This window comes from Equus caballus, chromosome 13 (assembly GCF_041296265.1).
Source record: "Equus caballus isolate H_3958 breed thoroughbred chromosome 13, TB-T2T, whole genome shotgun sequence".
NCBI classification, from domain to species: Eukaryota; Metazoa; Chordata; class Mammalia; order Perissodactyla; family Equidae; genus Equus; species Equus caballus.
Window position 1 is genome coordinate 7,015,843 of NC_091696.1, and position 69,842 is coordinate 7,085,684.

Here is a 69,842-nt window from a genome sequence, read left to right on the forward strand (position 1 = left end):
CTCTCCCTGCTCCCCGGTGACCACTTCAGCCTGTCCCAGGGCACTGGCAGGAGCCGGGACAGGGGATGGCTCTCCCTGCTCCCTGGCGACCACTTCAGCCTGCCCCGGGGCACTGGCAGGAGCCGGAGCAGGGGATGGCTCTCCCTGCTCCCTGGCGACCACTTCAGCCTGCCCCCGGGCACTGGCAGGAGCCGGGGCAGGGGATGGCTCTCCCTGCTCCCCGGTGACCACTTCAGCCTGTCCCAGGGCACTGGCAGGAGCCGGGACAGGGGATGGCTCTCCCTGCTCCCTGGCGACCACTTCAGCCTGCCCCGGGGCACTGGCAGGAGCCGGAGCAGGGGATGGCTCTCCCTGCTCCCTGGCGACCACTTCAGCCTGCCCCGGGGCACTGGCAGGAGCCCGAGCAGGGGATGGCTCTCCCTGCTCCCTGGCGACCACTTCAGCCTGCCCCGGGGCACTGGCAGGAGCCAGAGCAGGGGACGGCTCTCCCTGCTCCCTGGCGACCACTTCAGCCTGCCCCGGGGCAGTGGCAGGAGCCGGAGCAGGGGATGGCTCTCCCTGCTCCCTGGCGACCACTTCAGCCTGCCCCGGGGCACTGGCAGGAGCCCCAGCAGGGGATGGCTCTCCCTGCTCCCTGGCGACCACTTCAGCCTGCCCCAGGGCACTGGCAGGAGCCGGAGCAGGGGATGGCTCTCCCTGCTCCCTGGCGACCACTTCAGCCTGGCCCCGGGCACTGGCAGGAGCCGGGGCAGGGGATGGCTCTCCCTGCTCCCTGGTGACCACTTCAGCCTGCCCCAGGGCACTGGCAGGAGCCGGAGCAGGGGATGGCTCTCCCTGCTCCCTGGCGACCACTTCAGCCTGCCCCAGGGCACTGGCAGGAGCCAGAGCAGGGGTTGGCTCTCCCTGCTCCCTGGCGACCACTTCAGCCTGCCCCGGGGCACTGGCAGGAGCCGGAGCAGGGGATAGCTCTCCCTGCTCCCTGGCGACCACTTCAGCCTGCCCCGGGGCACTGGCAGGAGCCCCAGCAGGGGATGGCTCTCCCTGCTCCCTGGCGACCACTTCAGCCTGCCCCGGGGCACTGGTAGGAGCCGGGGCAGGGGATGGCTCTCCCTGCTCCCTGGCGACCACTTCAGCCTGACCCGGGGCACTGGCAGGAGCCGGAGCAGGGGATGGCTCTCCCTGCTCCCTGGCGACCACTTCAGCCTGCCCCCGGGCACTGGCAGGAGCCGGGGCAGGGGATGGCTCTCCCTGCTCCCTGGTGACCACTTCAGCCTGCCCCAGGGCACTGGCAGGAGATGGAGCAGGGGATGGCTCTCCCTGCTCCCTGGCGACCACTTCAGCCTGCCCTGGGGCACTGGCAGGAGCCGGAGCAGGGGATGGCTCTCCCTGCTCCCTGGCGACCACTTCAGCCTGCCCCGGGGCACCGGCAGGAGCTGGAGCAGGGGATGGCTCTCGCTGCTCCCTGCCGACCACTTCAGCCTGCCCCGGGGCACTGGCAGGAGCCGGAGCAGGGGATGGCTCTCCCTGCTCCCTGGCGACCACTTCAGCCTGCCCCCGGGCACTGGCAGGAGCCGGGGCAGGGGATGGCTCTCCCTGCTCCCTGGTGACCACTTCAGCCTGCCCCAGGGCACTGGCAGGAGATGGAGCAGGGGATGGCTCTCCCTGCTCCCTGGCGACCACTTCAGCCTGCCCCGGGGCACTGGCAGGAGCCGGAGCAGGGGATGGCTCTCCCTGCTCCCTGGCGACCACTTCAGCCTGCCCCGGGGCACTGGCAGGAGCTGGAGCAGGGGATGGCTCTCGCTGCTCCCTGGCGACCACTTCAGCCTGCCCCGGGGCACTGGCAGGAGCCGGAGCAGGGGATGGCTCTCCCTGCTCCGCTGGTTCCATGAGATCCGGCTGCATGGCTCCTGCCCGAGTCTGAGGAGGGTCTGGCTCTCCCTGCTCCCATCCTGGCGCGCCGCTTGTCTCCTGCCCTTGTGCAGGAGCTGCTGGAGGTGATTGTGCTCCCCGCACACGGGCTGGGGCCTGTGCTGGCTCTGATCCTTGTGCAACAGTCCCTGAGGACGGCAGCCTTTTCCCCACGCCTGCCGCTACGCTGTTCCTGCCCAGCTTCTCCTCCCTCGGGGAGCTGGACTCCGTGTCCCGAGTGGACCTCTGCAAAGACAGTGACCAACAGTCAGCCCAGAAGCATCAGAGCCCTGCTCAGCTGCCCCTGCTCTTTCTTCTGCCCTCTGCGCCTAATGCTCCCACATCAGGCACCACCCTGTGTCTGCGCAGAATTCTCCCCGGGATGAAACAGATAGACCTCAGGGGCTCGGGAGAAACCTCGGGCAGACGGTGCTGCCCGGCACTCCACGCCCCACCCGATCAGCCATGAGCTGGGGTGGGAATGGGCCCGGCCCACCAGGCTTCTAACCCCTCATCAGCCTGCTCCTCCTCGCGGTGGTCCACTCACACAAACCACCCTTCCACACACACACACACATGCACACACACACTAACACACACACACACACACCCAGGGAGGGGACGTAGGGCTGTCCAAGTGGGACCACAGTGGTGGCCTGGCCTGGATTGGCCCACCCCGGGCGTCCCTGTGTTACCTTTGTGTCCCTCCGCACGAACGTCCAGAGACGTCTTGAGCGAGACAGGAGCCCGCCTTTGCGTCCAGGGCGCTCCTTGCGGGCTCTGCTGAGGCTGCGGCCCCGGCAGATAGGCAGACAGCAGAGAAACATGCTGCTCCTTCTAGACGAGTGCTAGACGAGTGAGCTGTTGGGGGCTGTCTCTAGGAGCTGGGTGCCTAGAGACCAGGGTTCCAAGTTCTCTTGGGCCCAGTGAGGTCGCTGCCTGGGGTCCCTTCCCTAGGCTTCCTGCTCACACGAGACCTCCCTAAGGGCCCCCTGGGCCGCTGACGGCTCACCCTCCATCCCAACACCACGGCCATCCACAGTTGCACCAACACAGCCCACCTCACCGTCCCCGAGGAGGCCTGGCTCGAGTCAGATGCCAGCGTTGGGGACGCAGAGCTGGTCAGACCTGGCTCCTCCTTCTTGCCAGTGATGTCCCCCTGGACAGCCATGTGCCTCTCAGGGCCTCCCCATGCCCCCATGTGTGCAGTGCGGGTCCTTCTAGTACCTACTTGCTAAGGGTGTCTTCAGGTGTCTAGACCTATCAATCCCTCTAGCGCCTGTCAACCCATGGGCCGCTACCCCGTGGAGCTCCTGCCCAGACTTAGCACGGGAAGGGTTCCCCAAAGGGCTGGGCGGGACAGACAAGACAACTCCAACAGACCTGGGGCTGCTCTGGCATCTGGGAAAGGCACTGCCCCTCCTGCCTGTTTCCCAGTGTCCCCAGGGAGCGTTGTCATGAAATGCTGTTCAGACATCATCTCCCTCTGGCTCACAACCTTCCGGGGCCTCCTGTTAGGTTCAGACTCAGGTCCAACGGCCTCCTGTCCGCCTCTGTGCGTGGGAGACCCCAGAATGGCTCCCAGTGTTCCCACCCCCTAGCCACACATCTTATGTGATCCGGCCTCCTCGCGGGGAAGGAACTGGGTTCCAACCAGTAGAATATGGCAAAGGGACGGGATGTCCCTTCCAAGACGGAGTTCAGGACATGTCTGTGGCTTCTGCCTGCCGCCCTCTCTCCTGTGTTCATTCTCTCTCCATCTCTCTCTCTCTCTCTCTCTCTCTCTGTCTCTCTCTGTCTCTCTGCGTCTCTCTGGGCCTCTGTGTCTCTCTGTGGGGCTGTGTCATTTTCTGTCTCTCTCAGTCTCTCCCGGTCTCTGTTTCTCTGTCTCTTTCTCTCTCCATTTCCGTCTCTTCTTCTTTGTCTCTCTGTCTCTCCTCTCTGGCTTTCTGTCTGTGTCTCTCTCGGTGTTTCTCTCTGTCTCTCTGATCCGTTGTTCAGGAGAAGCAAGACGAGATATTAGGAGCTGCGCTTGGTGGCCCTCGTGCAAAGAGCTAGCAGAGGGTCCCGGCTCCCAGACGGAAAAGACTCCCAAATCCATCCAAATGGCGTCCTGCCGATAGTCGGGCAGTGGTGTCCGAGACAGCCCCCGCCCCTCTAGCCTCCGTTGAGCCTGCAGCCTCAGCCTCCCGGGAGACCTGGAGGCAGAGGTTCCTAGCAGAGCTGAGCCTGGATCCTGGGAGAGAAACGAGGAGGTGGTGCCTGTTTGTTCTCACGAGTACTAAGTCAGGGTCGTGCTCACACCCAGCCTAGACAGCTAGGAGCTCCTTCCAGGCCTGAGTCTGGCCCTGCCCTCCTCCCCTCCAGCCTCCTCTCCTCCCCAGCTCTCTGCAGCCACTCTAGCTCCTTTCTCACCTCCTCTCGGCCAGATTCCCTTGCGCCTCCGAGTGTCTGGCCCTCGGAGCTTCCCTTGGCACACTGCTCCCGGCTGTGTGCAGGGCTGGCTCCTCGTGTCCTTCTGCTCGTGGCACCAATGTCCGCTCAGAGGACTTTCGACCCACCTCAGGGCTGCAGGCCCTCCCTCCAGCACCCTGCTTCCTTGCCCTCTAGCACCTGCGCGTCTTTACCACATGGGTTTGCTTCCCTCACTTGGTCCCTTCCCCTTGCAGGCGGTGAGGTCCTGGAGGACACGGGCCACGTGAGGGCTTTCAGAACCGCCCCCAGGCTCACACCGCGCCTTCCCAGAGTGAGCGCAGGGCCACAGCAGCTGAAAGAAGGGGATGACCTCAGAGCCCCCTTCCGCCTCCGAGCACCTCCCATCGTGGCCATGGGCGCCAATCATGAAAGGTACCTGTTGCTTTGGCCAGGGGAACCCCCAGAAGCACCGCTGAGTGTACCTTCCCTCTTCCAGTTACTCCTCTGAGCACGAGCACGAGTGGCCACCAAGCCCCTGGTGGTCAGGCCCAGCATTGCAGCAACAGGCGGGAAAGCAGGCCGTGAAAGACACACCTCGGTTCGGGGCCTGGAGGCAGCGGTTCCAGCAGGGCCCAGGGCGCAAAGGAGAAGGCCGTGCAGGCTCCGGGGGTGATGTGAGGGACCTGCGAAGCCTCTCTTGCTCCCTCTCTCCCTGCACTGGCCCCGGCGTGTGCACTTTCCCCACGAGGCCTCCTCACCGCAGCCAGGGCACTGACTCCACTCCACGTCCAAATGAGGACCCCGAGGCTCCAACAAGGATGGCCTCGGTCCTGCTCTGCAGAGGAGGGGTCCTGTGCTCTGCCACGTTCTGCAGTAGCCAGGTGCCCAGCCCACCTACAGCTCAGGCTGCCCTCTGCCCAGAAAGGCCTCGAGGGACTAGAAGGCCCAGTCCAAGGCCTCGGAGCACGGTGGGTCATGGATGGACAACTGAGATCGATAGACTCTTCTACCAGCTTGTGGGGTCCTTGGAGTCACTCCTCTAGGCTCCTCAATTGACGGAGGAGTAACCTCAGGCCTTCCATCCACTAGCCCCTTCCACACTGGGGGCGGGGACATCCTCCATCCAGGTGCCCAGAGTGGTGGACACAGGACCCCAGACCTTGTCAGGCATCTCTCCTCCTCATGCTGCAGACCTGGGCATGTTGCTAGGGGACTGGAAAACCCTGGGCCGAGGCAGAGCCACCTCTTTCTTCTTTCCAGCTGTCACCTCCCCAGTGTGCACTCCCCTCCTGACCCCCACCCTGGGCAGGCAGAGTGTGTGTGAGTGTGAGAGTGAGTGTGCGCCCAGGTGCGGATGCCCAAAGGAAAGGGCCCCCAATGGGAGGGCGTGGACAGAGGTCCCCCAGGATCTTAGGGGCTCTCCTTCCCAAGGCCAATCTCCTGGGACGCTAGAGCTGGCCCAGGGGCCTGGAAGCCTCGCTTCTCCTCCGGACTCTGCCCACCTCGTGGGCCCAGGGCCGGTCCCTGTTTCCCCTGGCCTCAGCTTCCCAACTGTCCCGTGAGGGTTGCGCAGGAACCGCATCAGCCCTGCTCGGCATGGACACAGCCCTGGCCTCCTGCCCCCCTGGGTGTGGCGGGGCTCCCAGTCCTCTCTCGCTCGGGGCAGCCGGGCCTCCTGTCCCCGGCCAGGCACACAGAGCAGCCCTGCCGGCAGCACACGTGGGGGTCCCCGCCCCCAGCACGCCTGTGGACCACAAGAGGCTCCTGACACGGCTGCTTTCGATCAGTGCTTCTGAAAATATTGCATGATTCCACTGATAGGAGCCATCCAGAAAAGATTGACCAAAACCTGCCAGAACACAGAATAGGCGTTGTCAGGGAGCCAAGGAGGAATGAGGCATGAGCGCTTTGGGAAAAGGCTTCCCTTGTGGAGAAGGGAATGTCCAGCAAGCGGACAGTGGTGATGGAGGCCGAGCATTGGGACTGTGCTTAACGCTCGGGAATTGTACACTTGAAAAGGAGAAAATGCGGAGTTCTTAAAATATAAATAAATTTATTTTACAATTTACATAAAGACCAAAGAAAGACAAGAAAACGAGCAACATAAACGGCTACACAGACATACAGGGGAAGCAGGGAGAGGAAGGGAGGTCGTGGTGAGGGAGCATGTGGAAGGGATGGGTCAGGAGCTGGGGATGACTGGGGTTGGAGAGTGAGCTCTCCCGGGGACAATGCTGGGGCCTGAGCGGGCTCCAGGGCTCCAGGAGGCTCTGGAGCAGGGGATGGCTCTCCCTGCTCCCTGGCGACCACTTCAGCCTGCCCCGGGGCACTGGCAGGAGCCGGGACAGGGGATGGCTCTCCCTGCTCCCTGGCGACCACTTCAGCCTGCCCCAGGGCACTGGCAGGAGCCTGAGCAGGGGATGGCTCTCCCTGCTCCCTGGCGACCACTTCAGCCTGCCCCGGGGCACTGGCAGGAGCCCGAGCAGGGGATGGCTCTCCCTGCTCCCTGGCGACCACTTCAGCCTGCCCCCGGGCACTGGCAGGAGCCGGGGCAGGGGATGGCTCTCCCTGCTCCCCGGTGACCACTTCAGCCTGTCCCAGGGCACTGGCAGGAGCCGGGACAGGGGATGGCTCTCCCTGCTCCTTGGCGACCACTTCAGCCTGCCCCGGGGCACTGGCAGGAGCCGGAGCAGGGGATGGCTCTCCCTGCTCCCTGGCGACCACTTCAGCCTGGCCCGGGGCACTGGCAGGAGCCGGGGCAGGGGATGGATCTCCCTGCTCCCTGGCGACCACTTCAGCCTGGCCCGGGGCACTGGCAGGAGCCGGAGCAGGGGATGGCTCTCCCTGCTCCCTGGCGACCACTTCAGCCTGCCCCGGGGCACTGGCAGGAGCCGGGGCAGGGGATGGCTCTCCCTGCTCCCTGGCGACCACTTCAGCCTGCCCCAGGGCACTGGCAGGAGCCTGAGCAGGGGATGGCTCTCCCTGCTCCCTGGCGACCACTTCAGCCTGCCCCGGGGCACTGGCAGGAGCCCGAGCAGGGGATGGCTCTCCCTGCTCCCTGGCGACCACTTCAGCCTGCCCCCGGGCACTGGCAGGAGCCGGGGCAGGGGATGGCTCTCCCTGCTCCCCGGTGACCACTTCAGCCTGTCCCAGGGCACTGGCAGGAGCCGGGACAGGGGATGGCTCTCCCTGCTCCTTGGCGACCACTTCAGCCTGCCCCGGGGCACTGGCAGGAGCCGGAGCAGGGGATGGCTCTCCCTGCTCCCTGGCGACCACTTCAGCCTGGCCCGGGGCACTGGCAGGAGCCGGGGCAGGGGATGGATCTCCCTGCTCCCTGGCGACCACTTCAGCCTGGCCCGGGGCACTGGCAGGAGCCGGAGCAGGGGATGGCTCTCCCTGCTCCCTGGCGACCACTTCAGCCTGCCCCGGGGCACTGGCAGGAGCCGGGGCAGGGGATGGCTCTCCCTGCTCCCTGGCGACCGCTTCAGCCTGCCCCCGGGCACTGGCAGGAGCCGGGGCAGGGGATGGCTCTCCCTGCTCCCTGGCGACCACTTCAGCCTGCCCCGGGGCACTGGCAGGAGCCCCAGCAGGGGATGGCTCTCCCTGCTCCCTGGCGACCACTTCAGCCTGCCCCGGGGCACTGGCAGGAGCCGGGGCAGGGGATGGCTCTCCCTGCTCCCTGGCGACCACTTCAGCCTGCCCCCGGGCACTGGCAGGAGCCGGGGCAGGGGATGGCTCTCCCTGCTCCCCGGTGACCACTTCAGCCTGTCCCGGGGCACTGGCAGGAGCCGGGACAGGGGATGGCTCTCCCTGCTCCTTGGCGACCACTTCAGCCTGCCCCGGGGCACTGGCAGGAGCCGGAGCAGGGGATGGCTCTCCCTGCTCCCTGGCGACCACTTCAGCCTGCCCCGGGGCACTGGCAGGAGCCCCAGCAGGGGATGGCTCTCCCTGCTCCCTGGCGACCACTTCAGCCTGCCCCGGGGCAGTGGCAGGAGCCGGGGCAGGGGATGGCTCTCCCTGCTCCCTGGCGACCACTTCAGCCTGCCCCGGGGCACTGGCAGGAGCCGGGGCAGGGGATGGCTCTCCCTGCTCCCTGGAGACCACTTCAGCCTGCCCCGGGGCACTGGCAGGAGCCAGAGCAGGGGATGGCTCTCCCTGCTCCCTGGCGACCACTTCAGCCTGCCCCCGGGCACTGGCAGGAGCCGGGGCAGGGGATGGCTCTCCCTGCTCCCCGGTGACCACTTCAGCCTGTCCCAGGGCACTGGCAGGAGCCGGGACAGGGGATGGCTCTCCCTGCTCCTTGGCGACCACTTCAGCCTGCCCCGGGGCACTGGCAGGAGCCGGAGCAGGGGATGGCTCTCCCTGCTCCCTGGCGACCACTTCAGCCTGCCCCGGGGCACTGGCAGGAGCCCCAGCAGGGGATGGCTCTCCCTGCTCCCCGGTGACCACTTCAGCCTGTCCCAGGGCACTGGCAGGAGCCGGGACAGGGGATGGCTCTCCCTGCTCCCTGGCGACCACTTCAGCCTGCCCCGGGGCACTGGCAGGAGCCGGAGCAGGGGATGGCTCTCCCTGCTCCCTGGAGACCACTTCAGCCTGCCCCGGGGCACTGGCAGGAGCCAGAGCAGGGGATGGCTCTCCCTGCTCCCTGGCGACCACTTCAGCCTGCCCCCGGGCACTGGCAGGAGCCGGGGCAGGGGATGGCTCTCCCTGCTCCCCGGTGACCACTTCAGCCTGTCCCAGGGCACTGGCAGGAGCCGGGACAGGGGATGGCTCTCCCTGCTCCTTGGCGACCACTTCAGCCTGCCCCGGGGCACTGGCAGGAGCCCCAGCAGGGGATGGCTCTCCCTGCTCCCTGGCGACCACTTCAGCCTGCCCCGGGGCACTGGTAGGAGCCCCAGCAGGGGATGGCTCTCCCTGCTCCCTGGCGACCACTTCAGCCTGCCCAGGGGCACTGGCAGGAGCCCGAGCAGGGGATGGCTCTCCCTGCTCCCTGGCGACCACTTCAGCCTGCCCCGGGGCACTGGCAGGAGCCGGAGCAGGGGATGGCTCTCCCTGCTCCCTGGCGACCACTTCAGCCTGCCCCCGGGCACTCGCAGGAGCCGGGGCAGGGGATGGCTCTCCCTGCTCCCTGGCGACCACTTCAGCCTGCCCCGGGGCACTGGCAGGAGCCGGAGCAGGGGATGGCTCTCCCTGCTCCCTGGCGACCACTTCAGCCTGAACCGGGGCACTGGCAGGAGCTGGGGCAGGGGATGGCTCTCCCTGCTCCCTAGCGACCACTTCAGCCTGACCCGGGGCACTGGCAGGAGCCGGAGCAGGGGATGGCTCTCCCTGCTCCCTGGCGACCACTTCAGCCTGCCCCCGGGCACTGGCAGGAGCCGGGGCAGGGGATGGCTCTCCCTGCTCCCTGGCGACCACTTCAGCCTGCCACAGGGCACTGGCAGGAGCTGGAGCAGGGGATGGCTCTCCCTGCTCCCTGGCGACCACTTCAGCCTGCTCTGGGGCACTGGCAGGAGCCGGAGCAGGGGATGGCTCTCCCTGCTCCCTGGCGACCACTTCAGCCTGCCCCGGGGCACTGGCAGGAGCTGGAGCAGGGGATGGCTCTCGCTGCTCCCTGGCGACCACTTCAGCCTGCCCCGGGGCACTGGCAGGAGCCGGAGCAGGGGATGGCTCTCCCTGCTCCCTGGCGACCACTTCAGCCTGCCCCCGGGCACTGGCAGGAGCCGGGGCAGGGGATGGCTCTCCCTGCTCCCTGGTGACCACTTCAGCCTGCCCCAGGGCACTGGCAGGAGATGGAGCAGGGGATGGCTCTCCCTGCTCCCTGGCGACCACTTCAGCCTGCCCTGGGGCACTGGCAGGAGCCGGAGCAGGGGATGGCTCTCCCTGCTCCCTGGCGACCACTTCAGCCTGCCCCGGGGCACTGGCAGGAGCTGGAGCAGGGGATGGCTCTCGCTGCTCCCTGGCGACCACTTCAGCCTGCCCCGGGGCACTGGCAGGAGCCGGAGCAGGGGATGGCTCTCCCTGCTCCCTGGCGACCACTTCAGCCTGCCCCCGGGCACTGGCAGGAGCCGGGGCAGGGGATGGCTCTCCCTGCTCCCTGGTGACCACTTCAGCCTGCCCCAGGGCACTGGCAGGAGATGGAGCAGGGGATGGCTCTCCCTGCTCCCTGGCGACCACTTCAGCCTGCCCTGGGGCACTGGCAGGAGCCGGAGCAGGGGATGGCTCTCCCTGCTCCCTGGCGACCACTTCAGCCTGCCCCGGGGCACTGGCAGGAGCTGGAGCAGGGGATGGCTCTCGCTGCTCCCTGGCGACCACTTCAGCCTGCCCCGGGGCACTGGCAGGAGCCGGAGCAGGGGATGGCTCTCCCTGCTCCGCTGGTTCCATGAGATCCGGCTGCATGGCTCCTGCCCGAGTCTGAGGAGGGTCTGGCTCTCCCTGCTCCCATCCTGGCGCGCCGCTTGTCTCCTGCCCTTGTGCAGGAGCTGCTGGAGGTGATTGTGCTCCCCGCACACGGGCTGGGGCCTGTGCTGGCTCTGATCCTTGTGCAACAGTCCCTGAGGACGGCAGCCTTTTCCCCACGCCTGCCGCTACGCTGTTCCTGCCCAGCTTCTCCTCCCTCGGGGAGCTGGACTCCGTGTCCCGAGTGGACCTCTGCAAAGACAGTGACCAACAGTCAGCCCAGAAGCATCAGAGCCCTGCTCAGCTGCCCCTGCTCTTTCTTCTGCCCTCTGCGCCTAATGCTCCCACATCAGGCACCACCCTGTGTCTGCGCAGAATTCTCCCCGGGATGAAACAGATAGACCTCAGGGGCTCGGGAGAAACCTCGGGCAGACGGTGCTGCCCGGCACTCCACGCCCCACCCGATCAGCCATGAGCTGGGGTGGGAATGGGCCCGGCCCACCAGGCTTCTAACCCCTCATCAGCCTGCTCCTCCTCGCGGTGGTCCACTCACACAAACCACCCTTCCACACACACACACACATGCACACACACACTAACACACACACACACACACCCAGGGAGGGGACGTAGGGCTGTCCAAGTGGGACCACAGTGGTGGCCTGGCCTGGATTGGCCCACCCCGGGCGTCCCTGTGTTACCTTTGTGTCCCTCCGCACGAACGTCCAGAGACGTCTTGAGCGAGACAGGAGCCCGCCTTTGCGTCCAGGGCGCTCCTTGCGGGCTCTGCTGAGGCTGCGGCCCCGGCAGATAGGCAGACAGCAGAGAAACATGCTGCTCCTTCTAGACGAGTGCTAGACGAGTGAGCTGTTGGGGGCTGTCTCTAGGAGCTGGGTGCCTAGAGACCAGGGTTCCAAGTTCTCTTGGGCCCAGTGAGGTCGCTGCCTGGGGTCCCTTCCCTAGGCTTCCTGCTCACACGAGACCTCCCTAAGGGCCCCCTGGGCCGCTGACGGCTCACCCTCCATCCCAACACCACGGCCATCCACAGTTGCACCAACACAGCCCACCTCACCGTCCCCGAGGAGGCCTGGCTCGAGTCAGATGCCAGCGTTGGGGACGCAGAGCTGGTCAGACCTGGCTCCTCCTTCTTGCCAGTGATGTCCCCCTGGACAGCCATGTGCCTCTCAGGGCCTCCCCATGCCCCCATGTGTGCAGTGCGGGTCCTTCTAGTACCTACTTGCTAAGGGTGTCTCCAGGTGTCTAGACCTATCAATCCCTCTAGCGCCTGTCAACCCATGGGCCGCTACCCCGTGGAGCTCCTGCCCAGACTTAGCACGGGAAGGGTTCCCCAAAGGGCTGGGCGGGACAGACAAGACAACTCCAACAGACCTGGGGCTGCTCTGGCATCTGGGAAAGGCACTGCCCCTCCTGCCTGTTTCCCAGTGTCCCCAGGGAGCGTTGTCATGAAATGCTGTTCAGACATCATCTCCCTCTGGCTCACAACCTTCCGGGGCCTCCTGTTAGGTTCAGACTCAGGTCCAACGGCCTCCTGTCCGCCTCTGTGCGTGGGAGACCCCAGAATGGCTCCCAGTGTTCCCACCCCCTAGCCACACATCTTATGTGATCCGGCCTCCTCGCGGGGAAGGAACTGGGTTCCAACCAGTAGAATATGGCAAAGGGACGGGATGTCCCTTCCAAGACGGAGTTCAGGACATGTCTGTGGCTTCTGCCTGCCGCCCTCTCTCCTGTGTTCATTCTCTCTCCATCTCTCTCTCTCTCTCTCTCTCTCTCTGTCTCTCTCTGTCTCTCTGCGTCTCTCTGGGCCTCTGTGTCTCTCTGTGGGGCTGTGTCATTTTCTGTCTCTCTCAGTCTCTCCCGGTCTCTGTTTCTCTGTCTCTTTCTCTCTCCATTTCCGTCTCTTCTTCTTTGTCTCTCTGTCTCTCCTCTCTGGCTTTCTGTCTGTGTCTCTCTCGGTGTTTCTCTCTGTCTCTCTGATCCGTTGTTCAGGAGAAGCAAGACGAGATATTAGGAGCTGCGCTTGGTGGCCCTCGTGCAAAGAGCTAGCAGAGGGTCCCGGCTCCCAGACGGAAAAGACTCCCAAATCCATCCAAATGGCGTCCTGCCGATAGTCGGGCAGTGGTGTCCGAGACAGCCCCCGCCCCTCTAGCCTCCGTTGAGCCTGCAGCCTCAGCCTCCCGGGAGACCTGGAGGCAGAGGTTCCTAGCAGAGCTGAGCCTGGATCCTGGGAGAGAAACGAGGAGGTGGTGCCTGTTTGTTCTCACGAGTACTAAGTCAGGGTCGTGCTCACACCCAGCCTAGACAGCTAGGAGCTCCTTCCAGGCCTGAGTCTGGCCCTGCCCTCCTCCCCTCCAGCCTCCTCTCCTCCCCAGCTCTCTGCAGCCACTCTAGCTCCTTTCTCACCTCCTCTCGGCCAGATTCCCTTGCGCCTCCGAGTGTCTGGCCCTCGGAGCTTCCCTTGGCACACTGCTCCCGGCTGTGTGCAGGGCTGGCTCCTCGTGTCCTTCTGCTCGTGGCACCAATGTCCGCTCAGAGGACTTTCGACCCACCTCAGGGCTGCAGGCCCTCCCTCCAGCACCCTGCTTCCTTGCCCTCTAGCACCTGCGCGTCTTTACCACATGGGTTTGCTTCCCTCACTTGGTCCCTTCCCCTTGCAGGCGGTGAGGTCCTGGAGGACACGGGCCACGTGAGGGCTTTCAGAACCGCCCCCAGGCTCACACCGCGCCTTCCCAGAGTGAGCGCAGGGCCACAGCAGCTGAAAGAAGGGGATGACCTCAGAGCCCCCTTCCGCCTCCGAGCACCTCCCATCGTGGCCATGGGCGCCAATCATGAAAGGTACCTGTTGCTTTGGCCAGGGGAACCCCCAGAAGCACCGCTGAGTGTACCTTCCCTCTTCCAGTTACTCCTCTGAGCACGAGCACGAGTGGCCACCAAGCCCCTGGTGGTCAGGCCCAGCATTGCAGCAACAGGCGGGAAAGCAGGCCGTGAAAGACACACCTCGGTTCGGGGCCTGGAGGCAGCGGTTCCAGCAGGGCCCAGGGCGCAAAGGAGAAGGCCGTGCAGGCTCCGGGGGTGATGTGAGGGACCTGCGAAGCCTCTCTTGCTCCCTCTCTCCCTGCACTGGCCCCGGCGTGTGCACTTTCCCCACGAGGCCTCCTCACCGCAGCCAGGGCACTGACTCCACTCCACGTCCAAATGAGGACCCCGAGGCTCCAACAAGGATGGCCTCGGTCCTGCTCTGCAGAGGAGGGGTCCTGTGCTCTGCCACGTTCTGCAGTAGCCAGGTGCCCAGCCCACCTACAGCTCAGGCTGCCCTCTGCCCAGAAAGGCCTCGAGGGACTAGAAGGCCCAGTCCAAGGCCTCGGAGCACGGTGGGTCATGGATGGACAACTGAGATCGATAGACTCTTCTACCAGCTTGTGGGGTCCTTGGAGTCACTCCTCTAGGCTCCTCAATTGACGGAGGAGTAACCTCAGGCCTTCCATCCACTAGCCCCTTCCACACTGGGGGCGGGGACATCCTCCATCCAGGTGCCCAGAGTGGTGGACACAGGACCCCAGACCTTGTCAGGCATCTCTCCTCCTCATGCTGCAGACCTGGGCATGTTGCTAGGGGACTGGAAAACCCTGGGCCGAGGCAGAGCCACCTCTTTCTTCTTTCCAGCTGTCACCTCCCCAGTGTGCACTCCCCTCCTGACCCCCACCCTGGGCAGGCAGAGTGTGTGTGAGTGTGAGAGTGAGTGTGCGCCCAGGTGCGGATGCCCAAAGGAAAGGGCCCCCAATGGGAGGGCGTGGACAGAGGTCCCCCAGGATCTTAGGGGCTCTCCTTCCCAAGGCCAATCTCCTGGGACGCTAGAGCTGGCCCAGGGGCCTGGAAGCCTCGCTTCTCCTCCGGACTCTGCCCACCTCGTGGGCCCAGGGCCGGTCCCTGTTTCCCCTGGCCTCAGCTTCCCAACTGTCCCGTGAGGGTTGCGCAGGAACCGCATCAGCCCTGCTCGGCATGGACACAGCCCTGGCCTCCTGCCCCCCTGGGTGTGACGGGTCTCCCAGTCCTCTCTCCCTCGGGGCAGCCGGGCCTCCTGTCCCCGGCCAGGCACACAGAGCAGCCCTGCCGGCAGCACACGTGGGGGTCCCCGCCCCCAGCACGCCTGTGGACCACAAGAGGCTCCTGACACGGCTGCTTTCGATCAGTGCTTCTGAAAATATTGCATGATTCCACTGATAGGAGCCATCCAGAAAAGATTGACCAAAACCTGCCAGAACACAGAATAGGCGTTGTCAGGGAGCCAAGGAGGAATGAGGCATGAGCGCTTTGGGAAAAGGCTTCCCTTGTGGAGAAGGGAATGTCCAGCAAGCGGACAGTGGTGATGGAGGCCGAGCATTGGGACTGTGCTTAACGCTCGGGAATTGTACACTTGAAAAGGAGAAAATGCGGAGTTCTTAAAATATAAATAAATTTATTTTACAATTTACATAAAGACCAAAGAAAGACAAGAAAACGAGCAACATAAACGGCTACACAGACATAAGGGGGAAGCAGGGAGAGGAAGGGAGGTCGTGGTGAGGGAGCAGGTGGAAGGGATGGGTCAGGAGCTGGGGATGACGGGGGATGGAGAGTGAGCTCTCCCGGGGACAATGCTGGGGCCTGAGCGGGCTCCAGGGCTCCAGGAGGCTCTGGAGCAGGGGATGGCTCTCCCTGCTCCCTGGCGACCACTTCAGCCTGCCCCAGGGCACTGGCAGGAGCCCGAGCAGGGGATGGCTCTCCCTGCTCCCTGGCGACCACTTCAGCCTGCCCCCGGGCACTGGCAGGAGCCGGAGCAGGGGATGGCTCTCCCTGCTCCCTGGTGACCACTTCAGCCTTCCCCAGGGCACTGGCAGGAGCTGGAGCAGGGGATGGCTCTCCCTGCTCCCTGGCGACCACTTCAGCCTGCCCCGGGGCACTGGCAGGAGCCGGAACAGGGGATGGCTCTCCCTGCTCCCTGGTGACCACTTCAGCCTGACCCGGGGCACTGGCAGGAGCCAGAGCAGGGGATGGCTCTCCCTGCTCCCTGGCGACCACTTCAGCCTGCCCCTGGGCACTGGCAGGAGCCGGAGCAGTGGATGGCTCTCCCTGCTCCCTGGCGACCACTTCAGCCTGACCCGGGGCACTGGCAGGAGCCGGAGCAGGGGATGGCTCTCCCTGCTCCCTGGCGACCACTTCAGCCTGACCCGGGGCACTGGCAGGAGCCGGAGCAGGGGATGGCTCTCCCTGCTCCGCTGGTTCCATGAGATCCGGCTGCATGGCTCCTGCCCTAGCCTGAGGAGGGGCTGGCTCTCCCTGCTCCCGTCCTGGGGCGCTGCTTGTCTCCTGCCCTTGTGCAGGAGCTGCTGGAGGTGATTGTGCTCCCCGCACACGGGCTGGGGCCTGTGCTGGCTCTGATCCTTGTGCAACAGTCCCTGAGGACGGCAGCCTTTTCCCCACGCCTGCCGCTACGCTGTTCCTGCCCAGCTTCTCCTCCCTCGGGGAGCTGGACTCCGTGTCCCGAGTGGACCTCTGCAAAGACAGTGACCAACAGTCAGCCCAGAAGCATCAGAGCCCTGCTCAGCTGCCCCTGCTCTTTCTTCTGCCCTCTGCGCCTAATGCTCCCACATCAGGCACCACCCTGTGTCTGCGCAGAATTCTCCCCGGGATGAAACAGATAGACCTCAGGGGCTCGGGAGAAACCTCGGGCAGACGGTGCTGCCCGGCACTCCACGCCCCACCCGATCAGCCATGAGCTGGGGTGGGAATGGGCCCGGCCCACCAGGCTTCTAACCCCTCATCAGCCTGCTCCTCCTCGCGGTGGTCCACTCACACAAACCACCCTTCCACACACACACACACACACACACATGCACACACACACTAACACACAGACACACACACACACACCCCCAGGGAGGGGACTTAGGGCTGTCCCAGTGAGACCACATTGGTGGCCTGGCCTTGATTTCCCACTCAGGCCGTCCCCGTGTCACCTTTGTGTCCGTGCACACAAACGTCCTGAGTTGTGTCGAGCGGGACAGGAGCCCGTATCTGCATCCTGGGCGCTCCTTGCGAGCTCTGCTGAGGCTGCGGCCCTGGCACATGGGAAGACAACAGGAAATCATGGTGCTCCTTCTAGACAACTGCTAGATGACTGAGCTCTTGGGGGCTGTGTCTAGGAGCTGGGAACTTAATGCTCAGGAATTGTACAATTTAAAAGGAGAAAACACAGATGTCTTAAAATATAAATCCATAAATCTATTTCAAGGTGACACAAACACCACAACAAGACAAGAAAACGAAAATTATAAACGGCTACACAGACATACAGGTTAAGGTGGGATAGGAAGGGAGGTTGTGGAGAGGAAGAAGGTGGAAGGGATGGGTCAGGAGCTGGGGATGATGGGCGTTGGAGAGTGAGCTCTCCCGAGGACAGGGCTGGGGCCTGAGCTGGCTCCAGGATTCCAGGAGGATGTGGAGCAGGGGATGGCTGTCCGTGGTCTCCAGCTGTGGCTTCAGCTGGCTCGCCAGCCCCAGCAGGAGGCAGAGCAGTGGATGGCTCTCTCTGGACCATGGCTGGGGCTTCAGCAGTCTTCCAGGCACAGGCAGAATCTGGAGCAGGGGATGGCTCTCCCTCTTCCCTGGCTGCGACTTCAGCTTGCTCCTGGGCCCTGGCAGGAGCTGGGGCAAGGCATGGCTCTCCCTGTTCCGGGGTCACATGTTCAGCTGGCTCCACAGCCTGGCAGGAGCTGGAGCAGGGGATGGCTCTCCCAGCTCCTGGGCCCTGTCTTCAGCTGGCTCCACAGCCCTAGCAGGAGCTGAAAAGTCAAAGCCTGTGTCTTTCCAGTGCTGGCAGACCCCATCTCCCTCCCCCAAGCTCCGCTCACAAAGCCAACCTGTGGCTGTGACAGCAGTGCCCAGCTGCCCCCTGCCCTGGATTACAATGGGCACAGATATATTGGGGGGTTTCCTGCCAACCTCTGCCCAGTGTCCACTCACAGAGTGGCATCAAAACTTCCTCAGTCCCAGGACTGGCGTGCTCTGCTCTCATCTGCGAGCTCCCCAAGGTCCCCTCTCTTAGCTGGGGCTGGGAAGGACCCTACATGTCCCCACATCCAGACCCAGTGGCTCAGAAAGGTGGCCCAAGATGGCCATGGGGTCCTAAAGGTCAGCCTGAGAGATGCTGCCAGGAGGGTCCTGTGGTAGGTGGGCAAGTTTCTCTTGGTGCCATCAGCTTGGCGTGGGGGCCGCGACTTTCCTGTCTCTCCAGAGCCTTCTCTGCTGACCTCCATGGCTTCCTCTGTCACCTCACAGGGGATGAGCACCACCAGACCCTGCATTTCCTTGTGGACACCACACTGGTCACTGAGGCCATGCTGCCCGGTGGGGAGGCCACAGTGGGCATCTCTGAGTTCCCCGGCTCCCTCTCTTCCACCAGAGGCCTGTGGCCTGCAGAGGGTGGGAGGGGAGCCTGCTGGTGCTTGGGGGGCTCTGGAACCCGTGAATCTTGAGAGTTGAGGTGTGCACACCTCTCCAGCTTGGATGAGTGCCTGGGCGGAGGGCAGTGGCATGGGCAGCACCTCTTGGGGGACTTGGGAGACCCCCGTGGAGGATGGAGATGCAGAGCCAGCCCCCCCCAACTCTCTGTGGGTGAGGACTGGGGCTGAGGGAGAAGGAGGTTTGTAGTGAACCAGGGGAGCCCACGCCGAGGGTGGAGCCAGAGCAGACACTTCTAATTGGAGTGAGGGAAGCGGTGCCCAGGGCTCCCCCTGTCCCTGCCTCTCCCCTCCTTGGCTTTCACCACTCTGGACTGTACAGGGATGGGGTGGGCGAGGGGCGAGGGGCGAGGGGTGGAGGTAGTGTAGACGGTTTGAGCTTTTCTCACCAGGGAGAGGCACAGAGGCAAAGACACAAGCTCAGAGCCAAGGTGGTGGCTCCCAGCGCCCACTCACCCCGCCTCTCGGCAGCCTGGCCCAGGAACCCCGTTTCCCTCCCTGTGCCGCCTGCCTCCCCACCCTGAGCCCAGAGACCCTCAGCCCCCATGGGGCATCTTCCTCAGGCCTCCCTGAGCCACGGCTGCCCTCAGGGTCCGCCTTTGCCTGCAGCCTGCAGGAAACGTGGTAATGGGCTCTTGGGCCTGAACATGGGATCAAGGGTCACCCAAGATGGCAGCGCCCAGCATGGGATTTCTCTGACGTTTTCTTCATGTCACACAAGGGACCTGAGCTCCACGTGGGCAGGAAACATATTGGGTTTTGCTCCCTGGTGAAGTTACAGTGCTGGGCACACAAGCAGGGAATAGAGGCCACTGGCTGAATGATTAAAAGAATGAATTCCTACCTGAACGAATGAACGGATGAGGAACAAGTGAAGGCCTGAATGAATGAATGACTGGCTGAATGAGTGAGTGAGTGAGGCCATGAGTGAATGAGTGGATGAATAAGCCAGTGAACGGAAACACAGACGCCGCGATGCAAATGGGAGGAGCCTCTCTTTCTTGTCCTCTGGCCTCTGCCCAGCTCAAGGGCCCAGCCAGTCCCTGCCGCTCCTGGCCTCCGTTTCCCCACTGTCCCCTGAGGGGCGGGTGGTGGGGCTGCAGCAGTCCAGCTTGGCGTGGCCATGGCCGGGCTCTCTCCGCGGGCTGTGGCGGGGACGCACTCGGAGCTGCAGGGCCTCCTTCCAGCGGCCGGACATGGGCGGACCCCGAGGGCAACCAGGCTCGCGTCCTGGCCCTGTGCACAACGGCCAGAGAAAGCGCGTGCCCGTGACCGCCCGCCGCGCGCATGCGCACCGCCAATGGCGCCCAAGGGCCGCTCCCAAGGGTCTTGTCCTGCCTTCTGCTCCATGGCCAGGTTGGGTGGGGCGTGCGGAGAGGTCCTGGGTCCCAGGGGCCAGGCTGTGGGCGCGGCGAGGGGAGCAGAGAGAGGTGGCCTGTTCCCCCAGAAGCCTCGGCCCCGCGTCCCGGGCCAGCCGGCGCCCGGAGGCCGGGAGAAGAGGCTCCGGGGCTGGAGAGAAGGCCTCTGAGCCCGGAGACCCGCCTGTGGTTCGCCCTGTGGGCCGGACGCAGGGGACAGGGGCCCTTTGCTCCGTGTCCCGGTCCTTTATCACTGAGGGCTGTTCGTCGGCGTCTGCAGGGACAGCAGGAGACCTCCGTCACCTCGGTGAAGGACACGGCCCTGGCCTGGTGAGCCTGCAGGTGAGAGAGCTGCTGCCCGCCACCAAAGGCGGCACCATGCTGCCACCCGTGTGTCCGGCCCTGTCTGGACCCCTGAGGGAGGGACAGGGACCTGGTGGCAGGAGCACACCTGTCGCAAATGTGGATGCTACCTGGCCGAGGAGACCAATGTGTCTCTGCTCATTTATGATGAGTTGATGCGTTTACTGTGGGGGACTATAGGGACGAAGGGGTCAGGACTCAAGTCGTTTGGTTCAAATGTCCGTGGGGATAAACTGAAAATGGCAACTCGCCCTAGAGTTTTCTCCTGTCCAGTAGACTGTTTCCTTTCTGCGTTGGGGAAAGAACGAAAATGATGGTATATTTTACCCTTTGCAAAAATAAAGCACCAACCTTTGTTTCTTTAAAATGATGTGAAAAGTTACTGGTATCCTTCAAGTTTTGTTTGGGGGTCACTTGATGGTAAACAGGCAGCTTTCTTCGAAAATGTCTTGTTCTAATGATCAGGCCACTCCTGGCACAGGGAGCAGAGATTTTCATGTCTCACCAGGTTGAAAGGCCCTGGGCCAGCTGTCAGAGACACCACCAGCATCCCTGTGTCTCAGTTTCCTCATCTGTAACATCGGGCTCGGCTGGAGGGCCTAAGTGGTTTCCAGAAGTTCCTGCAGCTCTGACAGCTGATGCCTTAAGTTACCAAATGTTCCTGAAGACATGAAACAGGGGACAAAAATAGTTTTTTCCCCTTGAGGGTCTAAACTGGTAAACAGACAGACGAGAGAGGCCGAGCTCTCAGATGAGTGGTTCCAGTGAAACTCGCTCACAGCCTGTGTGTCATGGAAAGTTCCCATTTCTGTGCTCACTGCACAGGTCCTGCTCCTTCCGTCTCACCAGAGTTCATCGATGCCCTTGGGCACTTTCATTCATCTTTCAGCAGGATCTGTGTTCACCCTCATGGGTCCCTGACTATCACACCAATGAGTCAATAATGTTCACTTGTTCCAAGTCCTGTTGTTTAAAATCCCATCTCCAGCTCTGTTCTGGGCAAGTTTCTAAGGAAACCTCCGTGTCTTGGAGTGATTGAATTAGAGAGAATGTTACAGCCTATGCACTCTCGTTTTCTCCCTTTCGGTGTGTTTCCCACATGGAATAGCTGCTTTGAAAATCAAAAGATAAAATTTCCACTCTGTCCTCTGCCAGCTACCCTCTTGCCTAGAGAGACACCATAAGCTGCACCTGCTTTCCCTTGGGAAGATCGAGGCATAAATTCAAGGCAACATTTCTTTAGTGTGAAGGCTAGGGTTAGGGCTGCTCCCGCCCATGCTGCTGGCTGGAGCAAGTCTGCACCCCCTTCCTGACACCAGCATCCCCCATCCTTTCCTTCTGAGGATGTCTTTGCCCATTTCCCTGGGGGTGGGCTTTGTGGGGCTGTGACCCACATCCTTTGGATTGGTTGGGATTCAGCTGTAGCCAGTGCCTCGTGCTACTTATCGTGGGACAAAGACACATCGCAAAGTTAAAAGAAAATTGCTCTTCTTTTTCTTTTTTGAAACAGCTTTGTTGACATATAACTGCCATGCCGTGTAATCCACCCATTTTCAGTGTACGATTCAGTGGTTTGTGGGATATTCACAGAGCTGTGCAACCATCCCCACAATAGTAGAACATGTTCATCCCCTCGAAATGAGACCCTGTACCCATGAGAAGTCACTCTCATTCCCCCATCCCCATGGCCCTAGGGAACCCCTCAACTACTCTTGTCTCTCTCTGTCTATTTTGGACATTTCATATACACGGAATAATACAATACAGGTCCTTTGATGGCTCCTTTAATGTAGGATGTTTCAAAGTTCATCTGCATTTATAACACATGTCAGTAATTGATTCTCTTTTATGCCAAATAATATTCTGTTGTCTGGATATACCATGTTTTGTTTATCCACTAACCAGTGGAGGGGTATTTGGGTTGTTTCCAACTTTTGGCTCTTGTGAATCCTGACGCTATGAACATTCGTGTTCAAACTTTTCATATGTTTCCATTTCTCTTGGGTACATACCTGGGAGTGGAATTGTGGCGTCGTATGGAAACTGCGTCTAGATTTTGAAGAGCTGCCGGGCTGTTTTCCAAAGGGCTGCACCATGTTTTATTTCAAGCCAGCAACGTATGAGGATTTGAATTTCTGCCCATCCTTGTCGACACTGCTTACTGTCTACCTTTTAAATTACCACCGTCCTAGTGGATGGGCAGTGATATCTTGATTGTGGCTTTGATTTGCTTTTCCCTTCTGAATAATGATCTTGAGCATTTTGCCTGTGCTTTTCAGCCTCTTGTGTATCTTCTTTGGAGAAATGTCTGTTTAGCTCCTTTCCCCATTTTTAAGTTGAGTTATTAGTTTCTTTATTATTTTTTATTTATTTATTTATTTTTAATTCTTTATTTTTTTATTTATATTTATTGAGTTAATGATAGGTGACAATCTTGTGAAATTTCAGTTGTACATTATTGTTTATCATTCGTGTTGTAGGTGCACCACTTCACCCTTTGTGCCCACCCCCCACCCCACCTTTCCCCTGGTAGCCACTAATCTGTTCTCTTTGTCCATCTTTTTAAATTCCTCATATGAGTGGAGTCATACAGAGATTATCCTCCTCTAACTGGCTTATTTCACTTAACATAATTCCCTCAAGGTCCATCCATGTTATTGCAAATGGAATGATTTTGTTCTGCTTTGCAGCTGAGTAGTATTCCATTGTATATATATACCACATCTTCTTTATCCAATCATCTGTTGATGGGCACTTAGGTTGCTTCCATGTCTTGGCTATTGTAAATAATGCTGCAATGAACATTGGGGTGCATAGGACTTTGGAATTGCTGACTTCAAGCTCTTTGGATAGATACCCAGTAGTGGGATGGCTGGATCGTATGGTAGTTCTATTTTTAATTTTTTGAGGAATCTCCATACTGTTTTCCGTAGTGGCTGCACCAGTTTGCATTCCCACCAGCAGTGGATGAGGGTTCCTTTTTCTCCACAACCTTTCCAACATTTGTTACTATTAGATTTAGATATTTTTGTCCTTCTAATGGGTGTAAGGTGATATCTTAGTGTAGTTTTGATTTGTAATTCCCTGATGATCAGCGATGATGAACCTCTTTTCATGTGCCTGTTGGCCATCCGTATATCTTCTTTGGAGAAATGTCTGTTCATGTCTCCAGCCCATTTTTGGATCGGGTTGTTTGATTTTTTGTTGTTGAGTTGTGAGTGTTCTTTATATTATGGATATTAAGCCTTTGTCAGATATATGACTTGCAAATACTTTTTCCCAGTTGGTTGGTTGTTTTTCTGATTCAATCCTGTTTTCATTTGCCTTGAAGAAGCTCTTTAGTCTGATGAAGTCCCACTTCTTTATTTTTTCTGTTGTTTCCCTTCTCTGAGAAGACATGGTGTCCGAAAAGATCCTTTTACTACTGATGTCAAAGAGTGTACTGCCTACGTTTTCTTCTAGAAGCCTTATGGTTTCAGGTCTCACCTTTAGGTCTTTGATCCATTTTGAGTTTATTTTGGTGAATGGTGAAAAAGAATGGTCAATTTTCATTCTTTTACATATGGCTTTCCAGTTTTCCCAGCGCCATTTATTGAAAAGACGTTCTTTTCTCCATTGTATGCTCTCAGCTCCTTTGTCAAAGATAAGGTGTCCATAGATGTGTGGTTTTATTTCTGGGCATTCAATTCTGTTCCATTGATCTGTGCACCTGTTTTTGTACCAGTACCATGCTGTTTTGATTACTGTAGCTTTGTAGTATGTTTTGAAGTCAGGGATTGTGATGCCTCCTGTTTTGTTCTTTTTTCTCAGGATTGCTTTAGCAATTCGGGGTCTTTTCTTGCCCCATATAAATTTTAGGATTCTTTGTTCTAATTCTGTAAAGAATGTCCTTGGGATTCTGATTGGGATAGTGTTGAATCTGTAGATTGCTTTAGATAGAACGGACATTTTAACTATGTTTATTCTTCCAATCCATGTACATGGAATGTAGTTCCATCTCCTTAGGTCATCATTCAATTCTCTCAGAAAGGCCTTGTAATTTTCATTATATAGGTCCTTCACTTCTTTAGTTAAATTTACCCCAAGTTATTTTATTCTTTTTGTTGCAATTGTGAATGGTGATGTGTTCTTGAGTTCTTTTTCTGTTAGTTTGTTATTAGAATATAGAAATGCTACTGATTTATGCAAATTGATTTTACACCCTGCAACTTTGCTGTAGTTGTTGATTACTTCTAAGAGTTTTCCAATGGATTCTTTGGGGTTTTCTATATATAAAATCATGTCGTCTGCAAACAGCGAGAGTTTCACTTCTTCCCTGCCTATTTGGATTCCTTTTATTCCTTTTTCTTGCCTGATTGCTCTGGCCAGGACCTCCAGTACTATGTTAAATAAGAGTGGTGAAAGAGGGTATCCTTGTCTCGTTCCTGTTTTTGGGGGGATGGCGTTCAGTTTTTGCTCATTGAGTATGATGTTGGCTGTGGGTTTGTCATATATGGCCTTTATTATGTTGAGGTAGTTTCCTTCTATGCCCAGTTTGTTCAGAGTTTTTATCATAAATGGCTGTTGGATCTTGTCAAATGCTTTCTCTGCATCTATTGAGATGATCATGTGGTTTTTATTCCTCAGTTTGTTGATGTGGCATATCACGTTGATTGATTTGTGGATGTTGAACCATCCCTGTGTCCCTGGTATGAATCCCACCTGATCCTGATGTATGATCCTTTTGATGAATTGTTGAATTCTGGTTGCCAAAATTTTGTTTAGAATTTTTGCATCTATGTTCATCAGTGATATTGGCCTGTAGTTCTCTTTTGTCGTGCTGTCCTTGTCAGGCTTTGGTATCAGCGTGATTTTGGCCTCACAGAATGTGTTAGGAAGTGTTCCATCCTCCCTAATTTTTTGGAATAGCTTGAAAAGGATAGGTATTAAATCTTCTCTGAACGTTTGGTAGAATTCCCCAGGAAAGCCATCTGGTCCTGGGGTTTTATTCTTTGGGATGTTTTTGATTGCTGTTTCAATCTCTTTCCTTGTGATTGGTCAGTTCAAATTGTCTGCTTCTTCTTGAGTGAGCTTTGGGAGATTGCAGGAGTCCAAAAATTTATCCATTTCCTCTAGGTTATCCATTCTGTTAGCATAGAGTTTTTCATAGTATTCTCTTATAATCCATTGTATTTCTGCAGAGTCTGTTGTTATTTCTCCTCTTTCATTTCTGATTTTGTTTATTTGAGCTTTCTCCCTTTTTTTCTTTGTAAGTCTGGCTAGGGGTTTGTCAATTTTATTTATCTTCTCAAAGAACCAGCTCTTTGTTTCATTGATCCTTTCTACTGCCTTTTTCGTTTCACTAGTATTTATTTCTGCTCTGATTTTTATTATTTCTCTCCTTCTGTTGACTTTGGGCTTTATTTGTTCTTCTTTCTCTAGTTCAGTTAGGTGTAGTTTAAGATGGCTTATTTGGGATTTTTCTTGTTTGTTAAGATGTGCCTGTATTGTGATGAATTTTCCTCTTAATACAGCTTTTGCTGTATCCCATATGAGCTGATATGGCATGTTATCATTTTCATTTCTTTCCAGGTATTTTTTGATTTCTTCTTTAATTTCTTCAATGATCCATTGCTTGTTCAGTAGTGTATTGTTTAGTCTCCACATCTTTGTGCCTTTCACAACTTTTTTCTTGTAATTAATTTCTAGCCTTATAGCATTATGATCGGAGAAGATGCTTGTTATTGTTTCAATTTTTTTAAATTTGTAGAGGCTTGCCTTGTTTCCCAACATATGGTCTATCCTTGAGAATGTTCCATGTGCACTTGAGAAGAATGTGTATTCTGCTGTTTTAGGATGAAGTGATCTATATCTATCTACTAAGTCCCATTGTTTTAGTTTTTCGTTTAGCTCCACTATTTCTTGATTGATTTTCTGTCTGGATTATCTGTCCATTGATGTGAGTGGGGTGTTGAGGTCCCCTACCATTATTGTGTTGTTTTTAACATCTTCCTTTAGGTCTGTTAATAGTTGCTTTATGAACCTTGGTGCTCCTATGTTGGGTGCATAGATATTTATAAGTGTTATTTCTCCTTGATGAAGTGTCCTTTTGATCATTATATATTGTCCCACTTTGTCTCTCTTTACCTGTCTTATTTTGAAACCCGCTTTGTCTGATATAATAATTGCAACACCTGCTTTTTTTTTGCTTGCTATTAGCTTGAAGTATTATCCTCCACCCCTTGACTCTGAGCCTGTGTTTGTCCTTGGGGCTGAGGTGTGTTTCCTGGAGGCAACAAATTGTTGGATCTTTTTCTTTAATCCATTTTGCCACTCTGTGTCTTTTTATTGGAGAGTTCAATCCGTTTACATTGAGAGTGATTATTGATGCATGTGGACTTAAAGCTGTCAATCTGTTTCTCATTATCTGGCTTTCCTGATTTTCTCTTCCTGTGTGCTTTATCCTACCCATGTGATACGGCGATTTCTTACGCTGGGTTTCATAGATTTTTCCTTATTTATGATTTGTGTCTCTGTTCTGTTTTTTAGTTTAGTGTCTACCCTGAAGTTTGTATTTAGAATCTCGTGTATAATATAGTCTATTCTCTGGTGGTCTCTTAGTTACTTGGCCTAGACTGATTTAGTCCCTTTGCTCTTCCCCTCCTAAATTATTATCTTCGTTTCTTATTCCAACTCATGTTATGAGTTTGTAGTTAGAGTGATAAGATCCTCTTTGCTTTGGTAGTTTCCTTACCTTTACCCTAATGCTATAGTTGAATATTTGCTATCCTATTCTGGTTCTATTTATCTGTCTCGCTACTCTGTGGTTTGTGACCCCTTTCTCCATTTTTTCTTTTTTCAAGTATGAGAGCCTTCTTGAGGATTTCTTGTAGTGGAGGACTTCTGATTACAAATTCCCTTAATTTTTGTTTGTCTGGAAAAGATTTAATTTCTTCCTCATATCTGAGGAATATTCTTGCTGGATAGAGTATTCTTGGCTGAAGATTTTTATCTTTTAAAGTTTTGAATATGTCACTCCATTCTCTCCTAGACTGTAAGGTTTCTGTAGAGAAACCCACTGAAAGTCTGATAGGAGTTCCTTTGTAGGTTATTTTCTTCTGTCTTGCTGCCCTGAGTATTCTTTCTTTGTCTTTCATTTTTGCCATTTGTACTACTATATGCCTTGCAGTAGGTCTGTTTACATTGACAAATCTAAGAGATCTGAAAGCTTCCTCTACACACATTTCTCCCTCAATCCCTAGATTTGTGAAGTTCTCTTCTATAATTTCATTAAGCACACTTTCTGCTCCATTTTCCTTTTCCGTGTTCTCAGGAATTCCTCTGATCCTTAAATTCTTTCTCCTCATTGAATCCACTATCTCTTGGAGATTTTCCTCATTTTTTTAAATTCTTAGTTCTCTTTCTTACTCTGTCTGGAGCCATTCAGCCTGTCTATATTCGATTATGCTAATTTGCTCTTCTATGGTGTCTACCCAGGCATTCCGGGAATCCGTATTCTGTTTTATCTGGTCCATTGTGTTTTTCATCTCTAATAATTCTGTTTGATTCTTCTTTATAATTTCAATCTCTTTTGTGAAGCAACTCCAGAACTCGTTGGCTTGTTTCTCTATCTTTCTCTCTACCTCATTGAGTTTTTTGATTATAGCTGCTCTGAACTCATTTTCACTTAGGTTACCTATTTCCAAGTCCTCAGGACTTAATTCTGTGTTTTTATTGTTTTCCTTCTGGTCTAGAGCTTTTATAAGTTGCTGGATGGTAGAGGAGCGGTTTTTTCCCATGGTGGTAGAATTCGGTTGCAGTTACAGCCTGTCGCCACAAGATGGGGGTCGAGAGCTGCATGTTCTGAGCTCTGCGCCTTCGGGCAAGATGGCTGCACCCAGCGTGGTTCGCGAGGGGAAGGGGCGGTTTTTCTCACGTGCCAGTCTGGATTCAGGTCATTTCTGTTCTCTGGTCTCCTGGGGCCCTGGGTTTATGGGGTCCCTGTGCACAGAAGCTTTCCCCCCGTCAGCAGGTTTCCACTGTACCACCAGCGGGAGTCCTGGATGATACCCCTGTTGTGCGGCCCCTCCCCCGCTCCTTCCCTCACTGGCGGCAGCAATCCCACACTCTAGGGGAGGGAGCGAAGTTCTCTCCTACTGCCTTCCAGCTCCTCCGAGGCCAGCAGCAGGGTCTCTGTCCTCCATATTTTTGATACTGTAGGTCTCCAACGTCCTGGCATTAGGTTTATTTGCTGAAATTGAGTTTTTTTCCAGTCCTTTGTTGCAGTTTGGAGGGGAGACAGTCCCGTGTCAGCTCACCCCACCATCTTGCTCAGTCCACACCTGTAGTTTCTTTATTATTGACTTTTAAGTGTTCAGTATGTTTTCTATACGCAGGTCTCTTATTATACTTGTGATTTGCTTGGGTATTGTCCCATTCAGCAGGTTGTCTTCTCACCTTCTTGATACTCTCGTTTGAGACACATGTGTTTTTAATTTTGTTGAGGTCCAATTTATTTCTTTTCTATTTTATACTAGTGCTTTCGGTGTCATCCCTGGGAAATGATTGCCTGACTCCAGGTCAGAAGTTGTGATCCCATGTGTTTTCCTGTAGGAGTTGTGTAGTTCTGCCTCCTATGTGGTGTTGGATCTCTGTGAGGTCATTTCTGGAAGTGTTGTGAGGAAGGAGTCTGACTTCCTCCTGTGCATGTGAATATCCAGTTGTCTCGATCCCATTTGTTGAAAAATTATTCTTTTCCCTTTGAACTGTCTCATCTCTCATCAAAATCCAACTGACTGTAAACATGAACATTTATTTCTGGTCTTTCAGTTCTGTTCCATTATCTGTGTGTTTATTTTTCTGTCGGTACCACACTGTTTTCATTATTGCAGCTTCACAATGAGTTTTAAAGCAGGAAGTGTGAGCTCTCCATCCTGTTCTTCTTCTTCGAGGTTGCTTTGGCTCCTCTGGCTCCCTTGCATTTCTCTATGAATTTCGGGATTGGCTGGTCAGTTACTGCAAAAGAGGCTGCTGAGATTTTGCTCGAGGTTGCATTGACTCTGCAGTTCTCTCCATGCAGTATCACCATCTTCATAGTATAAAGTCTTCGGATCCATGAATATGGGCAGTCTTTTCATGTATTTTGGCCCTCTTTAATTGCTTTCAATAATGTTTTGGAGCATTTGTTGTACAAGTCTTGTACTTCTTAAGTTAGATTTATTACTAAGGATTTTATTGGTTTGGATGCTATTGTAAATTAACCTATTTTCTTACTTTCATTGTCAGTTTTTCATTGCTAGCATGGAGAAGTAAAATTGACTTTTTAATTGAAATATATTAGTTTCAGGTGTAAAATATAATGATTCCATATATGTGTATATTCCCAAATCCTACCGCCGTGAGTCAAGTTTGAATCCATCGCCTTGTTACTGAGCAAGGGCTTGCTGCCTGATGCGCATAGAAGCCAGGACTATGGCCTTGGCTTTTGAGAAAAGAAGAGCTTCATTGCAAGGTCGTCTCACAAGGTAACAGGGGGCAAATCTCTCCAATCTGTCTTCCCAATGCAGGTTTGGGGTCACATTTCAGCACTGGTGGACTAGTAAGCTGCTGCTGGGACCACGTGGGCTGCCGGGCTGGCCTTGACTCGGTAATCAAGCTACTTGGGCTGCTGGAAGCCAGATTGTCCTTATTGAAGGGCTGCTTGCTTCCGGTGTCAGTGTTTCTGAGGATTCTTGTCTCTGGGGACCTCCTGGGGTCATGGGTTCCTGCCTGGCATGTGCACAGTGCTGTCTGTGCAGTTGAGCACCAGGATTGATTAATCAACAACCTGTTTTAATGGAGAAAAACTAGTTTAAGATGGTCAGTGTTTTCTGTGCTGTTGCAACCTCATATAGTTACAAAATTTTTTTTCTTGTCTTGAGAATTTTTAGCATTGACTCTCTTAGCAACTTTCCAGTAGACAATATAGTACTGCTAACTCTAGTCACCACAATGCACGTTAAGTCCTCAGGACTTCTTCATTTTAGAACAGGGAATTTGTACCTTTTGACCCCCTTGCTCCCTTTGCCGACCCACTACCCCTTCCCCCTGGCTGCTGACAACCTGTTCTCTGCATCTATAGCTCAGACATGTGGGTTGCTTCTGTGTCTGGGCTCCTGTGAATCATGCTGCAGTGAACACGGGGGGCAGATGTCTGTCTGCAGGAATGTTTCTGTTTCCATTGTGTAAATACCCAGAAGTGGAATTACTGGATCATATGGTGGTTCTATTTTTAATCTTTGGAGGAACTTCCATACTGTTTTCTATGGTGGCTGCACCAACTTGTAGTTCCGTAGATTGGTGGTGGTTTTGTTTTTTTTTACTGATCTTGTATCCTGCCATCTTGCAGAAGTCGTTTATTCGTTCCAATACTTTTTCTGTGTTTTCTCTGATTTCCTATATACATGGTCATGTCATTTGCAAATAGAGAGAGTTTTACTTCACTCCGTCCAATCTGGATGCCTTTTATTTCATTTTCTTGCCTATCTGACATGGCTAAAACCTCCCGTAAATGTAAAATAGAATTGATGGGAGTGGCCCTTGCTCACCTTGTCCTGACGTCAGGGACGAGGCTTCCAGTCTCTCCCGTGAAGTATGATGCATGTGAGCTCTGTCTTGTTCACAGATGCCCTTTCCCAGGCTCAGGGAGCTGCCTTGTGTTTCTAGTGTCCTGAGTGTTTTGATCACAAAGGGCGTTGGATTTTGTCCAATGGCTTTTCTGCATTTAGTGGGAATCAGCTTTCCCAGCAGCTTTCAAACCATGAAATCACCTTCCCTGCCCTCTCCCTCCATCTCTCTCCCTCACACAAACACACAGACCTCTCTGGAAGCAAATCAGAATCCACCCAGCAAATCCTTGCTAAAAGTTGTCCAAGGAGTCATCTAGACCTCTTGCCCCCGGTTATCCTTGCCTGGCTGCTGCGTAGCTAGGGGCGGCCCCCACTCCACACAAGTGATGGCAGAAATTCACATGCTCCTGATGATTTGTGAGGGTGCTGACTCCCTCTGGCATGCACACGCCATCATTTTTCTTCTCTTGACTGACTGTAGAGTGGAAGCATTTAGCACAAAAGGAGAGGACCGTGCAGGAAGGAGCATGTATCGAGTGCGAGTGCTAAAGGGTCACAATAGACAGGCAAAATGTTGACTTCCCCAAGAAGTGTGTTAAAGGAAATGCGACATATTCTCGACAGCCCTTTCTGGCATGGAAGTCCGCATTCTGCAAATACTGCTTTGGGTTTATTTCCTGAGGCCTCATATATTGCTTTTGTCTTGCAGGAGTTTGGTTGCTGACCATGTTGTCGAACGGCCCTCAGGAGGGTGAGCTTTCTGTTCCTCAGTTTGGCCTGTCGCAGGTAAGGGGCCTTGGGGTCCTTTGTGTCTTCAGCTAGGAAAGGGTCACCTGGGCTTTCCCCAGAATTCCCTGGCGGTGCTGGGAGCGCCCGACATGCAGTACAAGGTCTGGACTGGACAAATGCTTCATCTGCAAACTTCCTATGGCGCTGAGTTTCTAAAGCCCTCGAATGACATGGATTCTGAAATGGAAAAGTGAAGGACAAAGGGACTTCAGCAATGTGGTTGCCAGGCTTCTCCCGAAAACAAGCAACAGGATACACACCCACGTGCATGTGCGCACATATACAGATGTGTGTATACGTATGTGGAGAGAGAGACTGACTTTAATATACTGGCCTGTGTGAGCATGTGGGCTGGCGAGTCCACAGTCTGCAGGCCAGGCTTATAGACTAGAAGCTGTGGCAAGTTAGGTCTTGCTGAAGGTGCATATGAAAGTGGGGCTGACCCCCTGACCAGGTGATTGTAAGGCTCAGCTGTGTGTTGCTGCTATGGTCACTTTACTCACTTTATTGGGTGAAGTGAGCCCCAACACAGCTGGCTGAAAGGTCTAATAGCACATACCTGCTGTTGTTTTGCTATAAAGTGAGTCAGGCCCCAGTGTGGCTGGTTGCTAGTGTCACGGCCTCACATTTTCTTTGGGCCTTTGGTCTGCGGGGCTGTTGTTAGCTCTCTCAGGAGCTCAACCTTGTGACGCCAGACTCAGGGATGGGAGCACACAATCATTTCAGGTGTTGGAAGGTGGGCAGATTCCCTCTTTGTTGTATAAGAATGCCAACAGCACAAGCCTGCTGCACCTGAGAAGTCTCACCACCCCACTGTGGGACCATAAACCCCATCAACACAGGCCCACCCTGTGTACATGCCCTGCTCTGCTGAAGCAGACCTGCTTGTCTTGCTGTAGAGGTCCAGAACACACCACCTACACAGCCCCACAAGTTCCCTGTTGGCTGGCTAGTGGGTGGGGTGAGTCCCTAGGGCAGGGCGCCTTCCCTGGATGAGCTGGATTAAATCACTGCTCTAGTGGGTAGGCTAAACCCCTCAGCTAACAGACCATGGGAAGAAATACAATTGCATCTGCCACTGTCTGTCTCAGAGGCCTGTATTATGTCACAATAATGGCTCCGACCAGTGTTCACTCCCTGGGGTGGTGATCCCAATCACCTTCTGCCTCTCTGAGATGTGCTCAGAGCTTATCCAGTGAGTCTTTTTTTTAAACCAAAGGACTATGCACCTTTCTTTCTGGTGATTTTGTTTGGTTTTTAGAATGGGTGAATTTCTCCATGGGCCCCTTGAAAGCAGGCTTTTCTTTCTCTTCTCTTCAATAGGTTTTCTGGGGGGTATTCTCCTTTGGGTTTAATAACCAGCAAAGCCAGTTTGTCTTTGGTTGTGCTGAATTTGAAGGCTGCTTATTATGACATCACTCTCCCCCTCAGATCCCCTGCTCCTTCAGGAAAAGCTTCATACCTTAAAATGTCTCTGGCTTGAAGCACCATGGCAAGAATGTGACTCTTTCCTCAGCAGGAAGGTATCTCTGCCTCTTACAACTCAGTCAGTGTTGTTCTTTGTTTTCGGGGTTCGTTTTACACCGTCTTCAGTTCTCACTCAGAGGTAATCATTCCACAGGGGTAAATTTGTTGTGTCCATTGGAGAAGGTCAGTTCAGAGTCCTGTGTTACCACCTTCCCAGCAATCCTCTTGTCATTGATTTTTGACTGTTTTGTTATCACGTGTCTTGGAGAGGGTCCTTTTGTGTTGAGATAATTGAGTGTTCTACTTGCACAATGGATTTGTACATTCAGTTCCTTCCCCAGGTTTGGGAAGTTCTCAGCTACCATTTCTTTAAATAAGCTCTCTACTCCCTTCTCTCTCTCTCCTCATTCTGTGATATCCATTACCCTTATGTTGTCATTTCAAAAGGAGTCAGATAGTTCTTGTAGAATTTCTACATTTTAAAAAGTGTTAGCTGTCTCTCCTCTTCTACCTGCCCCATTTATAGCTATCTTCAAGCTCACTAATTCTCTCTTCCACATGACATGCTCTTTTTACAATGTTTTCCAATGCATTCTTCATCTCATTCATCGAGTTCTTCACCTCCAGAATTTTTGCTTAGTTCTTCTTGAAAGTTTCGATCTCTTTGGAGATTGAAGTATTCCTTCTGTTCATTGATTTCATTCCTGAGGTCATGAAACCATCTTTCTGAGTTTTCTTGAAGTTCACTGAGTTTATTCATGATAGCTATTTTGAATTTTTTGTCCATTAGATCGGAATCTCCCATGACTTTATGTTTGGGTTTCGGAGGATTGTTTTCTGTAGCAAATACATTTTTTATTTAGGTACAGTTTTGTTTTGATTCAAACTTTTCAATTGCTTAGAGATTAGAAGCCTTTTTTTGTTTTCAGTAGGTGTCATTATAGTAATTGTTTTTGATTTCTCTTACCTGAGCTGTGTCTGGCTATATCTGCGGATCTGCAAGTTCTATCCTCCAGCTCCTCTATTTTGTGTCACATGGATACTCTCTTTGTTGCTGCCTGCCCTTCTGGGGCCCACTGATGGCTTTTTATTGCTTGCATTTCTGTGGTTGCTGGCTTTGCTCTCAGGACACGGAAATGGTCAATGTAAAGCCACATCTGAGATCTACTGAGTGGGAAGCTCCAGCACAGCTGTGGGGATTGGGGTTGGGGAGGTGGCGAGAGAGACTGGTACAAGCAACACTGTCTCAGCTGTTGCCTGTTACCCTTTGGTCCCAGGAAACACTGCTGTTGGGAAGTGGGAGTGCTGTGCACACCTGGTGCCACCAGGCTCTGAGCTGAGGACAGGGGTTTGGGATCATGGGACTCCACCTTTGTAGCTCCTCTGCTTCCTGTAGCCACAGGTGTCACTGCCCCTGCTTGGCTGCAGTCACACGTACACCTCTGCTGCAGACCACTGTGTCCTCTGGGATCAGGGGCGGCTGGCTCATCTGCCATGGCTGGGGATCCAGGATCCTGGGTGCTGCCTCCACTGCTCCCTCATTTAGGCTTTTCTGTGTGCTCCAATTCACTTTCTTTGCATGTACTGATGTGTAGATCTTTCCATCACCCTGATGTTTGGTGCAATTTAGCTTTTGTTGAGTTTTGAATGTTTTAATCATTGTAGATCGAAGAGCAGAGACTCAAGGATCCTCTCACACCACCATGATGATGATGTCTTCTAATTACTACAAATTCTTAACCCCATATGATATACAATGTTTATTTATTAGTTTTACCAGTAAGTTCCATGGGGGGAGAGACCATGGTTGCTTGTTAATCACCATATATCATGCTACCCAATATGACACTGGGGACATAGCAGAAGCTCATCAAATATTTGTCAAATAAATTACTGAATTATATAAATGCCACCATTGTCTTAACCACAGAGATATTATATTCTGGTGAGAAGAAGAGCACCAGGTAAAAGCATTAGAGAGCAGGTTTTGAAGAGAGTGATGATACATTGAACCTACACCAAGAATAAACAAGATAAGATCAGTGAAACAAGACATTTTAGCAACTGAGTTGAGTTAGAGAAACAAGGAATAGCTCAACATGTAATGGAGAGAAAGAGCAGTGTATGACAATGAGATGGGAGTAAATATGAAGGAGATGTAGGGACATGCCATTTTCTTCTTTGATATCTGTATCTGAAGTCTTTTGACATGTTATATTAATGTTGAATATGAAACTGGAGTATGACCAAGAGCTAGAGTGGGAAACACTACTGGCAATTGCCTGTCTCTATTCCTTGACTTCTGTTCTATGATATTGCACGTGGCAGAACCCCCAAAAGTGTCCTATGAGCAAAGGAGACTAGATTTTTTGCAGTCTGTCTTCTCAAAAGGGTTGGATAGAAAGGAGCTAGAAAGATCTGTGTTTAAAGATGAAAAACAAGCCAGAGACTCTAGGAATTGTTTCTCTCCATGCTTAATTGGCCCTTGGAGAAGTCATTCCCATGTTACCGTCAGAGTGATGCTCCTTGAAATATCTCATGCCCTGACACCTCCCAACGAACTCCAAGAAAGCCCTTTGGGAATGCTTATCTCAATGCACACAGGGAGTGTAATTGACATCTTGAAGTAATGCTCTCCAGAAGAGACTCAGGATGTGTCCTCTGGGTTGAATCCCTGACGCCATACATTGAGTGCCCTTGATTTGCCTCAGCTGACATAATAGGGCCTCTCTGTTAGAAGGCTGTTTTATTTCTCACAGATGTTTGCTTCTTTTCCCTCATGTTTAGCTCATTCTGGCCAAGTCTCTTCTCATTTTTACCGCTATGATTCCTGCTGAGGAAAGATTCATGCAGTCAAGAAGGGGATTCTACTAAAAAATACCAGTGCTAGAGGCAAATTCTTGTTTTATTTGGTAGGAAAGGAGGTGTAAAGCTAAGAAGAGAGTGCCTTGAGTGATCCAAAATAGCAGAAACTCCAAAACAGATTTTCTTTTAGCTCTGGACCTATTGATGATTAAGCTGGTATTAAATGAACCTTCTTAATCTGGTAACATTAATGGAAATTCTTTTTGCCCAAGCTCTTGTTGTCCTTTTGGATGGAGAGGTACCTGAAATATATATTTAGAGGCAGATGAAGGATATTCATTATTCAAAGGCCCACCTATTACAAGTTCAATAGGTTCAGTTACTTAATCTGTCCTGATGTGTGCTGATGGAGTTCAAAATCTGAGCCCAGATTGCAAGAGCATTACTATGGATGCTATTGTTCCTGATGATGCTCTGTCGCTAGGATAATTAGTGTAGACAATGATGACTGTGTAGGACATGGTGTTCTATGCCATTCTACCAGTAAATGCAGATGACCAGGGTTAGAGAAGGAAGTCTGATGAGCACCTCAGAAAAGACTTGTTTGGATGATCAGTAGCCAATGTTTGAGTTAGTGTGGATCTATGCTGCCCTCGCCATTTCACTTCTATACTTGTTCTCTCCACAATTCTCTGCAGCAGAAATTCCAGGTAAGATAATTTTGGGGCTCGAGGTGTTCAGGAAACCTTCACTAAAAACTAGGGCAACCTCTGGCATTGTTAGCTTATTCCCTCATCCCTAAAGTCAGAGGGTGATATTGGTCAGTCTGTGAGGAAAGCTGGCTGAGAAAGCAGAGAAAAAAGTCAACTGAGGGTCACAAATCAGAATGGGAAATTATTAGGAAAGTTGTCTAAGGGAGGCAGAGAGACAGGACTCAGATGATGAGAAAACCAATGCTATGGACATTTAAAAGGTGGAAATTAATGAGGAAAGAGATAGAGACGTAGATGAATACTTTAATACAAGGGAAATATATGGATGGCTTGATAGGGTTGGAGTGACCAGGGGGAACATGGGATATTGGACCCTTCGTTCACAAGAAGCTGAGTTTGAAATAACAGTACGAGGAGACAGCCAAAAAGATGACCCTAGGCTGCATTAATTGGAGAGAGATAATATATGTGACCTCTTTCTTACTGGTCAATTTATCCTTTGGAGAAAACATTCAGTTCTGACTTCTTTGCTCTAAATGGTAAGCAGATAATGTGGAAAGCAAGAAGATCTAGGAGATGTTTAGGAAAAAATACAAAGAGGTATTGGGTGGATATTTTGGAGATTAATTTAGATTATCAATTTTTCAAGTTGGGCTTCACCATGGAGATGAAGCGCTCATTCTGATCAGCATTCCTGTGAGAATGAGATAAAGGGCCAAGTGGGAATGTGATTGACTAAATGTTATAGAATTTGGTTGATTAAATGTTATAATCTTAATTTGATCAGCCTGATCCATAATTTAAAGAGACTCAGGTCTACTGAGGACATATCTCTTGTTTGTTTTCAGGTATATAACAATGGTGGTTTTGTTATTTGTCAACATGGCACCCGTATATATCTCATAAACCATACTTAATCTCCAAATAAAGACCATACCAAGTTCTCCTTCCATATAACATAGTGCGACTACCCCACATACAATCAAAAACTTGTTAATCTTTTCCCAAGAAAAGGATATAAATCACACCAACCCTTTCCACTTAAGAAGATACCAAATCGCTTCCTTGTCTTGGTTGAAATTCATTCTACTTCTATCTGGTTCCTACTCCCCTTTTTATGTCTTATGACTGATATACTTAGATATGAACCTAACTACATTAATATACCATACGTTAGAAAGGGGATATCTGAGGGGGAAAACTCAAACAATTCAGTTAATTATATTTAGAAAGTATTCATAACAAAAGAAAGAAGAAATACCTGTTACTACTACAGTTTTTGTTTCTGCAGCTGCTCACATAGTCATGTCTGGTGTATATAACAGTCTTCTTTCACACCATTCCATATTTCCTTTGTCTGCATTTCATCATGTTTCCTTTTCTGGTGGGATGACCCAAACTTTCATTCCTGAAGGATCTGGGTCATTACCAATCCTGTGTGAATTGGATTTGCATAGTTTTCCACTGACTTTCATCACAGGGCATTTGAGTACAGAGGTGCCCCCTAGAAAATCTCCTGCCTTCCAGACATGCTTCTCCTCATCCCCATGGTGTAGTAGAAACTCAGTAACCCCTTGCTAGTCAGGATCAGCCATGCAAGGCAGTGTATAGTAACTTCCTTTGCTTGTTGATTCAGTGATAGGAGGAGTCCATGTTGCTGAGCCCATGTGTAGCCTTCATCCTGGTTTCCGTGGCTACTCTGTTTGTGAGGCCATTATCATGAACGAGAGTGACTGAGGAAGAGTGTAACTGTCTTCCACAGAATGGGTTAGCACTTGGATAGGATGTCTCATTCTGTGGACGGCAGGAATGGATATTTCTTCCTTGTTTTTATATGACTATTTCACATGTTTTTGGTTCTATGTGGGATAGTGATATCATGTTAGGTAAAAGGATGACTGTTGTGTTTATTTTGGGATGAAGTGTGGCTTAAGGAGATGTGCATGTGTGCCAGATTGGCAGGAGATGGACTCTGGTGGCTTTGTAATGTGTCAACTTGGCTAGGATGGACTACATTTCCCAGAATTCCCATTTTTTGTGTTTCTGGTTAAGGTGGGTCACAGGAGAGACTGTCCCAGAGCTTTAGAGGCAGAAGAGAAGCAGCCATTTTGTAGTGTACAGAGATGGCATCTGATCTGCTGATTCTCCTCATCCGTGCGAAGCAGCAGGTGGGCCTGCAATTGTTCTGCCTTCCCCTGGGTCCTCCTTTAGCGCCTCTGACTTCCAGGCCAGGTGTGTGTGTTTAGGCTCCTGAATATGGGCCTCAGCTTCTGTAAGACACTCACACCGCCAATTCCAGTGGCAGCAAGAACAGACATGGCTTTCAGTCTGCCCTTTTGGGGTTATATCTCATTCTTGTGGGTTCCAGCAGGCCCTTGATCTACCACACTTTATATCCACTTTATAGCTTCCTGACTGCTTGTGCCATGGACTTGAAGTTCCAGCATCAGACACAAGGGTGACAGCCTTATATAGACCGCTTAAGCAGCTTTCACTATTGCATAATGCAAAATTTCTGTACAATCCCATTAAGTACATACATATGTATATATGTATATATACATATGTATGTATAAAACTCTCAGTGGTTCAGCTTCTCTGGATAAACTCTGACATAATAAGTAAGAAAGCATATATGTGTACTTTATATATATATATATATACATATATAATATATATTATACTAAATATAATTTAGTTTAGTAAACATTTAGTCTCTCTCTATAAAGCATATATATATATATATACTTATAAAAAGTATATATGTGTGTGTGTGTATTTCTTTCTTAATGAGGAGAGGCTCTTGTTTGATTTTTGGCACTTAGAGGTTAGAAATTCCGGAATTTCTAAGTGTCATGTTTGTGAAGAAAGATTTGACATTCTCATTTTAAAGGGCTATTTCAAGAATTTGGGCTGTTGAATAACTAGAAATAGAAAAAAAAGTCTTCAAAAATCGTGTGGTAAATCAAATGGTCTTATTGTAAGGTATGCTGAACTCCACTATTTCTGATATCACAATTCTTCTCCACTTCCTGTTTCCCCAGGGACAGAGAAAGGGGAGATGCGGCAGAGGAATCAGACCTCTCCAGTAGACTTCATCCTTGAAGGGCTCTTTGATGAGTCCCTCACTCACCTTTCTTTTCATCTTGACCATGGTGGTCTTCCTGATTGCGGCGAGTGACAACATCCTCACCATTCTCCTCATACGTGCAGATTCCCAGCTTCATACACCCATGTACTTCCTGCTCAGCCAGCTCTCCCTCATGGATCTGATGCATGTCTCCACAACCATCCCCAAGATGGCTACCAACTACCTATCTGGCAAGAAGTCCATCTCCTTTGTGGGCTGTGCCACCCAGCACTTCCTCTATTTGTCTGTGGCTGGTGCTGAGTGTCTTCTCCTAGCTCTGATGTCCTATGACCGCTATGTTGCCATTTGTCATCCACTGCATTACACTGTTCTCATGAACAGAAAGGTGGGACTTATGATGGCTCTTGTGTCATGGTTGGGGGCATCCATAAATTCCCTAATTCACACGGTGATCTTGACGCAGTTCCCTTTCTGTGGGCCTCGAAAAATCCACCACTTCTACTGTGAGTTTCCAGCTGTTGTGAAGTTGGTACGTGGAGACATCACTGTCTATGAGACCACAGTGTTCATCAGCAGCATCCTACTTCTCCTCCTCCACATCTTGCTGGTTTCTACATCCTATGCCTTCATCCTCCACAGCATCATTCAGATGCATGCAGCTGGGAGTGAGAGAAATGCCTTTGCCACTTGTAGTTCTCATCTCACTGTGGTTTCCCTCTGGTTTGGTGCCTGCATGTTCTCATATATGAGGCCCAGGTCCCAGTGCACTCCATTGCAAGACAAAGTTGGTTCTGTTTTCTATAGCATCATTACTCCCACACTGAATCCTTTGATTTATACTCTCCGGAATAAGGATGTAGCTAAGGCTCTGAGGAGAGTGCTGGGGAGAGATGTTATCACTCAAAGACAGCAATTGGAGTTGCCCTGAGTATGCCAATAGAATGGGATAATCTCCTTACAGTGATCTGAGTAAACCTTTAAGAGTTTTCAAGGGTTCAGGTTCCCGATGACTACTACATAAACGAAGTGGTCAGCACACAATTCCAGTATTCTAACTTGGTCGCAGGCATCAAAGCACCATAGAGTACTATCTTACTCCATTTGGGTTGCTATTCCAAAAATACCACACACAGGGTGGCTTAAACAACAAACATTGTTTTCTCTCAGTTCTGCCAACTGAGAAGTCCAATATCAAGCCTTGAAAGTGCTTGACACTCTCTCATTTCCTTTTTATCTCTTTTTAGATGTAAGCATTTCTAAGCATGTTCCTGACTACCCTATCCAAAGCAGCACTCTCCATTCTGTGTGCCCTTCTTTCACTTTGTAGCACTACTTTACAAGATGTTACACAAAATTACTTTACATTATACTTATTGTCTATTTTACAAGTATGCAATCTCCCTGAGGGCAAGGACTTTACTTTGTGTACTATTGTTTCACCAGAGTCAAGAAAAGAGCCTGACATGAACCAACTGCTCAATAACTATTTGTTGCATGGGTTAATAAATGAAAAGGACCTGGATTATTTTACTGTCCCACATGACATTCAAGGTAATTAATTCAAAGAGCTGAAGATATTATAAAAAGAATACTACAGTGGATAGCTTGGTAAGAATCATTTGTCTCAGCCAGATATTAATCGCGTGTATATGCAGAGGCCTGGCATCCCAGTGAACTTTCCTGGGGTCTAATGGTCTGAGGGATGCCAGAGTGAGGGACAAATTTTTATATCCTGCTTTCCCTACTAGTTAAAAATGTCATGAATCCCTGGGTCCATCTTCAGAATAATAACTCTTAAGATTTGAGAGGAAAGTTATACTGTCTTCGACAACTAAGTATTTTCCCCTGAGAAACAGCTTTTTAGCCATCTGTAATCAGGTGAGCCACCCCTCATGAGCTGGGTGTCATCTTACCCACCTAGCCCTGAGGTTGGATTTACTTTGTAATACTCCAATGACAAGTAGAATTAATTTTTACACAAACTATACCTGGGTTGTTTCTGAAGTCCCAAGGGTGATTCATAAACAGCTAGCTCACAATCCCAGTTAGAGACAGGGGGTTATTCTTCTGCTGCCTCTCCCTCTCTACACACACAACAATGCCCTTGTCAGGAATCCTATAAGATTATTTGAGAACAAAACAATCGAAGCCAACATTATGGATACTTATTCGAGGACAGTAAGGGCTATAAGATGGATAAGTTCTATGGATATAGTTTACAGCATGGTGACTATAGTTCACAAAACAGTATTGTATATTTGAAAGTTGCTAAGAGAATAGATCATAAAAGTTCTTCCGACGAGAAAAAATGTATAATGTTCTGAGGTGATGGATGTTAACTAAACTTACTGTGGTCATCATTTCACGATAGATACATAAATTATTGTGTTGGACACCTTGGGTTAATATAATATTATGTGTCAACTATATCTAATAAAACAGGAAACAATAAATCTCACCCTTTAATAAAAACAAACAAACAAACAAACACTACAATGAGACACCATTTCATGTCCATTAGGATGGCTATCATTAAAGAAACAGAATGCAAGTGTTGGTGAGGAGGTGAAGAACGTGGAACCCTTGTGCACTGTTGGTGGGAATGTAAAATGGCACAACCATTATAGAAAACTGTTTCACGTTTCCTCAAAAATGAGAAAATAAAATTACTGTATAATCCAGTAATTCCATAGAATATTCATTTTCCGTGAGAGTTGTTTTACCCCTTAATCCTGGCAGGATACTCCTATCTGGCTTTAGTGGAACCTTATAGCTCTTGGGGCAAAGACATATCCTAGTAGCCCAGCACTAGAAGCCAAGATGGAAAAGATCTCCACAGCCACCATGACCTCCCCCTTGGTGCTGTTATGCACAGGGAGGAAGGTGATCCAGACCCTACAGAACACCAGCATGCTGAATGTGAGGCCCTTGGCTTCCCTGAAATTGCCAGGCAGGCTCCTGGCCAGGAAAGCCAAGGTGAAGCTCATGAAGGCCAAGGAGCCCAAGTATCCTAAGGAAAGGTAGAACAAAACGACAGAGCCCTCATCGCACAGAATTATGGGGAGGGTAGGCTCAGAATGTGCATGTACATCAACAAAAGGGGGAGAGTTTCCCAACCAGACAGTAGAGAAAGTCAACTGAATCAATGAGCAGATGGGGATGATGGAATTAGGTGCCCCTGACAGCAACCACTGCCTCATCTTTATCCCTGGGGTTGTGAACTTGAAAGCCAGAACTACAGTGATGGTTTTAGTCAAAATGGTGGGAACCACCACAATAAACATGATTCCAGACAACATTTGTTGCAGGATCCAGGTGGAGGGTTGGAATGTCTAATGAAGAGTAAGCTCAGAGGAAGCAGAGGATGAGGGAGGTGAGCAGGAGTAGCTGAGAGCCCAGTTAATACCTTGGACTATGGGTGGGTCGCTATACTTCACAAAAATGCCAAGAACCACAGCTGTGAGGACAGACAGGCAAAGAGCTTCACAGGCAAGTACCATCCCCATAGGATCTCCATAGGCCAAGAAGATCACAACTTTTGAGAGGCAATGATCTCGATCACTGTTTGGGTATTGATTGTCTGGACACTTCATACATTGCTTCATATCTGGCAAGAAAAGCATGGTGCCACTAACTTGGGTTCAATGATTCTTAAGAGTCCTCAAAATATTCACATTTGGCCAAATCGATATGATTAGACAACAAATAAAGGAATGCTATAGGGAGAGAAATTCCAAGATAATGGTGTCTATTGTGTTCTCGGTATAACAAAGGTCAAGGAGCTCTAGCCTCACCTCTTTTGTTCATCTTCTGTATGCAAGGGAATTAGTTTTTTCTTAGAAACAAAAATTACACCTTTTATATCACTTAAATATGGGTAGGGTAGGACATATCCTCGATTCGCTCCCTCAAAAGCAGGCACTTGTTGATAACTTTCAGTGACCTAATTTCCGGAGGTTTGCAGATATAGAGATGGCCAAGATATAACCTGTCACTGAAGCTTCAAAATTACATTTCTGCCATCCAATTTATTGCACACCTATCTCCTATTCGTTCCCACTTCTATTATTTTTGTTCAGATTTGAATAACATCTATTTTAATAAAATAACTCCCTAACAAGTCTTCCTGTCTTCTGTCTTGAATCCCTCTCACCTCTCACCCATTCAATCACACCCATTCATATTTCTATTATTAAATCCATCCACGTAATTTCCTTGCTTAAAATATCACAGTTATACTCATCTTCTTCTAGACCACTGATTCTCAAATATTGGTGCATGTTAGAATCACCTGGATGGCTTGTTAAAACAGGTTGCTTCACCCTGCTATCGGGGTTCCTGATTCAGAAACTCAGAATTTACAATTTTAATAAGTTCTCATGATAGGCTGATGCTGTTGGTATAGGTACTACACTTTGAGAACCATCATTCTCGATGGAATCCAAACTCCTAGCAACATAGAAAACGTGCATGATTATCTTGCTTCTAACTACTTTTCCTGTAGCACCTTTTTTGAGAGGAGTTGTGTAGTGAGGATAAAAGTACACATTTTATTGTGGATCTGTGGTATTGTAGGCAATTTGCTTGATATATCACATAATATATCTTTCTTTAATTCTTACAGAATCGTTTGAGGTAGGTGGACAGTATCAACACATTTAGCAGAATAAAATAATTGAGGCTTAAAGAGCTTGAATAACTCACCTGGGATCTTGAAGGTAGTGAGGGCTGGGCTAGGATCCAGACTTAAGAGCACGGGGCCAGACTCGGGTGAGGGGAATGAAAAACCAGAGGTGCAAAATTTAAGGAAGCACTCACTTTCATGTGCCAACCCTGCCCTTGAATGACCCTGAGAGTGAGTGCCTCCATAAATTTTGTACCCCAGGCACCTCACCTACCTTTCCCTAGTCCTGGCCTTACTCAGTACTGTCTGACTCCAAAGCCAGTGATCTTTCCATTACATACCTTTTGCTGACTTTAATGTTCATCACAATCTTTTCTCTTAAAAAGTTGTCATACTCTTAGAATTATAGGATTTATAGATATTTCTGTATTTTGATATTTTTTCTCAAGAAGAATTTCTGAAGATTTAATTTCATAAATTTAATTCATCACTAAAAAGAACTATAAACCAATCTCATTAATGAAAGCCTAAATCCTTAAATGAAATATTAGAAAATATAATCAAGCACATTAAAGAAATGGCACACTACACTCAATTAGGGCTTTTTAAGTGTTTCAAATGGAAAAACTTCAAAGAACATTCAGCTTATAGTGAGGCAGAGATGAGTTCAAGACAGTCCAAATATTGGTATAAATTTTATTATGAATTATAATCAATAAAAACAAACAACAAAATTCCTGAAGCTTTCCTTCTTTTTAATTTTGTGGTTTAGTTCAAATTGCGTGAAAATTATCTGTTTCCTGAAGATTTGATGAAATTTCCATGTGAACCTATCTGGACCTAGAGCCTTTTTGGGTGGGTAGCCCTTTGAAATCTTTAAACACTATTAAAACCTTAAAAGAAATCTATCTTCAATTCTCAAAATGCTCCATTATCCTCGTACAAGTGCATGTAACACATGCTTTCTCTTCTTCTTGGGGCATCAGTCTTTCCTTCTACATCTGACTATCAACACCTGTCTCTAGACTGAGCTTGAATCGTCTCACCTGAGTAGCATTCCTTGTCTTTGTAAGGCTTATTGACTCCTTATGTCCCCAGTACATCCTACTTATATTTCTATAATCACTTTTTATACTTTATTGGAATTTTTCTTTACTTTCCTGCTTATATCATTAGGCTGGAGATGTTTGACGGAAACGTGGTTTATTTGAAAGAGAATAAGATTTGGAGTTAGAATAGTATTGAAATTTGGGCTCTTCCACTTATTAGGGGGTCTAACATTAATCAATTTCATTCATAAAAATTATTAAAAACTTGGAAATAATGTAAGAAGATGACTGAATGTCCTTTCATTGGCATACCATAGCATCATCTAACCAGCCAACCTAAGGCTTATTCATTTATCTAGAACAATGTATCTGTTTGACTTTATGATTTACTATTTGATTAGAACCCAAACATTGTGCAGTTATATGTTAATCTGTAGATTTCTGTCCAGGAGAAAGATAAAGTAGAGATTACAGTTTTATTGACCTTTAGGATCTTAACCATTTTCTATATAACCTAACAACCTTGATCTAACATTCTTTGGTTGATGTTGTGTTGTCAAATCTGCTTTTACTGATAAACTATATAATCCCCTGTTTCCCAAAAAGGGTTTGTGATTCTTGGAACCACTTTGATCATCTCAATGTTTTCCACATTACTTAGTTGAATAAAATATTTGATAGAAGTTTATTTTGTATTTTTGAGGGTCATGGGCTTAACTTTTAAATATTTACAGTCACAGTAAACTCAACTCCCAGAAAAAAAAGGTAATGATGATAACGTCGACCCCCATAAGTATTTTTATGGAAAAAAATGAGTACATATGTATATTCCTGTATTGTAGTCTCTCAGTAACTGGTATTTGTAGCTGGTATTACTTCCTCCTAACATGGTATATTGCACCCAATAGGCACTCAATCTGTTTTTGTTTAATATACATATTGGTGAATACAAATACAGTAACCTATTGAATAACTAATTGACTGATTATCAACAATGAGATGGGACAGAATAACCACACCTTGATCTTCAATAAACCTAAATTTCTGGGTGTTAGTTGACATTAAAATGCTGTGTTTCAGTCTGTTTTCCTAAATGTGAGCTACGTAATTTTTAACTTGAACTTTTTATTTTAAGGTAATTGCAGATTCGCATGCAGTTAGAAATAATACAGGGATATCCTGTGTACCCTTTACCCAGTTTCGTCCAATGGTAACATGGCACAGAACTCCAGTACAATGTCACCACCAGGATACTGACACTGATGTTCATTGCTGAAATCTTCCATTTCTTTGCTGAGGCTTTCTATTTTTTCATTTGTCTCAAGTGTCTTCAAAATCGCTGATTGGAGCATTTTTTATCATAGTTACGCTAAAATATTTATTAGATAATTTTCACATCTCTGTGATCCCCATGTTACCATCTGTTGGTTTTCTTTTTTCATTCAGTCTGAGACCTTACTGTTTCTTGCTATGACGAGAGATTTTTTATGGAAACTGGAGCAAGTTGTGTATTGTGATATGAGGCCCTGGATTTTTTTGGTTTTTGAGGTTCTGGATTTTATTTAAACCTACTGTTTTATCTAGCTTTGTCTGCTATACTTCTGGCTGAGAAAGAGTGGGGGACAGTGTCTTGTTACTGCAAGGGAGGTAGAAATCAAATTTTTCTACTCAGCCTCTGATGGCACATGATGAGGGAAGATCTCCTCATCTCTGTAGGTTGGTGTAGAAGTTCTGATTCCTTACTAGGTCTCACTGGTTTCCTTGTGGGGGAGCTTGCATGGATGCAGGGCCACAGCTATTGCTGCAACAGAGCAAGGAATCTAAAGAAATCATAGGGAAGTCTTGTTAAAATCTGGAAATAGGTTAAAGGATATTTCACATCCGTAAAGTACTTAGAGCAGTGTCTGGCCGTTAGTAGGCGTTAGCAGTGGTTGATTAAAAAAATGGATACATGCATACATAAGTATTAAAGGCTTGGAGGCTGTCCCTGGTGAAGCGTGTGAACTGGAATGGATTACAGCCAACTTTGTTTCCTTTCCAGCTTGCAGTTGCTACTGACCGCATCTGTAGCACTGTGGAATTCGAAATAATCTCCCTCAACTTGGCTGCTCTTGGTAAAACACTCTAATGCTGTCCAAATTATCCCAGGGAAATAAGAGCCTTTTCAGTAGCATAGTAGGGTTAGGTTTATCTAATATGTATCGTTTATATTGGTTTGTTTAGTATTTGTTGGTAACCTCTTTTCTTTCTTTGCGAAGCTGCTCGGTTAAAAAAAGCAGATTAGCTATGAAATGGTTCAGACACAGAGAAAAGTAGAGAGTCGTGTAAGCAGAGCACGCCTTTCCTTGACTCTCTGTCGAGAGCTTGTGTGATTCCAGCTGCTCTCTGCCTCAGACACGGTGCCCTCTGCGTGTGCAGTCATGTAAAGAGTGCAGGGTCTGGAACCGTGGAGAATCTAAGGCAGTCCAGTCATGCTTTGTTTAACAGTGGGGATAAGTTCTGAGGAGTGTGTCATGGTCAGGCAATCTCAAGACTGTGCAAACACCACGGAGTTCCTAACCCTAGAGGGCAGAGCCTCCTACACACCTAGGCTCTACGGGACTAATCTGATGGGACCCCCGTTGTTGACTGAAACGTCCCGATGTAGGGCATGACTGTACTTCCCAACTCCAAGGGCACGGAAGTGTAGCCTGTGGGGCTTTTGAAAAGAACGGAGACGCTCAAGGCCTGCTCTGGACCCACTGACTCAGAATCTACTGGGATAGTTCCCGGCTTTAAAGACCAGACGTAGTTCTCATCTGCAGACATCTCATCAACGGTTTTTCACACTGGGTTTTCCCTCATCGGAAAAAACAGGCCAAGAGACTGTGAGGATCCATAATTAGTGTTTTAATACATTTGGCAGGACTCAGTGTGTTTCACGTTCTGTGGTAGTGTGATCTGCATCTTCACTGTAATGTGTTAAACCTTTAAATCTTGTCCAAAAGTCATGTCATGACATAGAGAATCCTTCTGTGAATTCCAGGCAGATTGCCATCATTCTGCTTCCGCCTCCTCACCTTTAAAATGGGGAGAATAACGGCAACCTGCCTTTCGGATGTGAGGATTAAATGAGACAGTTGGTGCAAAGCGGTTAGCACAGGATCTGGCACAAAGTGAAGCCTTCAATAAATTATGATTACAGTAGTTTTGATTTCCCTCCAGTCGGAATATAATTTAGTTGAAGTTAGTGGCTATGTCACGGCTGTGTCTCAGGCTGGTGTCTGCCGCCCTGAGCTAAGCCATAAAAGTCCCTAGAATAACTTTTGAAAAGCCTGTTAGCCTCTTGAGGCTCCTACACTTCTTTATTTTATTTTATTTTATTTTATTTTATTGCAGTAACAGTGGATTCTAACATCATATAGCTTTCAGATGTACGTTGTAATATATTTCGAATTCTGTGTAGATTACATCGTGTTCACCACCCGAAAACTAATTATAGTCCGTCACCTCACATGGGAGCCTCATCACCCCTTTTGCTCTCTCCCCTCCCCCCTCCCCCTATGGTAACCACCAATCCAGTCTCCGTTGCTCTGTGAGTGTTTGTGATTGTTTTTATCTTCTGCTCATGAGTGAGATCACACGGTGTTTGACTTTCTCCCTCTGATTTATTTCACTTCACATAATACCCTCAGGGTCCATCCAGGTTGTCACAAATGGCCGGGTCTCATCATTTCTTATGGCCGAGTAGTATTCCATTGTGTCTACATACCACATCTTCTTTATCCATTCCTCCCTTGATGGGCACCTAGGTTGCTTCCAAGTTTTGGCTGTTGTGAATAATGCCGCAGTGAACCTAGGGGTGCACGGGTCTTTCTGCATTGGTGTCTTCGAGTTCTTTGGATGAATAGCCAGCAGTGGGCTAGCTGGATCATAACGGTAGGTCTATTCTTAGTTTTCTGAGGATACTCCCTACTGCTTTCCATAGTGGCTGCACCAGTCTGCGCTCCCACCAGCAGTGCAGGAGAGTTCCCCTTCTCTCCACATCCTCTCTCCCACGCTTGTCTCTTGTCTTGTTGATTAGAGCCATTCTGACCAGAGTAAGGTGACATCTCATTGTAGTTTTCATTTGCACTTCTCTGATCGCTAATGATGTTGAGCACCTCTCCATATGCCTGTTGGCCATCCCTATATCTTCTTTGGAGAAGTCACTGCTCAGATCTTTTGCCCGTTTATTTAATTGGGTTGTTGGTTTCTTTGGTTGTTGAGGTGTATGAGTTCTTTCTGTATTTTGGGTATTAATTAACCCCTTATCCGATATACGGTTTGCAAGTATCTTCTCCCAGGTGTTAGGTTGCGTTTTGGTTTTGTGGATGGTTTCCTTTGCCGTGCAGAAGATTTTTTTACTTTGATGTAGTCCCATTTGTTCATTTTGTATTTTGTTTCCATTGCCCAGTCAGACGTGGTACTTGAGCATAGGCTGCTAAGACTGATGTCAAAGGGCTGACTGCCTAGGTTTTCTTGTAGACGTTGCATGGTTTGGGGTCTGACGTTCAAGTAAAACCCGAGGGAGGAGGCTGCAGTTCCCCGAGAGCGAGCTTGGCGGGGACCCTGCGTCCCTGTCAGCGCACCTTGCGGCTCCGCGAAGGTCCAGAGCATGTGGGCGGGGCCCCAGGAGTTCTCCCAGGAGGGTGTCCCTGTCCCTGTCCGCTGCGCACCGCCCGAGGGGGGGGCGGGGCAGCGGCCGGGGAGCGTCTGGGCGGCGGCGCGCGCGTGCGCGCGCGAGGAGAGGAGCCCGCGCGGCTGCTGGGCCACCGTCGCGGGAGGCGTGGGAGGCGTCGGCGAGCCGCGCCTGCCTGCGCAGAGCCGAGCCCGGCGGAGTCCGGCCGCGCTCTGCGGCTCTCTCCCGGGCCGGGCTCGTCCGTGGACGCCGCTCCGTGTCCCCGCTGGGCGCGGCAGCCCGGGCCCTCCACAGCCACGGCCGCTAGCCTGAGGTGGCCCTCCTTCAGCTCCCGCTCTTCCTGCTCGCCGGACACGGACGACCAGGGCGCCTGCGAAGATGATGCCATCTGGGAGAGGTACGTGGGGGCGTGGGCCTGGGGGCTGGTGGGAGGCGAGCGTGTCCCTGAGGAATAGGCTTGTGCGCCGAGAGGTGCCCGTCAGGTCGCGGGACAGCTGTGTGGCGCGGGGAGCGAGGGGGTCTCTTCGTGCGCTTCACGCGTTCATGGAACGGGCGGTGTGTGCCTGGCACGGGGCCAGCCTGGGGGTGCGGTGCCCGGGAGTCGGGCGCTGAAGCGGCCCCCGTGGTCTTGGCATCTTGGAAGGACAGGCGCGAAGTCGATAAGGACACTGGTCTCCATGCATTCTGAGGAGTGCAGGTCTCCCTCTTTTCGAGGCTACGTTCCGTTGGGGTTTTGCTGAAGCCTGTTGTGCCCCTGAAGCTCAGGCCGGTTCAGGGGAAGTGGCCTGTCGAGGGCCACATAATATTTGTGTGCAGAGCCAGTGCTTTCCAGAGCCCTGGACTGTGCGGAAGTCTACCCGTTAGGGGTGCAGTGGGGGCTGTCCGGGGAGCGTCGTGAGCACAGGTGTGTGTCCCACACTTGAAAGGCTGGCAAAGAAATCGTGAGGCTCGAGGGTGCTCCGTTCGTTCCCTCCTTCCACAGAAAGTCTGGAGAGTTGACTTTGGGCCCAGTCCTTCCTTTCCTCTGGTCAGTGCGGGTTCAGTGGTCTGGACACTTGAGGAGCAAGACTGACAGGGTGTTTGACGTACTGGACCTCACAGCCTAGTTGGAAAGGACAGATAGGCGGCAACTAATTACCTAGGAGATACGCGAGAGCAATTTTGTGTGGAGTGTTGAGAAATACAGCATTTCCCGTTAGACTTTGTGACTTAGGCAGTGATGTTTAAGCTGAGGGCAGATGCCTAAAAGAAAAGGAGGACTTGTGCGGGAGAGTGTTGGGACAGGGCAAGGGAGGAGTATGGCCTGTCAGAGGAGCTGAAAGAATGCCCTGGAGACTGGGGCCGCGTAGGGAGCGTAGGCTGGGGAAAACAGAACTTTTCGATTAAGGCTGGCGCTTTCTATAGGTCTTTGGAGACCAAGCGTGGTGATTCGGAACGTGGGCTCTGCGGCCAGACTCTGTCAAATGGGTCCTGGCTCTGCCGCCTACGGGCTGTGTGAACTTGGGCAAGTTCCTGTACCATTCTGTGTGTCAGTTTCCTGATCTGTCAAACGGGGATGATTATAATACACACTCCATAGGTGAGTGTAAAGGTGAGAGGATATTTCATATCCGTAAAGTACTTAGAGCAGTGTCTGGCCGTTAGTAGGCGTTAGCAGTGGTTGATTAAAGAAATGGATACATGCATACATAAGTATTAAAGGCTTGGAGGCTGTCCCTGGTGAAGCGTGTGAACTGGAATGGATTACAGCCAACTTTGTTTCCTTTCCAGCTTGCAGTTGCTACTGACCGCATCTGTAGCACTGTGGAATTCGAAATAATCTCCCTCAGCTTGGCCGCTCTTGGTAAAACACTCTAATGCTGTCCAGATTATCCCAGGGAAATAAGAGCCTTTTCAGTAGCATAGTAGGGTTAGGTTTATCTAATATGTATCGTTTATATTGGTTTGCTTAGTATTTGTTGGTAACCTCTTTTCTTTCTTTGCGAAGCTGCTCGGTTAAAAAAAGCAGATTAGCTATGAAATGGTTCAGACACAGAGAAAAGTAGAGAGTCGTGTAAGCAGAGCACGCCTTTCCTTGACTCTCTGTCGAGAGCTTGTGTGATTCCAGCTGCTCTCTGCCTCAGACACGGTGCCCTCTGCGTGTGCAGTCATGTAAAGAGTGCAGGGTCTGGAACCGTGGAGAATCTAAGGCAGTCCAGTCATGCTTTGTTTAACAGTGGGGATAAGTTCTGAGGAGTGTGTCATGGTCAGGCAATCTCGAGACTGTGCAAACACCACGGAGTTCCTAACCCTAGAGGGCAGAGCCTCCTACACACCTAGGCTCTACGGGACTAATCTGATGGGACCCCCCGTTGTTGACTGAAACGTCCCGATGTAGGGCATGACTGTACTTCCCAACTCCAAGGGCACGGAAGTGTAGCCTGTGGGGCTTTTGAAAAGAACGGAGACGCTCAAGGCCTGCTCTGGACCCACTGACTCAGAATCTACTGGGATAGTTCCCGGCTTTAAAGACCAGAAGTAGTCCTCATCTGCAGACATCTCATCAACGGTTTTTCACACTGGGTTTTCCCTCATCGGAAAACACAGGCCAAGAGACTGTGAGGATCCGTAATTAGTGTTTTAATACATTTGGCAGGACTCAGTGTGTTTCACGTTCTGTGATAGTGTGATGTGCATCTTCACTGTAATGTGTTAAACCTTTAAATCTTGTCCAAAAGTCATGTCATGACATAGAGAATCCTTCTGTGAATTCCAGGCAGATTGCCATCATTCTGCTTCCGCCTCCCCACCTTTAAAATGGGGAGAATAACGGCAACCTGCCTTTCGGATGTGAGGATTAAATGAGACAGTTGGTGCAAAGCGGTTAGCACAGGATCTGGCACAAAGTGAAGCCTTCAATAAATTATGATTACAGTAGTTTTGATTTCCCTCCAGTCGGAATATAATTTAGTTGAAGTTAGTGGCTATGTCACAGCTGTGTCTCAGGCTGCTGTCTGCCGCCCTGAGCTAAGCCATAAAAGTCCCTAGAATAACTTTTGAAAAGCCTGTTAGCCTCTTGAGGCTCCTACACTTCTTTATTTTATTTTATTTTATTTTATTTTATTTTATTGCAGTAACAGTGGATTCTAACATCATATAGCTTTCAGATGTACGTTGTAATATATTTCGAATTCTGTGTAGATTACATCGTGTTCACCACCCGAAAACTAATTATAGTCCGTCACCTCCCATGGGAGCCTCATCACCCCTTTTGCTCTCTCCCCTCCCCCCTCCCCCTATGGTAACCACCAATCCAGTCTCCGTTGCTCTGTGTGTGTTGGTGATTGTTTTTATCTTCTGCTCATGAGTGAGATCACACGGTGTTTGACTTTCTCCCTCTGATTTATTTCACTTCACATAATACCCTCAGGGTCCATCCAGGTTGTCACAAATGGCCGGGTCTCATCATTTCTTATGGCCGAGTAGTATTCCATTGTGTCTACATACCACATCTTCTTTATCCATTCCTCCCTTGATGGGCACCTAGGTTGCTTCCAAGTTTTGGCTGTTGTGAATAATGCCGCAGTGAACCTAGGGGTGCACGGGTCTTTCTGCATTGGTGTCTTCGAGTTCTTTGGATGAATAGCCAGCAGTGGGCTAGCTGGATCATAACGGTAGGTCTGTTCTTAGTTTTCTGAGGCTACTCCCTACTGCTTTCCATAGTGGCTGCACCAGTCTGCGCTCCCACCAGCAGTGCAGGAGAGTTCCCCTTCTCTCCACATCCTCTCTCCCAGGCTTGTCTCTTGTCTTGTTGATTAGAGCCATTCTGACCAGAGTAAGGTGACATCTCATTGTAGTTTTCATTTGCACTTCTCTGATCGCTAGTGATGTTGAGCACCTCTCCATATGCCTGTTGGCCATCCCTATATCTTCTTTGGAGAAGTCACTGCTCAGATCTCTTGCCCTTTTATTTAATTGGGTTGTTGGTTTCTTTGGTTGTTGAGGTGTATGAGTTCTTTCTGTATTTTGGGTATTAATTAACCCCTTATCCGATATACGGTTTGCAAGTATCTTCTCCCAGGTGTTAGGTTGCGTTTTGGTTTTGTGGATGGTTTCCTTTGCCGTGCAGAAGATTTTTTTACTTTGATGTAGTCCCATTTGTTCATTTTGTATTTTGTTTCCATTGCCCAGTCAGACGTGGTACTTGAGCATAGGCTGCTAAGACTGATGTCAAAGGGCTGACTGCCTATGTTTTCTTGTAGACGTTGCATGGTTTGGGGTCTGACGTTCAAGTAAAACCCGAGGGAGGAGGCTGCAGTTCCCCGAGAGCGAGCTTGGCGGGGACCCTGCGTCCCTGTCAGCGCACCTTGCGGCTCCGCGAAGGTCCAGAGCATGTGGGCGGGGCCCCAGGAGTTCTCCCAGGAGGGTGTCCCTGTCCCTGTCCGCTGCGCACCGCCCGAGGGGGGGGCGGGGCAGCGGCCGGGGAGCGTCTGGGCGGCGGCGCGCGCGTGCGCGCGCGAGGAGAGGAGCCCGCGCGGCTGCTGGGCCACCGTCGCGGGAGGCGTGGGAGGCGTCGGCGAGCCGCGCCTGCCTGCGCAGAGCCGAGCCCGGCGGAGTCCGGCCGCGCTCTGCGGCTCTCTCCCGGGCCGGGCTCGTCCGTGGACGCCGCTCCGTGTCCCCGCTGGGCGCGGCAGCCCGGGCCCTCCACAGCCACGGCCGCTAGCCTGAGGTGGCCCTCCTTCAGCTCCCGCTCTTCCTGCTCGCCGGACACGGACGACCAGGGCGCCTGCGAAGATGATGCCATCTGGGAGAGGTACGTGGGGGCGTGGGCCTGGGGGCTGGTGGGAGGCGAGCGTGTCCCTGAGGAATAGGCTTGTGCGCCGAGAGGTGCCCGTCAGGTCGCGGGACAGCTGTGTGGCGCGGGGAGCGAGGGGGTCTCTTCGTGCGCTTCACGCGTTCGTGGAACGGGCGGTGTGTGCCTGGCACGGGGCCAGCCTGGGGGTGCGGTGCCCGGGAGTCGGGCGCTGAAGCGGCCCCCGTGGTCTTGGCATCTTGGAAGGACAGGCGCGAAGTCGATAAGGACACTGGTCTCCATGCATTCTGAGGAGTGCAGGTCTCCCTCTTTTCGAGGCTACGTTCCGTTGGGGTTTTCCTGAAGCCTGTTGTGCCCCTGAAGCTCAGGCCGGTTCAGGGGAAGTGGCCTGTCGAGGGCCACGTAATATTTGTGTGCAGAGCCAGTGCTTTCCAAAGCCCTGGACTGTGCGGAAGTCTACCCGTTAGGGGTGCAGTGGGGGCTGTCCGGGGAGCGTCGTGAGCACAGGTGTGTGTCCCACACTTGAAAGTCTGGCAAAGAAAGCGTGAGGCTCGAGGGTGCTCCGTTCGTTGCCTCCTTCCACAGAAAGTCTGGAGAGTTGACTTTGGGCCCAGTCCTTCCTTTCCTCTGGTCAGTGCGGGTTCAGTGGTCTGGACACTTGAGGAGCAAGACTGACAGGGTGTTTGACGTACTGGACCTCACAGCCTAGTTGGAAAGGACAGATAGGCGGCAACTAATTACCTAGGAGATACGCGAGAGCAATTTTGTGTGGAGTGTTGAGAAATACAGCATTTCCCGTTAGACTTTGTGACTTAGGCAGTGATGTTTAAGCTGAGGGCAGATGCCTAAAAGAAAAGGAGGACTTGTGCGGGAGAGTGTTGGGACAGGGCAAGGGAGGAGTATGGCCTGTCAGAGGAGCTGAAAGAATGCCCTGGAGACTGGGGCCGCGTAGGGAGCGTAGGCTGGGGAAAACAGAACTTTTCGATTAAGGCTGGCGCTTTCTATAGGTCTTTGGAGACCAAGCGTGGTGATTCGGAACGTGGGCTCTGCGGCCAGACTCTGTCAAATGGGTCCTGGCTCTGCCGCCTACGGGCTGTGTGAACTTGGGCAAGTTCCTGTACCATTCTGTGTGTCAGTTTCCTGATCTGTCAAACGGGGATGATTATAATACACACTCCATAGGTGAGTGTAAAGGTGAGAGGATATTTCATATCCGTAAAGTACTTAGAGCAGTGTCTGGCCGTTAGTAGGCGTTAGCAGTGGTTGATTAAAGAAATGGATACATGCATACATAAGTATTAAAGGCTTGGAGGCTGTCCCTGGTGAAGCGTGTGAACTGGAATGGATTACAGCCAACTTTGTTTCCTTTCCAGCTTGCAGTTGCTACTGACCGCATCTGTAGCACTGTGGAATTCGAAATAATCTCCCTCAGCTTGGCCGCTCTTGGTAAAACACTCTAATGCTGTCCAGATTATCCCAGGGAAATAAGAGCCTTTTCAGTAGCATAGTAGGGTTAGGTTTATCTAATATGTATCGTTTATATTGGTTTGCTTAGTATTTGTTGGTAACCTCTTTTCTTTCTTTGCGAAGCTGCTCGGTTAAAAAAAGCAGATTAGCTATGAAATGGTTCAGACACAGAGAAAAGTAGAGAGTCGTGTAAGCAGAGCACGCCTTTCCTTGACTCTCTGTCGAGAGCTTGTGTGATTCCAGCTGCTCTCTGCCTCAGACACGGTGCCCTCTGCGTGTGCAGTCATGTAAAGAGTGCAGGGTCTGGAACCGTGGAGAATCTAAGGCAGTCCAGTCATGCTTTGTTTAACAGTGGGGATAAGTTCTGAGGAGTGTGTCATGGTCAGGCAATCTCGAGACTGTGCAAACACCACGGAGTTCCTAACCCTAGAGGGCAGAGCCTCCTACACACCTAGGCTCTACGGGACTAATCTGATGGGACCCCCCGTTGTTGACTGAAACGTCCCGATGTAGGGCATGACTGTACTTCCCAACTCCAAGGGCACGGAAGTGTAGCCTGTGGGGCTTTTGAAAAGAACGGAGACGCTCAAGGCCTGCTCTGGACCCACTGACTCAGAATCTACTGGGATAGTTCCCGGCTTTAAAGACCAGAAGTAGTCCTCATCTGCAGACATCTCATCAACGGTTTTTCACACTGGGTTTTCCCTCATCGGAAAACACAGGCCAAGAGACTGTGAGGATCCGTAATTAGTGTTTTAATACATTTGGCAGGACTCAGTGTGTTTCACGTTCTGTGATAGTGTGATGTGCATCTTCACTGTAATGTGTTAAACCTTTAAATCTTGTCCAAAAGTCATGTCATGACATAGAGAATCCTTCTGTGAATTCCAGGCAGATTGCCATCATTCTGCTTCCGCCTCCCCACCTTTAAAATGGGGAGAATAACGGCAACCTGCCTTTCGGATGTGAGGATTAAATGAGACAGTTGGTGCAAAGCGGTTAGCACAGGATCTGGCACAAAGTGAAGCCTTCAATAAATTATGATTACAGTAGTTTTGATTTCCCTCCAGTCGGAATATAATTTAGTTGAAGTTAGTGGCTATGTCACAGCTGTGTCTCAGGCTGCTGTCTGCCGCCCTGAGCTAAGCCATAAAAGTCCCTAGAATAACTTTTGAAAAGCCTGTTAGCCTCTTGAGGCTCCTACACTTCTTTATTTTATTTTATTTTATTTTATTTTATTTTATTGCAGTAACAGTGGATTCTAACATCATATAGCTTTCAGATGTACGTTGTAATATATTTCGAATTCTGTGTAGATTACATCGTGTTCACCACCCGAAAACTAATTATAGTCCGTCACCTCCCATGGGAGCCTCATCACCCCTTTTGCTCTCTCCCCTCCCCCCTCCCCCTATGGTAACCACCAATCCAGTCTCCGTTGCTCTGTGTGTGTTGGTGATTGTTTTTATCTTCTGCTCATGAGTGAGATCACACGGTGTTTGACTTTCTCCCTCTGATTTATTTCACTTCACATAATACCCTCAGGGTCCATCCAGGTTGTCACAAATGGCCGGGTCTCATCATTTCTTATGGCCGAGTAGTATTCCATTGTGTCTACATACCACATCTTCTTTATCCATTCCTCCCTTGATGGGCACCTAGGTTGCTTCCAAGTTTTGGCTGTTGTGAATAATGCCGCAGTGAACCTAGGGGTGCACGGGTCTTTCTGCATTGGTGTCTTCGAGTTCTTTGGATGAATAGCCAGCAGTGGGCTAGCTGGATCATAACGGTAGGTCTATTCTTAGTTTTCTGAGGCTACTCCCTACTGCTTTCCATAGTGGCTGCACCAGTCTGCGCTCCCACCAGCAGTGCAGGAGAGTTCCCCTTCTCTCCACATCCTCTCTCCCACGCTTGTCTCTTGTCTTGTTGATTAGAGCCATTCTGACCAGAGTAAGGTGACATCTCATTGTAGTTTTCATTTGCACTTCTCTGATCGCTAATGATGTTGAGCACCTCTCCATATGCCTGTTGGCCATCCCTATATCTTCTTTGGAGAAGTCACTGCTCAGATCTTTTGCCCGTTTATTTAATTGGGTTGTTGGTTTCTTTGGTTGTTGAGGTGTATGAGTTCTTTCTGTATTTTGGGTATTAATTAACCCCTTATCCGATATACGGTTTGCAAGTATCTTCTCCCAGGTGTTAGGTTGCGTTTTGGTTTTGTGGATGGTTTCCTTTGCCGTGCAGAAGATTTTTTTACTTTGATGTAGTCCCATTTGTTCATTTTGTATTTTGTTTCCATTGCCCAGTCAGACGTGGTACTTGAGCATAGGCTGCTAAGACTGATGTCAAAGGGCTGACTGCCTAGGTTTTCTTGTAGACGTTGCATGGTTTGGGGTCTGACGTTCAAGTAAAACCCGAGGGAGGAGGCTGCAGTTCCCCGAGAGCGAGCTTGGCGGGGACCCTGCGTCCCTGTCAGCGCACCTTGCGGCTCCGCGAAGGTCCAGAGCATGTGGGCGGGGCCCCAGGAGTTCTCCCAGGAGGGTGTCCCTGTGCCCGTCCCCTGCGCACTGCCCGAGGGGGGGGCGGGGCAGCGGCCGGGGAGCGTCTGGGCGGCGGCGCGCGCGTGCGCGCGCGAGGAGAGGAGCCCGCGCGGCTGCTGGGCCACCGTCGCGGGAGGCGTGGGAGGCGTCGGCGAGCCGCGCCTGCCTGCGCAGAGCCGAGCCCGGCGGAGTCCGGCCGCGCTCTGCGGCTCTCTCCCGGGCCGGGCTCGTCCGTGGACGCCGCTCCGTGTCCCCGCTGGGCGCGGCAGCCCGGGCCCTCCACAGCCACGGCCGCTAGCCTGAGGTGGCCCTCCTTCAGCTCCCGCTCTTCCTGCTCGCCGGACACGGACGACCAGGGCGCCTGCGAAGATGATGCCATCTGGGAGAGGTACGTGGGGGCGTGGGCCTGGGGGCTGGTGGGAGGCGAGCGTGTCCCTGAGGAATAGGCTTGTGCGCCGAGAGGTGCCCGTCAGGTCGCGGGACAGCTGTGTGGCGCGGGGAGCGAGGGGGTCTCTTCGTGCGCTTCACGCGTTCATGGAACGGGCGGTGTGTGCCTGGCACGGGGCCAGCCTGGGGGTGCGGTGCCCGGGAGTCGGGCGCTGAAGCGGCCCCCGTGGTCTTGGCATCTTGGAAGGACAGGCGCGAAGTCGATAAGGACACTGGTCTCCATGCATTCTGAGGAGTGCAGGTCTCCCTCTTTTCGAGGCTACGTTCCGTTGGGGTTTTCCTGAAGCCTGTTGTGCCCCTGAAGCTCAGGCCGGTTCAGGGGAAGTGGCCTGTCGAGGGCCACATAATATTTGTGTGCAGAGCCAGTGCTTTCCAGAGCCCTGGACTGTGCGGAAGGCTACCCGTTAGGGGTGCAGTGGGGGCTGTCCGGGGAGCGTCGTGAGCACAGGTGTGTGTCCCACACTTGAAAGTCTGGCAAAGAAAGCGTGAGGCTCGAGGGTGCTCCGTTCGTTGCCTCCTTCCACAGAAAGTCTGGAGAGTTGACTTTGGGCCCAGTCCTTCCTTTCCTCTGGTCAGTGCGGGTTCAGTGGTCTGGACACTTGAGGAGCAAGACTGACAGGGTGTTTGACGTACTGGACCTCACAGCCTAGTTGGAAAGGACAGATAGGCGGCAACTAATTACCTAGGAGATACGCGAGAGCAATTTTGTGTGGAGTGTTGAGAAATACAGCATTTCCCGTTAGACTTTGTGACTTAGGCAGTGATGTTTAAGCTGAGGGCAGATGCCTAAAAGAAAAGGAGGACTTGTGCGGGAGAGTGTTGGGACAGGGCAAGGGAGGAGTATGGCCTGTCAGAGGAGCTGAAAGAATGCCCTGGAGACTGGGGCCGCGTAGGGAGCGTAGGCTGGGGAAAACAGAACTTTTCGATTAAGGCTGGCGCTTTCTATAGGTCTTTGGAGACCAAGCGTGGTGATTCGGAACGTGGGCTCTGCGGCCAGACTCTGTCAAATGGGTCCTGGCTCTGCCGCCTACGGGCTGTGTGAACTTGGGCAAGTTCCTGTACCATTCTGTGTGTCAGTTTCCTGATCTGTCAAACGGGGATGATTATAATACACACTCCATAGGTGAGTGTAAAGGTGAGAGGATATTTCATATCCGTAAAGTACTTAGAGCAGTGTCTGGCCGTTAGTAGGCGTTAGCAGTGGTTGATTAAAGAAATGGATACATGCATACATAAGTATTAAAGGCTTGGAGGCTGTCCCTGGTGAAGCGTGTGAACTGGAATGGATTACAGCCAACTTTGTTTCCTTTCCAGCTTGCAGTTGCTACTGACCGCATCTGTAGCACTGTGGAATTCGAAATAATCTCCCTCAGCTTGGCTGCTCTTGGTAAAACACTCTAATGCTGTCCAGATTATCCCAGGGAAATAAGAGCCTTTTCAGTAGCATAGTAGGGTTAGGTTTATCTAATATGTATCGTTTATATTGGTTTGCTTAGTATTTGTTGGTAACCTCTTTTCTTTCTTTGCGAAGCTGCTCGGTTAAAAAAAGCAGATTAGCTATGAAATGGTTCAGACACAGAGAAAAGTAGAGAGTCGTGTAAGCAGAGCACGCCTTTCCTTGACTCTCTGTCGAGAGCTTGTGTGATTCCAGCTGCTCTCTGCCTCAGACACGGTGCCCTCTGCGTGTGCAGTCATGTAAAGAGTGCAGGGTCTGGAACCGTGGAGAATCTAAGGCAGTCCAGTCATGCTTTGTTTAACAGTGGGGATAAGTTCTGAGGAGTGTGTCATGGTCAGGCAATCTCGAGACTGTGCAAACACCACGGAGTTCCTAACCCTAGAGGGCAGAGCCTCCTACACACCTAGGCTCTACGGGACTAATCTGATGGGACCCCCCGTTGTTGACTGAAACGTCCCGATGTAGGGCATGACTGTACTTCCCAACTCCAAGGGCACGGAAGTGTAGCCTGTGGGGCTTTTGAAAAGAACGGAGACGCTCAAGGCCTGCTCTGGACCCACTGACTCAGAATCTACTGGGATAGTTCCCGGCTTTAAAGACCAGAAGTAGTCCTCATCTGCAGACATCTCATCAACGGTTTTTCACACTGGGTTTTCCCTCATCGGAAAACACAGGCCATGAGACTGTGAGGATCCATAATTAGTGTTTTAATACATTTGGCAGGACTCAGTGTGTTTCACGTTCTGTGATAGTGTGATGTGCATCTTCACTGTAATGTGTTAAACCTTTAAATCTTGTCCAAAAGTCATGTCATGACATAGAGAATCCTTCTGTGAATTCCAGGCAGATTGCCATCATTCTGCTTCCGCCTCCCCACCTTTAAAATGGGGAGAATAACGGCAACCTTCCTTTCGGATGTGAGGATTAAATGAGACAGTTGGTGCAAAGCGGTTAGCACAGGATCTGGCACAAAGTGAAGCCTTCAATAAATTATGATTACAGTAGTTTTGATTTCCCTCCAGTCGGAATATAATTTAGTTGAAGTTAGTGGCTATGTCACAGCTGTGTCTCAGGCTGCTGTCTGCCGCCCTGAGCTAAGCCATAAAAGTCCCTAGAATAACTTTTGAAAAGCCTGTTAGCCTCTTGAGGCTCCTACACTTCTTTATTTTATTTTATTTTATTTTATTTTATTTTATTGCAGTAACAGTGGATTCTAACATCATATAGCTTTCAGATGTACGTTGTAATATATTTCGAATTCTGTGTAGATTACATCGTGTTCACCACCCGAAAACTAATTATAGTCCGTCACCTCCCATGGGAGCCTCATCACCCCTTTTGCTCTCTCCCCTCCCCCCTCCCCCTATGGTAACCACCAATCCAGTCTCCGTTGCTCTGTGTGTGTTGGTGATTGTTTTTATCTTCTGCTCATGAGTGAGATCACACGGTGTTTGACTTTCTCCCTCTGATTTATTTCACTTCACATAATACCCTCAGGGTCCATCCGGGTTGTCACAAATGGCCGGGTCTCATCATTTCTTATGGCCGAGTAGTATTCCATTGTGTCTACATACCACATCTTCTTTATCCATTCCTCCCTTGATGGGCACCTAGGTTGCTTCCAAGTTTTGGCTGTTGTGAATAATGCCGCAGTGAACCTAGGGGTGCACGGGTCTTTCTGCATTGGTGTCTTCGAGTTCTTTGGATGAATAGCCAGCAGTGGGCTAGCTGGATCATAACGGTAGGTCTATTCTTAGTTTTCTGAGGCTACTCCCTACTGCTTTCCATAGTGGCTGCACCAGTCTGCGCTCCCACCAGCAGTGCAGGAGAGTTCCCCTTCTCTCCACATCCTCTCTCCCACGCTTGTCTCTTGTCTTGTTGATTAGAGCCATTCTGACCAGAGTAAGGTGACATCTCATTGTAGTTTTCATTTGCACTTCTCTGATCGCTAGTGATGTTGAGCACCTCTCCATATGCCTGTTGGCCATCCCTATATCTTCTTTGGAGAAGTCACTGCTCAGATCTCTTGCCCTTTTATTTAATTGGGTTGTTGGTTTCTTTGGTTGTTGAGGTGTATGAGTTCTTTCTGTATTTTGGGTATTAATTAACCCCTTATCCGATATACGGTTTGCAAGTATCTTCTCCCAGGTGTTAGGTTGCGTTTTGGTTTTGTGGATGGTTTCCTTTGCCGTGCAGAAGATTTTTTTACTTTGATGTAGTCCCATTTGTTCATTTTGTATTTTGTTTCCATTGCCCAGTCAGACGTGGTACTTGAGCATAGGCTGCTAAGACTGATGTCAAAGGGCTGACTGCCTATGTTTTCTTGTAGACGTTGCATGGTTTGGGGTCTGACGTTCAAGTAAAACCCGAGGGAGGAGGCTGCAGTTCCCCGAGAGCGAGCTTGGCGGGGACCCTGCGTCCCTGTCAGCGCACCTTGCGGCTCCGCGAAGGTCCAGAGCATGTGGGCGGGGCCCCAGGAGTTCTCCCAGGAGGGTGTCCCTGTCCCTGTCCGCTGCGCACCGCCCGAGGGGGGGGCGGGGCAGCGGCCGGGGAGCGTCTGGGCGGCGGCGCGCGCGTGCGCGCGCGAGGAGAGGAGCCCGCGCGGCTGCTGGGCCACCGTCGCGGGAGGCGTGGGAGGCGTCGGCGAGCCGCGCCTGCCTGCGCAGAGCCGAGCCCGGCGGAGTCCGGCCGCGCTCTGCGGCTCTCTCCCGGGCCGGGCTCGTCCGTGGACGCCGCTCCGTGTCCCCGCTGGGCGCGGCAGCCCGGGCCCTCCACAGCCACGGCCGCTAGCCTGAGGTGGCCCTCCTTCAGCTCCCGCTCTTCCTGCTCGCCGGACACGGACGACCAGGGCGCCTGCGAAGATGATGCCATCTGGGAGAGGTACGTGGGGGCGTGGGCCTGGGGGCTGGTGGGAGGCGAGCGTGTCCCTGAGGAATAGGCTTGTGCGCCGAGAGGTGCCCGTCAGGTCGCGGGACAGCTGTGTGGCGCGGGGAGCGAGGGGGTCTCTTCGTGCGCTTCACGCGTTCATGGAACGGGCGGTGTGTGCCTGGCACGGGGCCAGCCTGGGGGTGCGGTGCCCGGGAGTCGGGCGCTGAAGCGGCCCCCGTGGTCTTGGCATCTTGGAAGGACAGGCGCGAAGTCGATAAGGACACTGGTCTCCATGCATTCTGAGGAGTGCAGGTCTCCCTCTTTTCGAGGCTACGTTCCGTTGGGGTTTTCCTGAAGCCTGTTGTGCCCCTGAAGCTCAGGCCGGTTCAGGGGAAGTGGCCTGTCGAGGGCCACGTAATATTTGTGTGCAGAGCCAGTGCTTTCCAAAGCCCTGGACTGTGCGGAAGTCTACCCGTTAGGGGTGCAGTGGGGGCTGTCCGGGGAGCGTCGTGAGCACAGGTGTGTGTCCCACACTTGAAAGTCTGGCAAAGAAAGCGTGAGGCTCGAGGGTGCTCCGTTCGTTGCCTCCTTCCACAGAAAGTCTGGAGAGTTGACTTTGGGCCCAGTCCTTCCTTTCCTCTGGTCAGTGCGGGTTCAGTGGTCTGGACACTTGAGGAGCAAGACTGACAGGGTGTTTGACGTACTGGACCTCACAGCCTAGTTGGAAAGGACAGATAGGCGGCAACTAATTACCTAGGAGATACGCGAGAGCAATTTTGTGTGGAGTGTTGAGAAATACAGCATTTCCCGTTAGACTTTGTGACTTAGGCAGTGATGTTTAAGCTGAGGGCAGATGCCTAAAAGAAAAGGAGGACTTGTGCGGGAGAGTGTTGGGACAGGGCAAGGGAGGAGTATGGCCTGTCAGAGGAGCTGAAAGAATGCCCTGGAGACTGGGGCCGCGTAGGGAGCGTAGGCTGGGGAAAACAGAACTTTTCGATTAAGGCTGGCGCTTTCTATAGGTCTTTGGAGACCAAGCGTGGTGATTCGGAACGTGGGCTCTGCGGCCAGACTCTGTCAAATGGGTCCTGGCTCTGCCGCCTACGGGCTGTGTGAACTTGGGCAAGTTCCTGTACCATTCTGTGTGTCAGTTTCCTGATCTGTCAAACGGGGATGATTATAATACACACTCCATAGGTGAGTGTAAAGGTGAGAGGATATTTCATATCCGTAAAGTACTTAGAGCAGTGTCTGGCCGTTAGTAGGCGTTAGCAGTGGTTGATTAAAGAAATGGATACATGCATACATAAGTATTAAAGGCTTGGAGGCTGTCCCTGGTGAAGCGTGTGAACTGGAATGGATTACAGCCAACTTTGTTTCCTTTCCAGCTTGCAGTTGCTACTGACCGCATCTGTAGCACTGTGGAATTCGAAATAATCTCCCTCAGCTTGGCCGCTCTTGGTAAAACACTCTAATGCTGTCCAGATTATCCCAGGGAAATAAGAGCCTTTTCAGTAGCATAGTAGGGTTAGGTTTATCTAATATGTATCGTTTATATTGGTTTGCTTAGTATTTGTTGGTAACCTCTTTTCTTTCTTTGCGAAGCTGCTCGGTTAAAAAAAGCAGATTAGCTATGAAATGGTTCAGACACAGAGAAAAGTAGAGAGTCGTGTAAGCAGAGCACGCCTTTCCTTGACTCTCTGTCGAGAGCTTGTGTGATTCCAGCTGCTCTCTGCCTCAGACACGGTGCCCTCTGCGTGTGCAGTCATGTAAAGAGTGCAGGGTCTGGAACCGTGGAGAATCTAAGGCAGTCCAGTCATGCTTTGTTTAACAGTGGGGATAAGTTCTGAGGAGTGTGTCATGGTCAGGCAATCTCGAGACTGTGCAAACACCACGGAGTTCCTAACCCTAGAGGGCAGAGCCTCCTACACACCTAGGCTCTACGGGACTAATCTGATGGGACCCCCCGTTGTTGACTGAAACGTCCCGATGTAGGGCATGACTGTACTTCCCAACTCCAAGGGCACGGAAGTGTAGCCTGTGGGGCTTTTGAAAAGAACGGAGACGCTCAAGGCCTGCTCTGGACCCACTGACTCAGAATCTACTGGGATAGTTCCCGGCTTTAAAGACCAGAAGTAGTCCTCATCTGCAGACATCTCATCAACGGTTTTTCACACTGGGTTTTCCCTCATCGGAAAACACAGGCCAAGAGACTGTGAGGATCCGTAATTAGTGTTTTAATACATTTGGCAGGACTCAGTGTGTTTCACGTTCTGTGATAGTGTGATGTGCATCTTCACTGTAATGTGTTAAACCTTTAAATCTTGTCCAAAAGTCATGTCATGACATAGAGAATCCTTCTGTGAATTCCAGGCAGATTGCCATCATTCTGCTTCCGCCTCCCCACCTTTAAAATGGGGAGAATAACGGCAACCTGCCTTTCGGATGTGAGGATTAAATGAGACAGTTGGTGCAAAGCGGTTAGCACAGGATCTGGCACAAAGTGAAGCCTTCAATAAATTATGATTACAGTAGTTTTGATTTCCCTCCAGTCGGAATATAATTTAGTTGAAGTTAGTGGCTATGTCACAGCTGTGTCTCAGGCTGCTGTCTGCCGCCCTGAGCTAAGCCATAAAAGTCCCTAGAATAACTTTTGAAAAGCCTGTTAGCCTCTTGAGGCTCCTACACTTCTTTATTTTATTTTATTTTATTTTATTTTATTTTATTGCAGTAACAGTGGATTCTAACATCATATAGCTTTCAGATGTACGTTGTAATATATTTCGAATTCTGTGTAGATTACATCGTGTTCACCACCCGAAAACTAATTATAGTCCGTCACCTCCCATGGGAGCCTCATCACCCCTTTTGCTCTCTCCCCTCCCCCCTCCCCCTATGGTAACCACCAATCCAGTCTCCGTTGCTCTGTGTGTGTTGGTGATTGTTTTTATCTTCTGCTCATGAGTGAGATCACACGGTGTTTGACTTTCTCCCTCTGATTTATTTCACTTCACATAATACCCTCAGGGTCCATCCAGGTTGTCACAAATGGCCGGGTCTCATCATTTCTTATGGCCGAGTAGTATTCCATTGTGTCTACATACCACATCTTCTTTATCCATTCCTCCCTTGATGGGCACCTAGGTTGCTTCCAAGTTTTGGCTGTTGTGAATAATGCCGCAGTGAACCTAGGGGTGCACGGGTCTTTCTGCATTGGTGTCTTCGAGTTCTTTGGATGAATAGCCAGCAGTGGGCTAGCTGGATCATAACGGTAGGTCTGTTCTTAGTTTTCTGAGGCTACTCCCTACTGCTTTCCATAGTGGCTGCACCAGTCTGCGCTCCCACCAGCAGTGCAGGAGAGTTCCCCTTCTCTCCACATCCTCTCTCCCAGGCTTGTCTCTTGTCTTGTTGATTAGAGCCATTCTGACCAGAGTAAGGTGACATCTCATTGTAGTTTTCATTTGCACTTCTCTGATCGCTAGTGATGTTGAGCACCTCTCCATATGCCTGTTGGCCATCCCTATATCTTCTTTGGAGAAGTCACTGCTCAGATCTCTTGCCCTTTTATTTAATTGGGTTGTTGGTTTCTTTGGTTGTTGAGGTGTATGAGTTCTTTCTGTATTTTGGGTATTAATTAACCCCTTATCCGATATACGGTTTGCAAGTATCTTCTCCCAGGTGTTAGGTTGCGTTTTGGTTTTGTGGATGGTTTCCTTTGCCGTGCAGAAGATTTTTTTACTTTGATGTAGTCCCATTTGTTCATTTTGTATTTTGTTTCCATTGCCCAGTCAGACGTGGTACTTGAGCATAGGCTGCTAAGACTGATGTCAAAGGGCTGACTGCCTATGTTTTCTTGTAGACGTTGCATGGTTTGGGGTCTGACGTTCAAGTAAAACCCGAGGGAGGAGGCTGCAGTTCCCCGAGAGCGAGCTTGGCGGGGACCCTGCGTCCCTGTCAGCGCACCTTGCGGCTCCGCGAAGGTCCAGAGCATGTGGGCGGGGCCCCAGGAGTTCTCCCAGGAGGGTGTCCCTGTCCCTGTCCGCTGCGCACCGCCCGAGGGGGGGGCGGGGCAGCGGCCGGGGAGCGTCTGGGCGGCGGCGCGCGCGTGCGCGCGCGAGGAGAGGAGCCCGCGCGGCTGCTGGGCCACCGTCGCGGGAGGCGTGGGAGGCGTCGGCGAGCCGCGCCTGCCTGCGCAGAGCCGAGCCCGGCGGAGTCCGGCCGCGCTCTGCGGCTCTCTCCCGGGCCGGGCTCGTCCGTGGACGCCGCTCCGTGTCCCCGCTGGGCGCGGCAGCCCGGGCCCTCCACAGCCACGGCCGCTAGCCTGAGGTGGCCCTCCTTCAGCTCCCGCTCTTCCTGCTCGCCGGACACGGACGACCAGGGCGCCTGCGAAGATGATGCCATCTGGGAGAGGTACGTGGGGGCGTGGGCCTGGGGGCTGGTGGGAGGCGAGCGTGTCCCTGAGGAATAGGCTTGTGCGCCGAGAGGTGCCCGTCAGGTCGCGGGACAGCTGTGTGGCGCGGGGAGCGAGGGGGTCTCTTCGTGCGCTTCACGCGTTCATGGAACGGGCGGTGTGTGCCTGGCACGGGGCCAGCCTGGGGGTGCGGTGCCCGGGAGTCGGGCGCTGAAGCGGCCCCCGTGGTCTTGGCATCTTGGAAGGACAGGCGCGAAGTCGATAAGGACACTGGTCTCCATGCATTCTGAGGAGTGCAGGTCTCCCTCTTTTCGAGGCTACGTTCCGTTGGGGTTTTCCTGAAGCCTGTTGTGCCCCTGAAGCTCAGGCCGGTTCAGGGGAAGTGGCCTGTCGAGGGCCACGTAATATTTGTGTGCAGAGCCAGTGCTTTCCAAAGCCCTGGACTGTGCGGAAGTCTACCCGTTAGGGGTGCAGTGGGGGCTGTCCGGGGAGCGTCGTGAGCACAGGTGTGTGTCCCACACTTGAAAGTCTGGCAAAGAAAGCGTGAGGCTCGAGGGTGCTCCGTTCGTTGCCTCCTTCCACAGAAAGTCTGGAGAGTTGACTTTGGGCCCAGTCCTTCCTTTCCTCTGGTCAGTGCGGGTTCAGTGGTCTGGACACTTGAGGAGCAAGACTGACAGGGTGTTTGACGTACTGGACCTCACAGCCTAGTTGGAAAGGACAGATAGGCGGCAACTAATTACCTAGGAGATACGCGAGAGCAATTTTGTGTGGAGTGTTGAGAAATACAGCATTTCCCGTTAGACTTTGTGACTTAGGCAGTGATGTTTAAGCTGAGGGCAGATGCCTAAAAGAAAAGGAGGACTTGTGCGGGAGAGTGTTGGGACAGGGCAAGGGAGGAGTATGGCCTGTCAGAGGAGCTGAAAGAATGCCCTGGAGACTGGGGCCGCGTAGGGAGCGTAGGCTGGGGAAAACAGAACTTTTCGATTAAGGCTGGCGCTTTCTATAGGTCTTTGGAGACCAAGCGTGGTGATTCGGAACGTGGGCTCTGCGGCCAGACTCTGTCAAATGGGTCCTGGCTCTGCCGCCTACGGGCTGTGTGAACTTGGGCAAGTTCCTGTACCATTCTGTGTGTCAGTTTCCTGATCTGTCAAACGGGGATGATTATAATACACACTCCATAGGTGAGTGTAAAGGTGAGAGGATATTTCATATCCGTAAAGTACTTAGAGCAGTGTCTGGCCGTTAGTAGGCGTTAGCAGTGGTTGATTAAAGAAATGGATACATGCATACATAAGTATTAAAGGCTTGGAGGCTGTCCCTGGTGAAGCGTGTGAACTGGAATGGATTACAGCCAACTTTGTTTCCTTTCCAGCTTGCAGTTGCTACTGACCGCATCTGTAGCACTGTGGAATTCGAAATAATCTCCCTCAGCTTGGCCGCTCTTGGTAAAACACTCTAATGCTGTCCAGATTATCCCAGGGAAATAAGAGCCTTTTCAGTAGCATAGTAGGGTTAGGTTTATCTAATATGTATCGTTTATATTGGTTTGCTTAGTATTTGTTGGTAACCTCTTTTCTTTCTTTGCGAAGCTGCTCGGTTAAAAAAAGCAGATTAGCTATGAAATGGTTCAGACACAGAGAAAAGTAGAGAGTCGTGTAAGCAGAGCACGCCTTTCCTTGACTCTCTGTCGAGAGCTTGTGTGATTCCAGCTGCTCTCTGCCTCAGACACGGTGCCCTCTGCGTGTGCAGTCATGTAAAGAGTGCAGGGTCTGGAACCGTGGAGAATCTAAGGCAGTCCAGTCATGCTTTGTTTAACAGTGGGGATAAGTTCTGAGGAGTGTGTCATGGTCAGGCAATCTCGAGACTGTGCAAACACCACGGAGTTCCTAACCCTAGAGGGCAGAGCCTCCTACACACCTAGGCTCTACGGGACTAATCTGATGGGACCCCCCGTTGTTGACTGAAACGTCCCGATGTAGGGCATGACTGTACTTCCCAACTCCAAGGGCACGGAAGTGTAGCCTGTGGGGCTTTTGAAAAGAACGGAGACGCTCAAGGCCTGCTCTGGACCCACTGACTCAGAATCTACTGGGATAGTTCCCGGCTTTAAAGACCAGAAGTAG

The 69,842-nt window shown here is 51.3% G+C and overlaps 2 protein-coding genes, 1 long non-coding RNA gene and 1 pseudogene across 3 annotated transcripts; 2 read left to right on the forward strand and 2 right to left on the reverse strand.

The window, feature by feature from the left end:
• Window positions 1–6,359: 6,359 nt before the first annotated feature.
• Window positions 6,360–11,694, reverse strand: LOC138917069 (collagen alpha-1(I) chain-like). The gene is made up of 2 exons (XM_070231442.1): window positions 11,421–11,694; window positions 6,360–10,971 (listed from the first exon to the last, which is right to left on the reverse strand). Exons 1-2 carry the CDS (start codon window positions 11,550–11,552, stop codon window positions 6,382–6,384), a joined length of 4,722 nt encoding a protein of 1,573 aa, XP_070087543.1. The 5' UTR covers window positions 11,553–11,694; the 3' UTR covers window positions 6,360–6,381.
• Window positions 11,695–15,179: 3,485 nt separating this feature from the next.
• Window positions 15,180–19,480, reverse strand: LOC138917073 (skin secretory protein xP2-like). The gene is made up of 3 exons (XM_070231498.1): window positions 19,081–19,480; window positions 16,734–17,558; window positions 15,180–16,269 (listed from the first exon to the last, which is right to left on the reverse strand). Exons 2-3 carry the CDS (start codon window positions 16,863–16,865, stop codon window positions 15,199–15,201), a joined length of 1,203 nt encoding a protein of 400 aa, XP_070087599.1. The 5' UTR covers window positions 16,866–17,558; window positions 19,081–19,480; the 3' UTR covers window positions 15,180–15,198.
• A 34-nt stretch (window positions 19,481–19,514) lies between these two features.
• LOC138917074 (olfactory receptor 2AE1-like) lies at window positions 19,515–42,093 on the forward strand (annotated as a pseudogene).
• On the forward strand, window positions 32,748–40,930 carry LOC138917075 (uncharacterized). Its single transcript, XR_011424523.1, has 2 exons — window positions 32,748–32,855; window positions 40,852–40,930. It is a non-coding gene; the product is annotated as an uncharacterized lncRNA (long non-coding RNA).
• Window positions 42,094–69,842: the final 27,749 nt, after the last annotated feature.

What these genes read in the sequence shown, in the direction of transcription:
- LOC138917073 (XM_070231498.1), bottom strand. Translation starts at nt 16,865, where the DNA reads ATGATTTCCTGTTGTCTTCCCATGTGCCAGGGCCGCAGCCTCAGCAGA. An exon ending in TTGTGTGCACGGACACAAAG is followed by an intron (nt 16,270 to 16,733) that starts GTGACACGGGGA and finishes CTGTCTTTGCAG; the next exon opens with AGGTCCACTCGGGACACGGA.
- LOC138917069 (XM_070231442.1), bottom strand. Translation starts at nt 11,552, where the DNA reads ATGTTTCTCTGCTGTCTGCCTATCTGCCGGGGCCGCAGCCTCAGCAGA. An exon ending in TCGTGCGGAGGGACACAAAG is followed by an intron (nt 10,972 to 11,420) that starts GTAACACAGGGA and finishes CTGTCTTTGCAG; the next exon opens with AGGTCCACTCGGGACACGGA.